This window comes from Zeugodacus cucurbitae, chromosome X (genome assembly GCF_028554725.1).
Source record: "Zeugodacus cucurbitae isolate PBARC_wt_2022May chromosome X, idZeuCucr1.2, whole genome shotgun sequence".
Taxonomy (NCBI): Eukaryota; Metazoa; Arthropoda; class Insecta; order Diptera; family Tephritidae; genus Zeugodacus; species Zeugodacus cucurbitae.
This window is the reverse complement of record NC_071672.1, coordinates 5569526-5641614: the sequence shown is the minus strand read 5'-3', so window position 1 is coordinate 5641614 and position 72089 is coordinate 5569526. Positions and strand designations below refer to the sequence as shown.

The 72089-nt window shown below is 39.4% G+C and overlaps 1 non-coding gene and 1 pseudogene across 1 annotated transcript; both read left to right on the top strand.

Annotated features, from left to right (window-relative positions):
- The first annotated feature begins 44950 nt into the window (after window positions 1-44950).
- Window positions 44951-45129, top strand: LOC128923346 (5.8S ribosomal RNA). The gene has a single exon (XR_008472305.1). It is a non-coding gene; the product is annotated as a 5.8S ribosomal RNA (ribosomal RNA).
- Window positions 45130-45582: 453 nt separating this feature from the next.
- Window positions 45583-48371, top strand: LOC128923392 (large subunit ribosomal RNA; annotated as a pseudogene).
- The last annotated feature ends 23718 nt before the right edge of the window (window positions 48372-72089 follow it).

The window sequence follows — 72089 nt, the reverse complement described above, 5'->3', positions numbered from 1 at the left end:
GACAAGACAAGACAAGACAAGACAAGACAAGAAAAGACAAGACAAGACAAGACAAGACAAGACAAGACAAGACAAGACAAGACAAGACAAGACAAGACAAGACAAGACAAGACAAGACAAGACAAGACAAGACAAGACAAGACAAGACAAGACAAGACAAGACAAGACAAGACAAGACAAGACAAGACAAGACAAGACAAGACAAGACAAGACAAGACAAGACAAGACAAGACAAGACAAGACAAGACAAGACAAGACAAGACAACACAGCACAAGACAAGACAACACAAGACAAGACAAGACAAGACAAGACAAGACAAGACAAGACAAGACAAGACAAGACAAGACAAGACAAGACAAGACAAGACAAGACAAGACAAGACAAGACAAGACAAGACAAGACAAGACAAGACAAGACAAGACAAGACAAGACAAGACAAGACAAGACAAGACAAGACAAGACAAGACAAGACAAGACAAGACAAGACAAGACAAGACAAGACAAGACAAGACAAGACAAGACAAGACAAGACAAGACAAGACAAGACAAGACAAGACAAGACAAGACAAGACAAGACAAGACAAGGCAAGACAAGACAAGACAAGACAAGACAAGACAAGACAAGACAAGACAAGACAAGACAAGACAAGACAAGACAAGACAAGACAAGACAAGACAAGACAAGACAAGACAAGACAAGACAAGACAAGACAAGACAAGACAAGACAAGACAAGATAAGACAAGACAAGACAAGACAAGACAAGGCAAGACAAGACAAGACAAGACAAGACAAGACAAGACAAGACAAGACAAGACAAGACAAGACAAGACAAGACAAGACAAGACAAGACAAGACAAGACAAGACAAGACAAGACAAGACAAGACAAGACAAGACAAGACAAGACAAGACAAGACAAGACAAGACAAGACAAGACAAGACAAGACAAGACAAGACAAGGCATGACATGACATGACATGACAAGACAGGACAGGGCAGGGCAGGACAAGACAAGACAAGGCAAGACAAAACAAGACAAGACAAAACAACACAACACAACACATGACATGACAAGACAAGACAGGATAAGACAAGACAAGACAACACAAGACAAGACAAGACAAGACAAGACAAGTCATGACAAGACATGACATGACATGACAAGACAGGACATGACATGACATGACATGACAAGACAAGACAAGACAAGACAAGACAAGACAAGACAAGACAAGACAAGACAAGACAAGACAAGACAAGACAAGACAAGACAAGACAAGACAAGACATGACAAGACAAGACAAGACAAGACAAGACAAGACAAGAAAAGACAAGACAAGACAAGACAAGACAAAACAAGACAAGACAAGACAAGACAAGACAAGACAAGAGAACACAACACAACACATGACATGACATGACATGACATGACAAGACAAAACAGGACAAGACAAGAGAAGACAAGACAAGACAAGACAAGACAAGACAAGACAATTGTGTTTGATTTTTTTTTTAATTAATTAAGAAGACAAAACAAGACAAGACAATACAAGACAAGACAAGACAAGACAAGACAACACAACACAACACATGCCATGACATGACATGACAAGAAAAAACAGGACAAGACAAGAGAAGACAAGACAAGACAAGACAAGACAATTGTGTTTGATTTTTTTTTAATTAATTAAGAAGACAAAACAAGACAAGACATGACATGACAAGACATGACAAGACAAAACTAGACAAGACAAGACAAGACAAGACAAGACAAGAAAAGACCAGACAAGACAAGACAAGACAAAACAACACAACACAACACAACACATGACATGACATGACATGACATGACATGACAAGACAAGACCAGACAAGACTAGACAAGACAAGACCAGACAAGACAAGACAAAACACGACAAGACAAGACAAGACAAGATAAGACAAGACAAGACAAAACAAGACATGACAAGACAAGACAAAACAACACAACACAACACATGACATGACATGAGAGGACATGACAAGACAAGACAGGACAAGACAAGACAACACAAGACAAGACAAGACAACACAACACATGACATGACATGACATGACAAGACAAGACAAAACAGGACAAGACAAGAGAAGACAAGACAAGACAAGACAAGACAATTGTGTTTGATTTTTTTTTAATTAATTAAGAAGACAAAACAAGACAAGACATGACATGACAAGACATGACAAGACAAAACTAGACAAGACAAGACAAGACAAAACAACACAACACAACACAACACAACACATGACATGACATGACATGACATGACATGACAAGACAAAACAGGACAAGACAAGAGAAGACAAGACAAGACAAGACAAGACAATTGTGTTTGATTTTTTTTTTTTTAATTAATTAAGAAGACAAAACAAGACAAGACATGACATGACAAGACATGACAAGACAAAACTAGACAAGACAAGACAAGACAAAACAACACAACACAACACAACACATGACATGACATGATATGACATGACATGACAAGACAAAACAGGACAAGACAAGAGAAGACAAGACAAGACAAGACAAGACAATTGTGTTTGATTTTTTTTTTTAATTAATTAAGAAGACAAAACAAGACAAGACAAGACAAGACAAGACAAGACAACACAACACAACACATGACATGACATGACATGACAAGACAAAACAGGACAAGACAAGAGAAGACAAGACAAGACAAGACAAGACAATTGTGTTTGATTTTTTTTTAAATTAATTAAGAAGACAAAACAAGACAAGACATGACATGACAAGACATGACAAGACAAAACTAGACAAGACAAGACAAGACAAAACAACACAACACAACACAACACATGACATGACATGACATGACATGACAAGACAAGACAGGAAAGGACAAGAAAAGACAAGACAAGACAAAACAACACAACACAACACATGACATGACATGACATGACATGACAAGACAAGACAGGAAAGGACAAGACAAGACAAGACCAGACAAGACAAGACAAAACAAGACAAGACAAGACAAGACAAGATAAGACAAGACAAGACAAGACAAAACAAGACAAGACAAGACAAAACAACACAACACAACACATGACATGACATGAGAGGACATGACAAGACAAGACAGGACAAGACAGGACAAGACAAGACAACACAAGACAAGACAAGACAAGACAACACAACACAACACATGACATGACATGACATGACAAGACAAGACAAGACAGGACAAGACAAGACAAGACAACACAAGACAAGACAAGACAAGACAAGACAAGACAAGACAAGACAAGACAAGACAAGACAAGACAAGACAAGACAAGACAAGACAAGACAAGACAAGACAAGACAAGACAAGACAAGACAAGACAAGACAAGACAAGACAAGACAAGACAAGACAAGACAAGACAAGACAAGACAAGACAAGACAAGACAAGACAAGACAAGACAAGACAAGACAAGACAAGACAAGACAAGACAAGACAAGACAAGACAAGACAAGACAAGAAAAGACAAGACAAGACAAGACAAGACAAGACAAGACAAGACAAGACAAGACAAGACAAGACAAGACAAGACAAGACAAGACAAGACAAGACATGACAATACAAGACAGGACAAGACAAGACAAGACAGGACAAGACAAGACAAGACAAGACAACACAACACATGACATGACCTGACATGACATGACAAGACAAGACAGGACAGGACAAGACAAGACAAGACCAGACAAGACAAGACAAAACAAGACAAGACATGACAATACAAGACAAGACAAGACAAGACAAGACAAGACAAGACAAGACAAGACAAGACAAAACAAGACAAGACAAAACAACACAGCACAACACATGACATGACATGACAGGACATGACAATACAAGACAGGACAAGACAAGACAAGACAAGACAAGACAAGACAAGACAAGACAAGACAAGACAAGACAAGACAAGACAAGACAAGACAAGACAATACAGGACAAGACAAGACAACACAAGACAAGACAAGACAAGACAAGACTAGACAAGACAAGACAAGACAAGACAAGACAAGACAAGACAAGATAAGACATGATAAGACATGAAAAGACAAAATAAGACAAGACAAAACAGCACAACACACGACATGACATGTCAAGACAAGACAAGACAAGACAAGACAAGACAAGACATGACATGACATGACAAGACAAGACAAGACAGGACAAGACAGGACAAGACAAGACAAATCAACACAAGACAAGACAAGACAAGACAAGCCAAGATAAGACATGACAAGACAAAACAAGGCAAGACAAAACTACACAACATACGACATGACATGACATGACAAGACAAAACAACACAACACAACACATGACATGACATGACATGACAAGACAAGACAAGACAGGACAAGACAAGACAAGACAAGACAAGACAGCACAAGACAAGACAAGACAAGACAAGACATGACATGACATGACATGACATGACAAGACAAGACAGGACAGGACAGGACAAGACAAGACAAGGCAAGACAAGACAAAACAAGACAAGACAAAACAACACAACACAACACATGACATGACATGACATGACAAGACAAAACAGGACAAAACAAGAGAAGACAAGACAAGACAAGACAAGACAATTGTGTTTGATTTTTTTTTAAATTAATTAAGAAGACAAAACAAGACAAGACATGACATGACAAGACATGACAAGACAAAACAAGACAAGCCTAGACAAGACAAGACAAGAAAAGACTAGACAAGACAAGACAAGACAAGACAAAACAACACAGCACAACACAACACATGACATGACATGACAAGACAAGACAGGAAAGGACAAGACAAGACAAGACCAGACAAGACAAGACAAAACAAGACAAGACAAGACAAGACAAGACAAGACAAAACAATTCAACGCAACACATGACATGACATGACAGGACATGACAAGACAAGACAAGACAAGACAAGACAAGACAAGACAAGACAAGACAAGACAAGACAAGACAAGACAAGACAAGACAAGACAAGACAAGACAAGACAAGACAAGACAAGACAAGACAAGACAAGACAAGACAAGACAAGACAAGACAAGACAAGACAAGACAAGACAAGACAAGACAAGACAAGACAAGACAAGACAAGACAAGACAAGACAAGACAAGACAAGACAAGACAAGACAAGACAAGACAAGACAAGACAAGACAAGACAAGACAAGACAAGACAAGACAAGACAAGACAAGACAAGACAAGACAAGACAAGACAAGACAAGACAAGACAAGACAAAACAAGACAAGACAAGACAAGACAAGACAAGACAAGACAAGACAAGACAAGACAAGACAAGACAAGACAAGACAAGACAAGACAAGACAAGACAAGACAAGACAAGACAAGACAAGACAAGACAAGACAAGACAAGACAAGACAAGACAAGACAAGACAAGACAAGACAAGACAAGACAAGACAAGACAAGACAAGACAAGACAAGACAAGACAAGACAAGACAAGACAAGACAAGACAAGACAAGACAAGACAAGACAAGAGAAGACAAGACAGGACATGACAAGACAAGACAAGACAAGACAAGACAAGACAAGACAAGACAAGACAAGACAAGACAAGACAGGACAAGACAAGACAAGACAAGACAACACAACACACGACATGACATGTCAAGACAAGACAAGACAAGACAAGACAAGACAAGACATGACATGACATGACAAGACAAGACAAGACAGGACAAGACAGGACAAGACAAGACAAGACAAGACAAGCCAAGATAAGACATGACAAGACAAAACAAGGCAAGACAAAACTACACAACATACGACATGACATGACATGACAAGACAAAACAACACAACACATGACATGACATGGCATGACAAGACAAGACAAGACAGGACAAGACAAGACAAGACAAGACAAGACAGCACAAGACAAGACAAGACAAGACAAGACAAGACATGACATGACATGACATGACATGACAAGACAAGACAGGACAGGACAGGACAAGACAAGACAAGGCAAGACAAGACAAAACAAGACAAGACAAAACAACACAACACAACACATGACATGACATGACATGACAAGACAAAACAGGACAAAACAAGAGAAGACAAGACAAGACAAGACAAGACAATTGTGTTTGATTTTTTTTTTAAATTAATTAAGAAGACAAAACAAGACAAGACATGACATGACAAGACATGACAAGACAAAACAAGACAAGCCTAGACAAGACAAGACAAGAAAAGACTAGACAAGACAAGACAAGACAAGACAAAACAACACAGCACAACACAACACATGACATGACATGACAAGACAAGACAGGAAAGGACAAGACAAGACAAGACCAGACAAGACAAGACAAAACAAGACAAGACAAGACAAGACAAGACAAGACAAAACAATTCAACGCAACACATGACGTGACATGACAGGACATGACAAGACAAGACAAGACAAGACAAGACAAGACAAGACAAGACAAGACAAGACAAGACAAGACAAGACAAGACAAGACAAGACAAGACAAGACAAGACAAGACAAGACAAGACAAGACATGACAAGACCAAACAAGACAAGACAAGACAAAACAACTCAACACAACACATGACATGACATGACATGACAAGACAAGACAGGAACAACACAACACATGACATGACATGACAGGACATGACAAGACAAGACAAGACAAGACAAGACAAGACAAGACAAGACAAGACAAGACAAGACAAGACAAGACAAGACAAGACAAGACAAGACAAGACAAGACAAGACAAGACAAGACAAGACAAGACAAGACAAGACAAGACAAGACAAGACAAGACAAGACAAGACAAGACAAGACAAGACCAGACAAGACAAGACAAAACAAGACAAGACAAGACAAGACAAGACAAGACAAAACAATTCAACACAACACATGACATGACATGACAGGACATGACAAGACAAGACAAGACAAGACAATTCAACACAACACATGACATGACATGACATGACAGGACATGACAAGACAAGACAAGACAAGACAAGACAAGACAAGACAAGACAAGACAAGACAAGACAAGACAAGACAAGACAAGACAAGACAAGACAAGACAAGACAAGACAAGACAAGACAAGACAAGACAAGACAAGACATGACAAGACCAAACAAGACAAGACAAGACAAAACAACTCAACACAACACATGACATGACATGACATGACATGACAGGACATGACAAGACAAGACAAGACAAGACAAGACAAGACAAGACAAGACAAGACAAGACAAGACAAGACAAGACAAGACAAGACAAGACAAGACAAGACAAGACAAGACAAGACAAGACAAGACAAGACAAGACAAGACCAGACAAGACAAGACAAAACAAGACAAGACAAGACAAGACAAGACAAGACAAAACAATTCAACACAACACATGACATGACATGACAGGACATGACAAGACAAGACAAGACAAGACAATTCAACACAACACATGACATGACATGACAGGACATGACAAGACAAGACAAGACAAGACAAGACAAGACAAGACAAGACAAGACAAGACAAGACAAGACAAGACAAGACAAGACAAGACAAGACAAGACAAGACAAGACAAGACAAGACAAGACAAGACAAGACAAGACAAGACAAGACAAGACAAGACAAGACAAGACAAGACAAGACAAGACAAGACAAGACAAGACAAGACAAGACAAGACAAGACAAGACAAGACAAGACAAGACAAGACAAGACAAGACAAGACAAGACAAGACAAGACAAGACAAGACAAGACAAGACAAGACAAGACAAGACAAGACAAGACAAGACAAGACAAGACAAGACAAGACAAGACAAGACAAGACAAGACAAGACAAGACAAGACAAGACAAGACAAGACAAGACAAGACAAGACAAGACAACACAAGACAAGACAAGACAAGACAAGACAAGACAAGACAAGACAAGACAAGACAAGACAAGACAAGACAAGACAAGACAAGACAAGACAAGACAAGACAAGACAAGACAAGACAAGACAAGACAAGACAAGACAAGACAAGACAAGACAAGACAAGACAAGACAAGACAAGACAAGACAAGACAAGACAAGACAAGACAAGACAAGACAAGACAAGACATGACAAGACCAAACAAGACAAGACAAGACATGACAAGACCAAACAAGACCAAACAAGACAAGACAAGACAAAACAACTCAACACAACACATGACATGACATGACATGACAAGACAAGACAGGACAAGACAAGACAAGACAACACAAGACAAGACAAGACAAGACAAGACAAGACAAGACAAGACAAGTCATGACAAGACATGACATGACATGACAAGACAGGACATGACATGACATGACATGACAAGACAAGACAGGACAGGACAGGGCAGGACAAGACAAGACAAGACAAGACAAGACAAGACAAGACAAGACAAGACAAGACAAGACAAGACAAGACAAGACAAGACAAGACAAGACAAGACAAGACAAGACAAGACAAGACAAGACAAGACAAGACAAGACAAGACAAGACAAGACAAGACAAGACAAGACAAGGCATGACATGACATGACATGACAAGACAAGACAGGACAGGACAGGACAGGGCAGGACAAGACAAGACAAGACAAAACAAGACAAGACAAAACAACACAACACAACACATGACATGACATGACATTGCAAGACAAGACAGGACAAGACAAGACAAGACAAGACAACACAAGACAAGACAACACAAGACAAGACAAGACAAGACAAGACAAGACAAGACAAGACAAGACAAGACAAGACAAGACAAGACAAGACAAGACAAGACAAGACAAGACAAGACAAGACAAGACAAGACAAGACAAGACAAGACAAGACAAGACAAGACAAGACAAGACAAGACAAGACAGGACAAGACAAGACAAGACAAGACAAGACAAGACAAGACAAGACAAGACAAGACAAGACAAGACAAGACAAGACAAGACAAGACAAGACAAGACAAGACAAGACAAGACAAGACAAGACAAGACAAGACAAGACAAGACAAGACAAGACAAGACAAGACAAGACAAGACAAGACAAGACAAGACAAGACAAGACAAGACAAGACAAGACAAGACAAGACAAGACAAGACAAGACAAGACAAGACAAGACAAGACAAGACAAGACAAGACAAGACAAGACAAGACAAGACAAGACAAGACAAGACAAGACAAGACAAGACAAGACATGACAAGACAAGACAAGACAAGACAAGACAACACAAGACAAGACAACACAAGACAAGACAAGACAAGACAAGACAAGACAAGACAAGATAAGACATGACAAGACAAAACAAGGCAAGACAAAACTACACAACATACGACATGACATGACATGACAAGACAAAACAACACAACACAACACATGACATGACATGACATGACAAGACATGACAAGAGAGGACAAGACAAGACAAGACAAGACAAGACAACACAAGACAAGACAAGACAAGACAAGACATGACAAGACAAGACAAGACAAGACATGACATGACATGACATGACATGACAAGACAAGACAAGACAGGACAGGACAGGACAAGACAAGACAAGGCAAGACAAGACAAAACAAGACAAGACAAGACAAAACAACACAACACAACACAACACATGACATGACATGACATGACAAGACAAAACAGGACAAGACAAGAGAAGACAAGACAAGACAAGACAAGACAAGACAATTGTGTTTGATTTTTTTTTTTAATTAATTAAGAAGACAAAACAAGACAAGACATGACATGACAAGACATGACAAGACAAGACAGGACAGGACAAGACAAGACAAGACCAGACAAGACAAGACAAAACAAGACAAGACAAGACAAGACAAGACAAGACAAGACAAGACAAGACAAGACAAGACAAGACAAGACAAGACAAGACAAAACAAGACAAGACAAGACAAAACAACACAGGACAAGACAAGACAACACAAGACAAGACAAGACAAGGCAAGACAAGACAAGACAAGACAAGACAAGACAAGACAAGACAAGACAAGACAAGACAAGACAAGACAAGACAAGACAAGATAAGACATGATAAGACATGACAAGACAAAATAAGACAAGACAAAACAACACAACACACGACATGACATGTCAAGACAAGACAAGACAAAACAACACAACACAACACATGACATGACATGACAAGACAAGACAGGACAAGACAAGACATGACAACACAAGACAAGACAAGACAAGACAAGACAAGACAAGACAAGACAAGATAAGACATGACAAGACAAAACAAGGCAAGACAAAACTACACAACATACGACATGACGTGACATGACAAGACAAAACAACACAACACAACACATGACATGACATGACATGACAAGACAAGACAAGACAGGACAAGACAAAACAACACAACACAACACATGACATGACATGACAAGACAAGACATGACATGACAAGACAAGACAGGACAAGACAAGACAAGACAACACAAGACAAGACAAGACAAGACAAGACATGACAAGACAAGACAAGACAAGACAAGACAAGACAAGACAAGGCAAGACAAGACAAAACAAGACAATACAAAACAACACAACACAACACAACACATGACATGACATGACATGACAAGACAAAACAGGACAAAACAAGAGAAGACAAGACAAGACAAGACAAGACAATTGTGTTTGATTTTTTTTTAAATTAATTAAGAAGACAAAAGAAGACAAGACATGACATGACAAGACATGACAAGACAAAACAAGACAAGACAAGACAAGACAAGAAAAGACTAGACATGACATGACATGACAAGACAAGACAGAAAAGGACAAGACAAGACAAGACCAGACAAGACAAGACAAAACAAGACAAGACAAGACAAGACAAGACAAGACAAGACAAGACAAGACAAGACAAGACAAGACAAGACAAGACAAGACAAGACAAGACAAGACAAGACAAGACAAGACAAGACAAGACAAGACAAGACAAGACAAGACAAGACAAGACAAGACAAGACAAGACAAGACAAGACATGACAAGACAAGACAAGACAAGACAAGACAAGACAAGACAAGACAAGACAAGACAAGACAAGACAAGACAAGACAAGACAAGACAAGACAAGACAAGACAAGACAAGACAAGACAAGACAAGACAACACAAGACAAGACAAGACAAGACAAGACAACACAACACAACACATGACATGACATGACATGACAAGACAAAACAGGACAAGACAAGAGAAGACAAGACAAGACAAGACAAGACAATTGTGTTTGATTTTTTTTTTAATTAATTAAAAAGACAAAACAAGACAAGACATGACATGACAAGACATGACAAGACAAAACTAGACAAGACAAGACAAGACAAGACAAGACAAGAAAAGACAAGACAAGACAAGACAAAACAACACAACACAACACAACACATGACATGACATGACATGACATGACAAGACAAGACAGGAAAGGACAAGACAAGACAAGACAAGAAAAGACAAGACAAGACAAAACAACACAACACAACACATGACATGACATGACATGACATGCCAAGACAAGACAGGAAAGGACAAGACAAGACAAGACCAGACAAGACAAGACAAAACAAGACAAGACAAGACAAGACAAGATAAGACAAGACAAGACAAGACAAGACAAGACAAGACAAGACAAGACAAGACAAGACAAGACAAGACAAGACAAGACAAGACAAGACAAGACAAGACAAGACAAGACAAGACAAGACAAGACAAGACAAGACAAGACAAGACAAGACAAGACAAGACAAGACAAGACAAGACAAGACAAGACAAGACAAGACAAGACAAGACAAAACAACACAATACAACACATGACATGACATGTCAAGACAAAACAACACAACACAACACATGACATGACATGACATGACAAGACAAGACAAGACAGGACAAGACAAAACAACACAACACACGACATGACATGACATGTCAAGACAAGACAAGACAAGACAAGACAAGACAAGACAAAACAACACAACACAACACATGACATGACATGACAAGACAAGACAGGACAAGACAAGACAAGACAACACAAGACAAGACAAGACAAGACAAGACAAGACAAGACAAGACAAGGCAAGACAAGACAAAACAAGACAAGACAAAACAACACAACACAACACATGACATGACATGACATGACAAGACAAAACAGGACAAGACAAGAGAAGACAAGACAAGACAAGACAAGAAAAGACAAGACAAGACAAAACAACACAACACAACACATGACATGACATGACATGACATGACAAGACAGGACAGGAAAGGACAAGACAGGACAAGACCAGACAAGACAAGACAAAACAAGACAAGACAAGACAAGATAAGACAAGACAAGACAAGACAAAACAAGACAAGACAAGACAAGACAAGACAAGACAACACAACACAACACATGACATGACATGACATGACAAGACAAGACAAGACAAGACAGGACAAGACAAGACAAGACAACACAAGACAAGACAAGACAAGACAAGACAAGACAAGACAAGATAAGACAAGACAAGACAAGACAAGTAAAGACAAGACAAGACAAGACAAGACAAGACAAGACAAGACAAGACAAGACAGGACAAGACAAGACAAGACAAGACAAGACAAGACAAGACAAGACAAGACAAGACAAGACAAGACAAGACAAGACAAGACAAGACAAGACAAGACAAGACAAGACAAGACAAGACAAAACAAGACAAGACAAGACAAAACAACACAACACAACACAACACAACACAACACATGACATGACATGACATGACAAGACAAAACAGGACAAGACAAGAGAAGACAAGACAAGACAAGACAAGACAAGACAATTGTGTTTGATTTTTTTTTTTAATTAATTAAGAAGACAAAACAAGACAAGACATGACATGACAAGACATGACAAGACAAGACAGGACAGGACAAGACAAGACAAGACCAGACAAGACAAGACAAAACAAGACAAGACAAGACAAGACAAGACAAGACAAGACAAGACAAGACAAGACAAGACAAGACAAAACAAGACAAGACAAGACAAAACAACACAGGACAAGACAAGACAACACAAGACAAGACAAGACAAGGCAAGACAAGACAAGACAAGACAAGACAAGACAAGACAAGACAAGACAAGACAAGACAAGACAAGACAAGATAAGACATGATAAGACATGACAAGACAAAATAAGACAAGACAAAACAACACAACACACGACATGACATGTCAAGACAAGACAAGACAAAACAACACAACACAACACATGACATGACATGACAAGACAAGACAGGACAAGACAAGACATGACAACACAAGACAAGACAAGACAAGACAAGACAAGACAAGACAAGACAAGACAAGACAAGACAAGACATGACATCACATGACATGACAAGACAAGACAGGACAGGACAAGACAAGACAAGGCAAGACAAGACAAAACAAGACAATACAAAACAACACAACACAACACAACACATGACATGACATGACAAGACAAGACAAGACAGGACAAGACAAAACAACACAACACAACACATGACATGACATGACAAGACAAGACATGACATGACAAGACAAGACAGGACAAGACAAGACAAGACAACACAAGACAAGACAAGACAAGACAAGACATGACAAGACAAGACAAGACAAGACAAGACAAGACAAGACATGACATCACATGACATGACAAGACAAAACAAGGCAAGACAAAACTACACAACATACGACATGACGTGACATGACAAGACAAAACAACACAACACAACACATGACATGACATGACATGACAAGACAAGACAAGACAGGACAAGACAAAACAACACAACACAACACATGACATGACATGACAAGACAAGACATGACATGACAAGACAAGACAGGACAAGACAAGACAAGACAACACAAGACAAGACAAGACAAGACAAGACATGACAAGACAAGACAAGACAAGACAAGACAAGACAAGACATGACATCACATGACATGACAAGACAAGACAGGACAGGACAAGACAAGACAAGGCAAGACAAGACAAAACAAGACAATACAAAACAACACAACACAACACAACACATGACATGACATGACATGACAAGACAAAACAGGACAAAACAAGAGAAGACAAGACAAGACAAGACAAGACAATTGTGTTTGATTTTTTTTTAAATTAATTAAGAAGACAAAAGAAGACAAGACATGACATGACAAGACATGACAAGACAAAACAAGACAAGACAAGACAAGACAAGAAAAGACTAGACATGACATGACATGACAAGACAAGACAGAAAAGGACAAGACAAGACAAGACCAGACAAGACAAGACAAAACAAGACAAGACAAGACAAGACAAGACAAGACAAGACAAGACAAGACAAGACAAGACAAGACAAGGCAAGACAAGACAAGACAAGACAAGACAAGACAAGACAAGACAAGACAAGACAAGACAAGACAAGACAAGACAAGACAAGACATGACAAGACAAGACAAGACAAGACAAGACAAGACAAGACAAGACAAGACAAGACAAGACAAGACAAGACAAGACAAGACAAGACAAGACAAGACAAGACAAGACAAGACAAGACAAGACAAGACAAGACAAGACAACACAAGACAAGACAAGACAAGACAAGACAACACAACACAACACATGACATGACATGACATGACAAGACAAAACAGGACAAGACAAGAGAAGACAAGACAAGACAAGACAAGACAATTGTGTTTGATTTTTTTTTTAATTAATTAAAAAGACAAAACAAGACAAGACATGACATGACAAGACATGACAAGACAAAACTAGACAAGACAAGACAAGACAAGACAAGACAAGAAAAGACAAGACAAGACAAGACAAAACAACACAACACAACACAACACATGACATGACATGACATGACATGACAAGACAAGACAGGAAAGGACAAGACAAGACAAGACAAGAAAAGACAAGACAAGACAAAACAACACAACACAACACATGACATGACATGACATGACATGCCAAGACAAGACAGGAAAGGACAAGACAAGACAAGACCAGACAAGACAAGACAAAACAAGACAAGACAAGACAAGACAAGATAAGACAAGACAAGACAAGACAAAACAAGACAAGACAAGACAAAACAACACAACACAACACATGACATGACATGAGAGGACATGACAAGACAAGACAGGACAAGACAAGACAACACAAGACAAGACAAGACAAGACAACACAACACAACACATGACATGACATGACATGACAAGACAAGACAAGACAAGACAGGACAAGACAAGACAACACAAGACAAGACAAGACAAGACAAGACAAGACAAGACAAGACAAGACAAGACAAGACAAGACAAGACAAGACAAGACAAGACAAGACAAGACAAGACAAGACAAGACAAGACAAGACAAGACAAGACAAGACAAGACAAGACAAGACAAGACAAGACAAGACAAGACAAGACAAGACAAGACAAGACAAGACAAGATTTTTAAATTAATTAACAAGACAAGACAAGACAAGACAGGACAAGACAAGACAAGACAACACAAGACAAGACAAGACAAGACAAGACAAGACAAGACAAGACAAGACAAGACAAGACAAGACAAGACAAGACAAGACAAGACAAGACAAGACAAGTAAAGACAAGACAAGACAAGACAAGACAAGACAAGACAAGACAAGACAAGACAGGACAAGACAAGACAAGACAAGACAAGACAAGACAAGACAAGACAAGACAAGACAAGACAAGACAAGACAAGACAAGACAAGACAAGACAAGACAAGACAAGACAAGACAAGACAAGACAAGACAAGACAAGACAAGACAAGACAAGACAAGACAAGACAAGACAAGACAAGACAAGACAAGACAAGACAAGACAAGACAAGACAAGACAAGACAAGACAAGACAAGACAAGACAAGACAAGACAAGACAAGACAAGACAAGACAAGACAAGACAAGACAAGACAAGACAAGACAAGACAAGACAAGACAAGACAAGACAAGACAAGACAAAACAAGACAAGACAAGACAAAACAACACAGCACAACACATGACATGACATGACAGGACATGACAATACAAGACAGGACAAGACAAGACAAGACAAGACAAGACAAGACAAGACAAGACAAGACAAGACAAGACAAGACAAGACAAGACAAGACAAGACAAGACAAGACAAGACAAGACAAGACAAGACAAGACAAGACAAAACAACACAACACAACACATGACATGACATGACATGACATGACAAGACAGGACAGGAAAGGACAAGACAGGACAAGACCAGACAAGACAAGACAAAACAAGACAAGACAAGACAAGATAAGACAAGACAAGACAAGACAAAACAAGACAAGACAAGACAAGACAAGACAACACAACACAACACATGACATGACATGACATGACAAGACAAGACAAGACAAGACAGGACAAGACAAGACAAGACAACACAAGACAAGACAAGACAAGACAAGAGAAGACAAGACAAGACAAGACAAGACAATTGTGTTTGATTTTTTTTTTTAATTAATTAAGAAGACAAAACAAGACAAGACATGACATGACAAGACATGACAAGACAAAACTAGACAAGACAAGACAAGACAAGACAAGACAAGACAAGACAAAACAACACAACACAACACAACACATGACATGACATGACATGACATGACAAGACAAGACAGGAAAGGACAAGACAAGACAAGACAAGAAAAGACAAGACAAGACAAAACAACACAACACAACACATGACATGACATGACATGACATGACAAGACAAGACAGGAAAGGACAAGACAAGACAAGTCCAGACAAGACAAGACAAAACAAGACAAGACAAGACAAGACAAGATAAGACAAGACAAGACAAGACAAGACAAGACAAGACAAGACAAGACAAGACAAGACAAGACAAGACAAGACAAGACAAGACAAGACAAGACAAGACAAGACAAGACAAGACAAGACAAGACAAGACAAGACAAGACAAGACAAGACAAGACAAGACAAGACAAGACAAGACAAGACAAGACAAGACAAGACAAGACAAGACAAGACAAGACAAGACAAGACAAGACAAGACAAGACAAGACAAGACAAGACAAGACAAGACAAGACAAGACAAGACAAGACAAGACAAGACAAAACAACACAATACAACACATGACATGACATGTCAAGACAAAACAACACAACACAACACATGACATGACATGACATGACAAGACAAGACAAGACAGGACAAGACAAAACAACACAACACACGACATGACATGACATGTCAAGACAAGACAAGACAAGACAAGACAAGACAAGACAAAACAACACAACACAACACATGACATGACATGACAAGACAAGACAGGACAAGACAAGACAAGACAACACAAGACAAGACAAGACAAGACAAGACAAGACAAGACAAGACAAGACAAGGCAAGACAAGACAAAACAAGACAAGACAAAACAACACAACACAACACATGACATGACATGACATGACAAGACAAAACAGGACAAGACAAGAGAAGACAAGACAAGACAAGACAAGAAAAGACAAGACAAGACAAAACAACACAACACAACACATGACATGACATGACATGACATGACAAGACAGGACAGGAAAGGACAAGACAGGACAAGACCAGACAAGACAAGACAAAACAAGACAAGACAAGACAAGATAAGACAAGACAAGACAAGACAAAACAAGACAAGACAAGACAAGACAAGACAACACAACACAACACATGACATGACATGACATGACAAGACAAGACAAGACAAGACAAGACAGGACAAGACAAGACAAGACAACACAAGACAAGACAAGACAAGACAAGACAAGACAAGATAAGACAAGACAAGACAAGACAAGTAAAGACAAGACAAGACAAGACAAGACAAGACAAGACAAGACAAGACAGGACAAGACAAGACAAGACAAGACAAGACAAGACAAGACAAGACAAGACAAGACAAGACAAGACAAGACAAGACAAGACAAGACAAGACAAGACAAGACAAGACAAGACAAGACAAGACAAGACAAGACAAGAAAAGACAAGACAAGACAAGACAAGACAAGACAAGACAAGACAAGACAGGACAAGACAAGACAAGACAAGACAAGACAAGACAAGACAAGACAAGACAAGGCAAGACAAGACAAGACAAGACAAGACAAGACAAGACAAGACAAGACAAGACAAGACAAGACAAGACAGGACAAGACAAGACAAGACAAGACAAGACAAGACAAGACAAGACAAGACAAGACAAGACAAAACAAGACAAGACAAGACAAAACAACACAGCACAACACATGACATGACATGACATGACAGGACATGACAATACAAGACAGGACAAGACAAGACAAGACAAGACAAGACAAGACAAGACAAGACAAGACAAGACAAGACAAAACAACACAGCACAACACAACACATGACATGACATGACATGACATGACAAGACAAGACAGGAAAGGACAAGACAAGACAAGACCAGACAAGACAAGACAAAACAAGACAAGACAAGACAAGACAAGACAAGACAAGACAAGACAAGACAAGACAAAACAATTCAACACAACACATGACATGACATGACAGGACATGACAAGACAAGACAAGACAAGACAAGACAAGACAAGACAAGACAAGACAAGACAAGACAAGACAAGACAAGACAAGACAAGACAAGACAAGACAAGACAAGACAAGACAAGACAAGACAAGACAAGACAAGACAAGACAAGACAAGACAAGACAAGACAAGACAAGACAAGACAAGACAAGACAAGACAAGACAAGACAAGACAAGACAAGACAAGACAAGACAAGACAAGACAAGACAAGACAAGACAAGACAAGACAAGACAAGACAAGACAAGACAAGACAAGACAAGACAAGACAAGACAAGACAAGACAAGACAAGACAAGACAAGACAAGATAAGACAACACAACACAACACAACACATGACATGACATGACATGACAAGAAAAGACAGGACAGGACAGGACAGGACAAGACAAGACAAGACCAGACAAGACAAGACAAAACAAGACAAGACAAGACAAGACAAGACAAGACAAGACAAGACCAAACAAGACAAGACAAGACAAAACAACTCAACACATGACATGACATGACAGGACATGACAAGACACTACAAGACAAGACAAGACAAGACAAGACAAGACAAGACAAGACAAGACAAGACAAGACAAGACAAGACAAGACAAGACAAGACAAGACAAGACAAGACAAGACAAGACAAGACAAGACAAGACATGACAAGACCAAACAAGATAAGACAAGACAAAACAACTCAACACAACACATGACATGACATGACATGACAAGACAAGACAGGACAAGACAAGACAAGACAACACAAGACAAGACAAGACAAGACAAGACAAGACAAGACAAGTCATGACAAGACATGACATGACATGACAAGACAGGTCATGACATGACAAGACAAGACAGGACAGGACAGGACATGACATGACATGACAAGACAAGACAGGACAGGACAGGGCAGGACAAGACAAGACAAGACAAGACAAGACAAGACAAGACAAGACAAGACAAGACAAGACAAGACAAGACAAGACAAGACAAGACAAGGCATGACATGACATGACATGACAAGACAAGACAAGACAGGACAGGACAGGACAGGGCAGGACAAGACAAGACAAGGCAAGACAAAACAAGACAAGACAAAACAACACAAAACAACACATGACATGACATGACATGACAAGACAAGACAGGACAAGACAAGACAAGACAAGACAACACAAGACAAGACAACACAAGACAAGACAAGACAAGACAAGACAAGACAAGACAAGACAAGACAAGACAAGACAAGACAAGACAAGACAAGACAAGACAAGACAAGACAAGACAAGACAAGACAAGACAAGACAAGACAAGACAAGACAAGACAAGACAAGACAAGACAAGACAAGACAAGACAAGACAAGACAAGACAAGACAAGACAAGACAAGACAAGACAAGACAAGACAAGACAAGACAAGACAGGACAAGACAAGACAAGACAAGACAAGACAACACAAGACAAGACAACACAAGACAAGACAAGACAAGACAAGACAAGACAAGACAAGACAAGACAAGACAAGACAAGACAAGACAAGACAAGACAAGACAAGACAAGACAAGACAAGACAAGACAAGACAAGACAAGACAAGACAAGACAAGACAAGACAAGACAAGACAAGACAAGACAAGACAAGACAAGACAAGACAAGACAAGACAAGACAAGACAAGACAAGACAAGACAAGACAAGACAAGACAAGACAAGACAAGACAAGACATGACATGACATGACATGACAAGACAAGACAGGACAGGACAGGACAGGGCAGGACAAGACAAGACAAGGCAAGACAAAACAAGACAAGACAAAACAACACAACACAACACATGACATGACATGACATGACATGACAAGACAAGACAGGACAAGACAAGACAAGACAAGACAACACAAGACAAGACAACACAAGACAAGACAAGACAAGACAAGACAAGACAAGACAAGACAAAACAAAACAAGACAAGACAAAACAATACAACACATGACATGACATGACAAGACAAGACAGGACAGGACAAGACAAGACAAGACCAGACAAGACAAGACAAAACAAGACAAGACAAGACAAGACAAAACAACTCAACACAACACATGACATGACATGACAGGACATGACAAGACAAGACAAGACAAGACAAGACAAGACAAGACAAGACAAGACAAGACAGGACAGGACAAGACAAGACAAGACAAGACAAGACAAGACATGACAAGACAAGACAAGACACGACAAGACAAGACAAGACAAGACAAGACAAGACAAGAAAAGACAAGACAAAGCAAGACAAGCCAAGACAAGACAAGACAAGACAAGACAAGACAAGACAGGACAAGACAAGACAAAGCAAGACAAGCCAAGACAAGACAAGACAAGACAAGACAAGACAAGGCAAGACAAGACAAAACAAGACAAGACAAAACAACACAACACAACACATGACATGACATGACATGACAAGACAAAACAGGACAAGACAAGAGAAGACAAGACAAGACAAGACAAGACAAGACAAGACAAGACAATTGTGTTTGATTTTTTTTTTTTAATTAATTAAGAAGACAAAACAAGACAAGACATGACATGACAAGACATGACAAGACAAGACAGGACAGGACAAGACAAGACAAGACAAGACAAGACAAGACAAGACAAGACAAGACAAGACAAGACAGGACAAGACAAGACAAGACAAGGCAAGACATGACATGACATGACAAGACAAAACAAGGCAATACAAAACTACACAACATACGACATGACATGACATGACAAGACAAAACAACACAACACAACACATGACATGACATGACATGACAAGACAAGACAAGACAGGACAAGACAAGACAAGACAAGACAAGACAACACAAGACAAGACAAGACAAGACAAGACATGACATGACATGACAAGACAAGACAGGACAGGACAGGACAAGACAAGACAAGGCAAGACAAGACAAAACAAGACAAGACAAGACAAGACAAAACAGGACAAAACAAGAGAAGACAAGACAAGACAAGACAAGACAAGACAAGACAAGACAAGACAAGACAAGACAAGACAAGACAAGACAAGACAAGACAAGACAAGACAAGACAAGACAAGACAAGACAAGACAAGACAAGACAAGACAAGACAAGACAAGACAAGACAAGACAACACAAGACAAGACAAGACAAGACAAGACAGGACAGGGCAGGACAAGACAAGACAAGACAAAACAAGACAAGACAAAACAACACAACACAACACATGACATGACATGACATGACAAGACAAGACAGGACAAGACAAGACAAGACAAGACAACACAAGACAAGACAACACAAGACAAGACAAGACAAGACAAGACAAGACAAGACAAGACAAGACAAGACAAGACAAGACAAGACAAGACAAGACAAGACAAGACAAGACAAGACAACACAGCACAACACATGACATGACATGACAGGACATGACAATACAAGACAGGACAAGACAAGACAAGACAAGACAAGACAAGACAAGACAAGACAAGACAAGACAAGACAAGACAAGACAAGACAAGACAAGACAAGACAAGACAAGACAAGACAAGACAAGACAAGACAAGACATGACAAGACAAGACAAGACACGACAAGACAAGACAAGACAAGACAAGACAAGACAAGAAAAGACAAGACAAAGCAAGACAAGCCAAGACAAGACAAGACAAGACAAGACAAGACAAGACAGGACAAGACAAGACAAAGCAAGACAAGCCAAGACAAGACAAGACAAGACAAGACAAGACAAGGCAAGACAAGACAAAACAAGACAAGACAAGACAAGACAAGACAAGACAAGACAAGACAAGACAAGACAAGACAAGACAAGACAAGACAAGACAAGACAAGACAAGACAAGACAAGACAAGACAAGACAAGACAAGACAAGACAAGACAAGACAAGACAAGACAAGACAAGACAAGACAAGACAAGACAAGACAAGACAAGACAAGACAAGACAAGACAAGACAAGACAAGACAAGACAAGACAAGACAAGACAAGACAAGACAACACAACACATGACATGACATGACATGACATGACAAGACAAGACAGGACAAGACAAGACAAGACAAGACAACACAAGACAAGACAACACAAGACAAGACAAGACAAGACAAGACAAGACAAGACAAGACAAAACAAAACAAGACAAGACAAAACAATACAACACATGACATGACATGACAAGACAAGACAGGACAGGACAAGACAAGACAAGACCAGACAAGACAAGACAAAACAAGACAAGACAAGACAAGACAAAACAACTCAACACAACACATGACATGACATGACAGGACATGACAAGACAAGACAAGACAAGACAAGACAAGACAAGACAAGACAAGACAAGACAGGACAGGACAAGACAAGACAAGACAAGACAAGACAAGACATGACAAGACAAGACAAGACACGACAAGACAAGACAAGACAAGACAAGACAAGACAAGAAAAGACAAGACAAAGCAAGACAAGCCAAGACAAGACAAGACAAGACAAGACAAGACAAGACAGGACAAGACAAGACAAAGCAAGACAAGCCAAGACAAGACAAGACAAGACAAGACAAGACAAGGCAAGACAAGACAAAACAAGACAAGACAAAACAACACAACACAACACATGACATGACATGACATGACAAGACAAAACAGGACAAGACAAGAGAAGACAAGACAAGACAAGACAAGACAAGACAAGACAAGACAATTGTGTTTGATTTTTTTTTTTTAATTAATTAAGAAGACAAAACAAGACAAGACATGACATGACAAGACATGACAAGACAAGACAGGACAGGACAAGACAAGACAAGACAAGACAAGACAAGACAAGACAAGACAAGACAAGACAAGACAGGACAAGACAAGACAAGACAAGGCAAGACATGACATGACATGACAAGACAAAACAAGGCAATACAAAACTACACAACATACGACATGACATGACATGACAAGACAAAACAACACAACACAACACATGACATGACATGACATGACAAGACAAGACAAGACAGGACAAGACAAGACAAGACAAGACAAGACAACACAAGACAAGACAAGACAAGACAAGACATGACATGACATGACAAGACAAGACAGGACAGGACAGGACAAGACAAGACAAGGCAAGACAAGACAAAACAAGACAAGACAAGACAAGACAAAACAGGACAAAACAAGAGAAGACAAGACAAGACAAGACAAGACAAGACAAGACAAGACAAGACAAGACAAGACAAGACAAGACAAGACAAGACAAGACAAGACAAGACAAGACAAGACAAGACAAGACAAGACAAGACAAGACAAGACAAGACAAGACAAGACAAGACAAGACAACACAAGACAAGACAAGACAAGACAAGACAGGACAGGGCAGGACAAGACAAGACAAGACAAAACAAGACAAGACAAAACAACACAACACAACACATGACATGACATGACATGACAAGACAAGACAGGACAAGACAAGACAAGACAAGACAACACAAGACAAGACAACACAAGACAAGACAAGACAAGACAAGACAAGACAAGACAAGACAAGACAAGACAAGACAAGACAAGACAAGACAAGACAAGACAAGACAAGACAAGACAACACAGCACAACACATGACATGACATGACAGGACATGACAATACAAGACAGGACAAGACAAGACAAGACAAGACAAGACAAGACAAGACAAGACAAGACAAGACAAGACAAGACAAGACAAGACAAGACAAGACAAGACAAGACAAGACAAGACAAGACAAGACAAGACAAGACAAGACAAGACAAGACAAGACAAGACAAGACAAGACAAGACAAGACAAGACAAGACAAGACAAGACAAGACAAGACAAGACAAGACAAGACAAGACAAGACAAGACAAGACAAGACAAGACAAGACAAGACAAGACAAGACAGGACAAGACAAGACAAGACAAGACAAGACAAGACAAGACAAGACAAGACAAGACAAGACAAGACAAGACAAGACAAGACAAGACATGACAAGACAAAACAAGGCAAGACAAAACTACACAACATACGACATGACATGACATGACAAGACAAAACAACACAACACAACACATGACATGACATGACATGACAAGACATGGCAAGAAAGGACAAGACAAGACAAGACAAGACAAGACAACACAAGACAAGACAAGACAAGACAAGACATGACAAGACAAGACAAGACAAGACATGACATGACATGACATGACATGACAAGACAAGACAAGACAGGACAGGACAGGACAAGACAAGACAAGGCAAGACAAGACAAAACAAGACAAGACAAGACAAAACAACACAACACAACACAACACAACACATGACATGACATGACATGACAAGACAAAACAGGACAAGACAAGAGAAGACAAGACAAGACAAGACAATTGTGTTTGATTTTTTTTTTTAATTAATTAAGAAGACAAAACAAGACAAGACATGACATGACAAGACATGACAAGACAAGACAGGACAGGACAAGACAAGACAAGACCAGACAAGACAAGACAAAACAAGACAAGACAAGACAAGACAAGACAAGACAAGACAAGACAAGACAAGACAAGACAAGACAAAACAAGACAAGACAAGACAAAACAACACAGGACAAGACAAGACAACACAAGACAAGACAAGACAAGGCAAGACAAGACAAGACAAGACAAGACAAGACAAGACAAGACAAGACAAGACAAGACAAGACAAGATAAGACATGATAAGACATGACAAGACAAAATAAGACAAGACAAAACAACACAACACACGACATGACATGTCAAGACAAGACAAGACAAAACAACACAACACAACACATGACATGACATGACAAGACAAGACAGGACAAGACAAGACAACACAAGACAAGACAAGACAAGACAAGACAAGACAAGACAAGACAAGACAAGACAAGATAAGACATGACAAGACAAAACAAGGCAAGACAAAACTACACAACATACGACATGACGTGACATGACAAGACAAAACAACACAACACAACACATGACATGACATGACATGACAAGACAAGACAAGACAGGACAAGACAAAACAACACAACACAACACATGACATGACATGACAAGACAAGACATGACATGACAAGACAAGACAGGACAAGACAAGACAAGACAACACAAGACAAGACAAGACAAGACAAGACATGACAAGACAAGACAAGACAAGACAAGACAAGACATGACATCACATGACATGACAAGACAAGACAGGACAGGACAGGACAAGACAAGACAAGGCAAGACAAGACAAAACAAGACAATACAAAACAACACAACACAACACAACACATGACATGACATGACATGACAAGACAAAACAGGACAAAACAAGAGAAGACAAGACAAGACAAGACAAGACAATTGTGTTTGATTTTTTTTTAAATTAATTAAGAAGACAAAACAAGACAAGACATGACATGACAAGACATGACAAGACAAAACAAGACAAGACAAGACAAGACAAGAAAAGACTAGACATGACATGACATGACAAGACAAGACAGAAAAGGACAAGACAAGACAAGACCAGACAAGACAAGACAAAACAAGACAAGACAAGACAAGACAAGACAAGACAAGACAAGACAAGACAAGACAAGACAAGACAAGACAAGACAAGACAAGACAAGACAAGACAAGACAAGACAAGACAAGACAAGACAAGACAAGACAAGACAAGACAAGACAAGACAAGACATGACAAGACAAGACAAGACAAGACAAGACAAGACAAGACAAGACAAGACAAGACAAGACAAGACAAGACAAGACAAGACAAGACAAGACAAGACAACACAACACAACACATGACATGACATGACATGACAAGACAAAACAGGACAAGACAAGAGAAGACAAGACAAGACAAGACAAGACAATTGTGTTTGATTTTTTTTTTAATTAATTAAAAAGACAAAACAAGACAAGACATGACATGACAAGACATGACAAGACAAAACTAGACAAGACAAGACAAGACAAGACAAGACAAGACAAGAAAAGACAAGACAAGACAAGACAAAACAACACAACACAACACAACACATGACATGACATGACATGACATGACAAGACAAGACAGGAAAGGACAAGACAAGACAAGACAAGAAAAGACAAGACAAGACAAAACAACACAACACAACACATGACATGACATGACATGACATGCCAAGACAAGACAGGAAAGGACAAGACAAGACAAGACCAGACAAGACAAGACAAAACAAGACAAGACAAGACAAGACAAGATAAGACAAGACAAGACAAGACAAAACAAGACAAGACAAGACAAAACAACACAACACAACACATGACATGACATGAGAGGACATGACAAGACAAGACAGGACAAGACAAGACAACACAAGACAAGACAAGACAAGACAACACAACACAACACATGACATGACATGACATGACAAGACAAGACAAGACAAGACAGGACAAGACAAGACAACACAAGACAAGACAAGACAAGACAAGACAAGACAAGACAAGACAAGACAAGACAAGACAAGACAAGACAAGACAAGACAAGACAAGACAAGTAAAGACAAGACAAGACAAGACAAGACAAGACAAGACAAGACAAGACAGGACAAGACAAGACAAGACAAGACAAGACAAGACAAGACAAGACAAGACAAGACAAGACAAGACAAGACAAGGCAAGACAAGACAAGACAAGACAAGATTTTTAAATTAATTAACAAGACAAGACAAGACAAGACAGGACAAGACAAGACAAGACAACACAAGACAAGACAAGACAAGACAAGACAAGACAAGACAAGACAAGACAAGACAAGACAAGACAAGACAAGACAAGACAAGACAAGTAAAGACAAGACAAGACAAGACAAGACAAGACAAGACAAGACAAGACAAGACAAGACAAGACAAGACAAGACAAGACAAGACAAGACAAGACAAGACAAGACAAGACAAGACAAGACAAGACAAGACAAGACAAGACAAGACAAGACAAGACAAGACAAGACAAGACAAGACAAGACAAGACAAGACAAGACAAGACAAGACAAGACAAGACAAGACAAGACAAGACAAGACAAGACAAGACAAGACAAGACAAGACAAGACAAGACAAGACAAGACAAGACAAGACAAGACAAGACAAGACAAGACAAGACAAGACAAGACAAGACAAGACAAGACAAGACAAGACAAGACAAGACAAGACAAGACAAGACAAGACAAGACAAGACAAGACAAGACAAGACAAGACAAGACAAGACAAGACAAGACAAGACAAGACAAGACAAGACAAGACAAGACAAGACAAGACAAGACAAGACAAGACAAGACAAGACAAGACAAGACAAGACAAGACAAGACAAGACAAGACAAGACAAGACAAGACAAGACAAGACAAGACAAGACAAGACAAGACAAGACAAGACAAAACAAGACAAGACAAGACAAAACAACACAGCACAACACATGACATGACATGACAGGACATGACAATACAAGACAGGACAAGACAAGACAAGACAAGACAAGACAAGACAAGACAAGACAAGACAAGACAAGACAAGACAAGACAAGACAAGACAAGACAAGACAAGACAAGACAAGACAAGACAAGACAAGACAAGACAAGACAAGACAACACAACACAACACATGACATGACATGACATGACAAGACAAAACAGGACAAGACAAGAGAAGACAAGACAAGACAAGACAAGACAATTGTGTTTGATTTTTTTTTTAATTAATTAAGAAGACAAAACAAGACAAGACATGACATGACAAGACATGACAAGACAAAACTAGACAAGACAAGACAAGACAAGACAAGACAAGACAAGACAAAACAACACAACACAACACAACACATGACATGACATGACATGACATGACAAGACAAGACAGGAAAGGACAAGACAAGACAAGACAAGAAAAGACAAGACAAGACAAAACAACACAACACAACACATGACATGACATGACATGACATGACAAGACAAGACAGGAAAGGACAAGACAAGACAAGTCCAGACAAGACAAGACAAAACAAGACAAGACAAGACAAGACAAGATAAGACAAGACAAGACAAGACAAGACAAGACAAGACAAGACAAGACAAGACAAGACAAGACAAGACAAGACAAGACAAGACAAGACAAGACAAGACAAGACAAGACAAGACAAGACAAGACAAGACAAGACAAGACAAGACAAGACAAGACAAGACAAGACAAGACAAGACAAGACAAGACAAGACAAGACAAGACAAGACAAGACAAGACAAGACAAGACAAGACAAGACAAGACAAGACAAGACAAGACAAGACAAGACAAGACAAGACAAGACAATACAAGACAAGACAAGACAAGACAAGACAAGACAAGACAAGACAAGACAAGACAAGACAAAACAACACAACACAACACATGACATGACATGTCAAGACAAAACAACACAACACAACACATGACATGACATGACATGACAAGACAAGACAAGACAGGACAAGACAAGACAAGACAAGACAACACAAGACAAGACAAGACAAGACAAGACAAGACAACACAACACAACACATGACATGACATGACATGACAAGACAAAACAGGACAAGACAAGAGAAGACAAGACAAGACAAGACAAGACAATTGTGTTTGATTTTTTTTTTAATTAATTAAAAAGACAAAACAAGACAAGACATGACATGACAAGACATGACAAGACAAAACTAGACAAGACAAGACAAGACAAGACAAGACAAGACAAGACAAGACAAGACAAAAAAAAAAAAGACAAGACAAGACAAGACAAAACAACACAACACAACACAACACATGACATGACATGACATGACATGACAAGACAAGACAGGAAAGGACAAGACAAGACAAGACAAGAAAAGACAAGACAAGACAAAACAACACAACACAACACATGACATGACATGACATAACATGCCAAGACAAGACAGGAAAGGACAAGACAAGACAAGACCAGACAAGACAAGACAAAACAAGACAAGACAAGACAAGACAAGATAAGACAAGACAAGACAAGACAAAACAAGACAAGACAAGACAAAACAACACAACACAACACATGACATGACATGAGAGGACATGACAAGACAAGACAGGACAAGACAAGACAACACAAGACAAGACAAGACAAGACAACACAACACAACACATGACATGACATGACATGACAAGACAAGACAAGACAAGACAGGACAAGACAAGACAACACAAGACAAGACAAGACAAGACAAGACAAGACAAGACAAGACAAGACAAGACAAGACAAGACAAGACAAGTAAAGACAAGACAAGACAAGACAAGACAAGACAAGACAAGACAAGACAGGACAAGACAAGACAAGACAAGACAAGACAAGACAAGACAAGACAAGACAAGACAAGACAAGACAAGACAAGACAAGACAAGACAAGACAAGACAAGACAAGACAAGATTTTTAAATTAATTAACAAGACAAGACAAGACAAGACAGGACAAGACAAGACAAGACAACACAAGACAAGACAAGACAAGACAAGACAAGACAAGACAAGACAAGACAAGACAAGACAAGACAAGACAAGACAAGACAAGACAAGACAAGACAAGACAAGACAAGTAAAGACAAGACAAGACAAGACAAGACAAGACAAGACAAGACAAGACAAGACAAGACAGGACAAGACAAGACAAGACAAGACAAGACAAGACAAGACAAGACAAGACAAGACAAGACAAGACAAGACAAGACAAGACAAGACAAGACAAGACAAGACAAGACAAGACAAGACAAGACAAGACAAGACAAGACAAGACAAGACAAGACAAGACAAGACAAGACAAGACAAGACAAGACAAGACAAGACAAGACAAGACAAGACAAGACAAGACAAGACAAGACAAGACAAGACAAGACAAGACAAGACAAGACAAGACAAGACAAGACAAGACAAGACAAGACAAGACAAGACAAGACAAGACAAGACAAGACAAGACAAGACAAGACAAGACAAGACAAGACAAGACAAGACAAGACAAGACAAGACAAGACAAGACAAGACAAGACAAGACAAGACAAGACAAGACAAGACAAGACAAGACAAGACAAGACAAGACAAGACAAGACAAGACAAGACAAGACAAGACAAGACAAGACAAGACAAGACAAGACAAGACAAGACAAGACAAGACAAGACAAGACAAGACAAGACAAGACAAGACAAGACAAGACAAGACAAGACAAGACAAGACAAGACAAGACAAGACAAGACAAGACAAGACAAGACAAGACAAGACAAGACAAGACAAGACAAGACAAGACAAGACAAGACAAGACAAGACAAGACAAGACAAGACAAGACAAGACAAGACAAGACAAGACAAGACAAGACAAGACAAGACAAGACAAGACAAGACAAGACAAGACAAGACAAGACAAGACAAGACAAGACAAGACAAGACAAGACAAGACAAGACAAGACAAGACAAGACAAGACAAGACAAGACAAGACAAGACAAGACAAGACAAGACAACACAACACAACACATGACATGACATGACATGACAAGACAAAACAGGACAAGACAAGAGAAGACAAGACAAGACAAGACAAGACAATTGTGTTTGATTTTTTTTTTTAATTAATTAAGAAGACAAAACAAGACAAGACATGACATGACAAGACATGACAAGACAAAACTAGACAAGACAAGACAAGACAAGACAAGACAAGACAAGACAAAACAACACAACACAACACAACACATGACATGACATGACATGACATGACAAGACAAGACAGGAAAGGACAAGACAAGACAAGACAAGAAAAGACAAGACAAGACAAAACAACACAACACAACACATGACATGACATGACATGACATGACAAGACAAGACAGGAAAGGACAAGACAAGACAAGTCCAGACAAGACAAGACAAAACAAGACAAGACAAGACAAGACAAGATAAGACAAGACAAGACAAGACAAGACAAGACAAGACAAGACAAGACAAGACAAGACAAGACAAGACAAGACAAGACAAGACAAGACAAGACAAGACAAGACAAGACAAGACAAGACAAGACAAGACAAGACAAGACAAGACAAGACAAGACAAGACAAGACAAGACAAGACAAGACAAGACAAGACAAGACAAGACAAGACAAGACAAGACAAGACAAGACAAGACAAGACAAGACAAGACAAGACAAGACAAGACAAGACAAGACAAGACAAGACAAGACAAGACAAGACAAGACAAGACAAGACAAGACAAGACAAGACAAGACAAGACAAGACAAGACAAGACAAGACAAGACAAGACAAGACAAGACAAGACAAGACAAGACAAGACAAGACAAGACAAGACAAGACAAGACAAGACAAGACAAGACAAGACAACACAACACAACACATGACATGACATGTCAAGACAAAACAACACAACACAACACATGACATGACATGACATGACAAGACAAGACAAGACAGGACAAGACAAAACAACACAACACACGACATGACATGTCAAGACAAGACAAGACAAGACAAGACAAGACAAGACAAGACAAGACAAAACAACACAACACAACACATGACATGACATGACAAGACAAGACAGGACAAGACAAGACAAGACAACACAAGACAAGACAAGACAAGACAAGACAAGACAAGACAAGGCAAGACAAGACAAAACAAGACAAGACAAAACAACACAACACAACACATGACATGACATGACATGACAAGACAAAACAGGACAAGACAAGAGAAGACAAGACAAGACAAGACAAGAAAAGACAAGACAAGACAAAACAACACAACACAACACATGACATGACATGACATGACATGACAAGACAGGACAGGAAAGGACAAGACAGGACAAGACCAGACAAGACAAGACAAAACAAGACAAGACAAGACAAGATAAGACAAGACAAGACAAGACAAAACAAGACAACACAACACAACACATGACATGACATGACATGACAAGACAAGACAAGACAAGACAGGACAAGACAAGACAAGACAACACAAGACAAGACAAGACAAGACAAGACAAGACAAGACAAGATAAGACAAGACAAGACAAGACAAGACAAGTAAAGACAAGACAAGACAAGACAAGACAAGACAAGACAGGACAAGACAAGACAGGACAAGACAAGACAAGACAAGACAAGACAAGACAAGACAAGACAAGACAAGACAAGACAAGACCAGACAAGACAAGACAAAACAAGACAAGACAAGACAAGACAAGACAAGACAAGACAAGACAAGACAAAACAATTCAACACAACACATGACATGACATGACAGGACATGACAAGACAAGACAAGACAAGACAAGACAAGACAAGACAAGACAAGACAAGACAAGACAAGACAAGACAAGACAAGACAAGACAAGACAAGACAAGACAAGACAAGACAAGTAAAGACAAGACAAGACAAGACAAGACAAGACAAGACAGGACAAGACAAGACAGGACAAGACAAGACAAGACAAGACAAGACAAGACAAGACAAGACAAGACAAGACAAGACAAGACAAGACAAGACAAGACAAGACAAGACAAGACAAGACAAGACAAGACAAGACAAGACAAGACAAGACAAGACAAGACAGGACAAGACAAGACAAGACAAGACAAGACAAGACAAGACAAGACAAGACAAGACAAGGCAAGACAAGACAAGACAAGACAAGACAAGACAAGACAAGACAAGACAAGACAGGACAAGACAAGACAAGACAAGACAAGACAAGACAAGACAAGACAAGACAAGACAAAACAAGACAAGACAAGACAAAACAACACAGCACAACACATGACATGACATGACATGACAGGACATGACAATACAAGACAGGACAAGACAAGACAAGACAAGACAAGACAAGACAAGACAAGACAAGACAAGACAAAACAACACAGCACAACACAACACATGACATGACATGACATGACATGACAAGACAAGACAGGAAAGGACAAGACAAGACAAGACCAGACAAGACAAGACAAAACAAGACAAGACAAGACAAGACAAGACAAGACAAGACAAGACAAGACAAAACAATTCAACACAACACATGACATGACATGACAGGACATGACAAGACAAGACAAGACAAGACAAGACAAGACAAGACAAGACAAGACAAGACAAGACAAGACAAGACAAGACAAGACAAGACAAGACAAGACAAGACAAGACAAGACAAGACAAGACAAGACAAGACAAGACAAGACAAGACAAGACAAGACAAGACAAGACAGGACAAGACAAGACAAGACAACACAAGACAAGACAAGACAAGACAAGACAAGACAAGACAAGATAAGACAAGACAAGACAAGACAAGACAAGTAAAGACAAGACAAGACAAGACAAGACAAGACAAGACAAGACAGGACAAGACAAGACAGGACAAGACAAGACAAGACAAGACAAGACAAGACAAGACAAGACAAGACAAGACAAGACAAGACAAGACAAGACAAGACAAGACAAGACAAGACAAGACAAGACAAGACAAGACAAGACAAGACAAGACAAGACAGGACAAGACAAGACAAGACAAGACAAGACAAGACAAGACAAGACAAGACAAGACAAGACAAGACAAGACAAGGCAAGACAAGACAAGACAAGACAAGACAAGACAAGACAAGACAAGACAAGACAGGACAAGACAAGACAAGACAAGACAAGACAAGACAAGACAAGACAAGACAAGACAAAACAAGACAAGACAAGACAAAACAACACAGCACAACACATGACATGACATGACATGACAGGACATGACAATACAAGACAGGACAAGACAAGACAAGACAAGACAAGACAAGACAAGACAAGACAAGACAAGACAAGACAAGACAAGACAAGACAAAACAACACAGCACAACACAACACATGACATGACATGACATGACATGACAAGACAAGACAGGAAAGGACAAGACAAGACAAGACCAGACAAGACAAGACAAAACAAGACAAGACAAGACAAGACAAGACAAGACAAGACAAGACAAGACAAAACAATTCAACACAACACATGACATGACATGACAGGACATGACAAGACAAGACAAGACAAGACAAGACAAGACAAGACAAGACAAGACAAGACAAGACAAGACAAGACAAGACAAGACAAGACAAGACAAGACAAGACAAGACAAGACAAGACAAGACAAGACAAGACAAGACAAGACAAGACAAGACAAGACAAGACAAGACAAGACAAGACAAGACAAGACAAGACAAGACAAGACAAGACAAGACAAGACAAGACAAGACAAGACAAGACAAGACAAGACAAGACAAGACAAGACAGGACAAGACAAGACAAGACAAGACAAGACAAGACAAGACAAGACAAGACAAGATAAGACAACACAACACAACACAACACATGACATGACATGACATGACAAGACAAGACAGGACAGGACAGGACAGGACAAGACAAGACAAGACCAGACAAGACAAGACAAAACAAGACAAGACAAGACAAGACAAGACAAGACAAGACAAGACAAGACAAGACAAGACAAGACAAGACCAAACAAGACAAGACAAGACAAAACAACTCAACACATGACATGACATGACAGGACATGACAAGACACGACAAGACAAGACAAGACAAGACAAGACAAGACAAGACAAGACAAGACAAGACAAGACAAGACAAGACAAGACAAGACAAGACAAGACAAGACAAGACAAGACAAGACAAGACAAGACAAGACAAGACAAGACAAGACAAGACAAGACAAGACAAGACAAGTAAAGACAAGACAAGACAAGACAAGACAAGACAAGACAAGACAAGACAAGACAAGACAAGACAAGACAAGACAAGACAAGACAAGACAAGACAAGACAAGACAAGACAAGACAAGACAAGACAAGACAAGACAAGACAAGACAAGACAAGACAAGACAAGACAAGACAAGACAAGACAAGACAAGACAAGACAAGACAAGACAAGACAAGACAAGACAAGACAAGACAAGACAAGACAAGACAAGACAAGACAAGACAAGACAAGACAAGACAAGACAAGACAAGACAAGACAAGACAAGACAAGACAAGACAAGACAAGACAAGACAAGACAAAACAAGACAAGACAAGACAAAACAACACAGCACAACACATGACATGACATGACAGGACATGACAATACAAGACAGGACAAGACAAGACAAGACAAGACAAGACAAGACAAGACAAGACAAGACAAGACAAGACAAGACAAGACAAGACAAGACAAGACAAGACAAGACAAGACAAGACAAGACAAGACAAGACAAGACAAGACAAGACAAGACAAGACAAGACAAGACAAGACAACACAACACAACACATGACATGACATTACATGACAAGACAAAACAGGACAAGACAAGAGAAGACAAGACAAGACAAGACAAGACAATTGTGTTTGATTTTTTTTTTTAATTAATTAAGAAGACAAAACAAGACAAGACATGACATGACAAGACATGACAAGACAAAACTAAACAAGACAAGACAAGACAAGACAAGACAAGACAAGACAAAACAACACAACACAACACAACACATGACATGACATGACATGACATGACAAGACAAGACAGGAAAGGACAAGACAAGACAAGACAAGAAAAGACAAGACAAGACAAAACAACACAACACAACACATGACATGACATGACATGACATGACAAGACAAGACAGGAAAGGACAAGACAAGACAAGTCCAGACAAGACAAGACAAAACAAGACAAGACAAGACAAGACAAGATAAGACAAGACAAGACAAGACAAGACAAGACAAGACAAGACAAGACAAGACAAGACAAGACAAGACAAGACAAGACAAGACAAGACAAGACAAGACAAGACAAGACAAGACAAGACAAGACAAGACAAGACAAGACAAGACAAGACAAGACAAGACAAGACAAGACAAGACAAGACAAGACAAGACAAGACAAGACAAGACAAGACAAGACAAGACAAGACAAGACAAGACAAGACAAGACAAGACAAGACAAGACAAGACAAGACAAGACAAGACAAGACAAGACAAGACAAGACAAGACAAGACAAGACAAGACAAAACAACACAACACAACACATGACATGTCAAGACAAAACAACACAACACAACACAACACATGACATGACATGACATGACAAGACAAGACAAGACAGGACAAGACAAGACAAGACAAGACAACACAAGACAAGACAAGACAAGACAAGACAAGACAACACAACACAACACATGACATGACATGACATGACAAGACAAAACAGGACAAGAAAAGAGAAGACAAGACAAGACAAGACAAGACAATTGTGTTTGATTTTTTTTTTAATTAATTAAAAAGACAAAACAAGACAAGACATGACATGACAAGACATAACAAGACAAAACTAGACAAGACAAGACAAGACAAGACAAGACAAGACAAGAAAAGACAAGACAAGACAAGACAAAACAACACAACACAACACAACACATGACATGACATGACATGACATGACAAGACAAGACAGGAAAGGACAAGACAAGACAAGACAAGAAAAGACAAGACAAGACAAAACAACACATGACATGACATGACATGACAAGACAAGTAAAGACAAGACAAGACAAGACAAGACAAGACAAGACAAGACAAGACAAGACAGGACAAGACAAGACAAGACAAGACAAGACAAGACAAGACAAGACAAGACAAGACAAGACAAGACAAGACAAGACAAGACAAGACAAGACAAGACAAGACAAGACAAGACAAGACAAGACAAGACAAGACAAGACAAGACAAGACAAGACAAGACAAGACAAGACAAGACAAGACAAGACAAGACAAGACAAGACAAGACAAGACAAGACAAGACAAGACAAGACAAGACAAGACAAGACAAGACAAGACAAGACAAGACAAGACAAGACAAGACAAGACAAAACAAGACAAGACAAGACAAAACAACACAGCACAACACATGACATGACATGACAGGACATGACAATACAAGACAGGACAAGACAAGACAAGACAAGACAAGACAAGACAAGACAAGACAAGACAAGACAAGACAAGACAAGACAAGACAAGACAAGACAAGACAAGACAAGACAAGACAAGACAAGACAAGACAAGACAAGACAAGACAAGACAAGACAAGACAAGACAAGACAAGACAAGACAAGACAAGACAAGACAAGACAAGACAAGACAAGACAAGACAAGACAAGACAAGACAAGACAAGACAAGACAAGACAAGACAACACAACACATGACATGACATTACATGACAAGACAAAACAGGACAAGACAAGAGAAGACAAGACAAGACAAGACAAGACAATTGTGTTTGATTTTTTTTTTTAATTAATTAAGAAGACAAAACAAGACAAGACATGACATGACAAGACATGACAAGACAAAACTAAACAAGACAAGACAAGACAAGACAAGACAAGACAAGACAAAACAACACAACACAACACAACACATGACATGACATGACATGACATGACAAGACAAGACAGGAAAGGACAAGACAAGACAAGACAAGAAAAGACAAGACAAGACAAAACAACACAACACAACACATGACATGACATGACATGACATGACAAGACAAGACAGGAAAGGACAAGACAAGACAAGTCCAGACAAGACAAGACAAAACAAGACAAGACAAGACAAGACAAGATAAGACAAGACAAGACAAGACAAGACAAGACAAGACAAGACAAGACAAGACAAGACAAGACAAGACAAGACAAGACAAGACAAGACAAGACAAGACAAGACAAGACAAGACAAGACAAGACAAGACAAGACAAGACAAGACAAGACAAGACAAGACAAGACAAGACAAGACAAGACAAGACAAGACAAGACAAGACAAGACAAGACAAGACAAGACAAGACAAGACAAGACAAGACAAGACAAGACAAGACAAGACAAGACAAGACAAGACAAGACAAGACAAGACAAGACAAGACAAGACAAAACAACACAACACAACACATGACATGACATGTCAAGACAAAACAACACAACACAACACATGACATGACATGACATGACAAGACAAGACAAGACAAGACAAGACAAGACAAGACAAGACAAGACAAGACAAGACAAGACAAGACAAGACAAGACAAGACAAGACAAGACAAGACAAGACAAGACAAGACAAGACAAGACAAGACAAGACAAGACAAGACAAGACAAGACAAGACAAGACAAAACAACACAACACAACACATGACATGACATGTCAAGACAAAACAACACAACACAACACATGACATGACATGACATGGCAAGACAAGACAAGACAAGACAAGACAAGACAAGACAAGACAAGACAAGACAAGACAAGACAAGACAAGACAAGACAAGACAAGACAAAACAACACAACACAACACAACACATGACATGACATGACATGACATGACAAGACAAGACAGGAAAGGACAAGACAAGACAAGACAAGAAAAGACAAGACAAGACAAAACAACACAACACAACACATGACATGACATGACATGACATGACAAGACAAGACAGGAAAGGACAAGACAAGACAAGTCCAGACAAGACAAGACAAAACAAGACAAGACAAGACAAGACAAGACAAGACAAGACAAGATAAGACAAGACAAGACAAGACAAGACAAGACAAGACAAGACAAGACAAGACAAGACAAGACAAGACAAGACAAGACAAGACAAGACAAGACAAGACAAGACAAGACAAGACAAGACAAGACAAGACAAGACAGGACAAGACAAGACAAGACAAGACAAGACAAGACAAGACAAGACAAGACAAGACAAGATAAGACAACACAACACAACACAACACATGACATGACATGACATGACAAGACAAGACAGGACAGGACAGGACAGGACAAGACAAGACAAGACCAGACAAGACAAGACAAAACAAGGCAAGACAAGACAAGACAAGACAAGACAAGACAAGACAAGACCAAACAAGACAAGACAAGACAAAACAACTCAACACATGACATGACATGACAGGACATGACAAGACACGACAAGACAAGACAAGACAAGACAAGACAAGACAAGACAAGACAAGACAAGACAAGACAAGACAAGACAAGACAAGACAAGACAAGACAAGACAAGACAAGACAAGACAAGACAAGACAAGACAAGACAAGACAAGACAAGACAAGACAAGACAAGACAAGACAAGACAAGACATGACAAGACCAAACAAGATAAGACAAGACAAAACAACTCAACACAACACATGACATGACATGACAAGACAAGACAAGACAGGACAAGACAAGACAAGACAACACAAGACAAGACAAGACAAGACAAGACAAGACAAGACAAGACAAGTCATGACAAGACATGACATGACATGACAAGACAGGACATGACAAGACAGGACATGACATGACAAGACAAGACAGGACAGGACAGGACATGACATGACATGACAAGACAAGACAGGACAGGACAGGGCAGGACAAGACAAGACAAGACAAGACAAGACAAGACAAGACAAGACAAGACAAAACAAGACAAGACAAGACAAGACAAGACAAGACAAGGCATGACATGACATGACATGACAAGACAAGACAAGACAGGACAGGACAGGACAGGGCAGGACAAGACAAGACAAGGCAAGACAAAACAAGACAAGACAAAACAACACAAAACAACACATGACATGACATGACACGACAAGACAAGACAGGACAAGACAAGACAAGACAAGACAACACAAGACAAGACAACACAAGACAAGACAAGACAAGACAAGACAAGACAAGACAAGACAAGACAAGACAAGACAAGACAAGACAAGACAAGACAAGACAAGACAAGACAAGACAAGACAAGACAAGACAAGACAAGACAAGACAAGACAAGACAAGACAAGACAAGACAAGACAAGACAAGACAAGACAAGACAAGACAAGACAAGACAAGACAAGACAAGACAAGACAAGACAAGACAAGACAACACAAGACAAGACAACACAAGACAAGACAAGACAAGACAAGACAAGACAAGACAAGACAAGACAAGACAAGACAAGACAAGACAAGACAAGACAAGACAAGACAAGACAAGACAAGACAAGACAAGACAAGACAAGACAAGACAAGACAAGACAAGACAAGACAAGACAAGACAAGACAAGACAAGACAAGACAAGACAAGACAAGACAAGACAAGACAAGACAAGACAAGACAAGACAAGACAAGACAAGACAAGACATGACATGACATGACATGACAAGACAAGACAGGACAGGACAGGACAGGGCAGGACAAGACAAGACAAGGCAAGACAAAACAAGACAAGACAAAACAACACAACACAACACATGACATGACATGACATGACAAGACAAGACAGGACAAGACAAGACAAGACAAGACAAGACAACACAAGACAAGACAACACAAGACAAGACAAGACAAGACAAGACAAGACAAGACAAGACAAGACAAAACAAAACAAGACAAGACAAAACAATACAACACATGACATGACATGACAAGACAAGACAGGACAGGACAAGACAAGACAAGACCAGACAAGACAAGACAAAACAAGACAAGACAAGACAAGACAAAACAACTCAACACAACACATGACATGACATGACAGGACATGACAAGACAAGACAAGACAAGACAAGACAAGACAAGACAAGACAAGACAAGACAGGACAGGACAAGACAAGACAAGACAAGACAAGACAAGACAAGACATGACAAGACAAGACAAGACACGACAAGACAAGACAAGACAAGACAAGACAAGACAAGAAAAGACAAGACAAAGCAAGACAAGCCAAGACAAGACAAGACAAGACAAGACAAGACAAGACAAGACAGGACAAGACAAGACAAAGCAAGACAAGCCAAGACAAGACAAGACAAGACAAGACAAGACAGGACAAGACAAGACAAGACAAGGCAAGACAAGACAAAACAAGACAAGACAAAACAACACAACACAACACATGACATGACATGACATGACAAGACAAAACAGGACAAGACAAGAGAAGACAAGACAAGACAAGACAAGACAATTGTGTTTGATTTTTTTTTTTTTAATTAATTAAGAAGACAAAACAAGACAAGACATGACATGACAAGACATGACAAGACAAGACAGGACAGGACAAGACAAGACAAGACAAGACAAGACAAGACAAGACAAGACAAGACAAGACAAGACAAGACAAGACAAGACAAGACAAGACAGGACAAGACAAGACAAGACAAGGCAAGACATGACATGACATGACAAGACAAAACAAGGCAATACAAAACTACACAACATACGACATGACATGACATGACAAGACAAAACAACACAACACAACACATGACATGACATGACATGACAAGACAAGACAAGACAGGACAAGACAAGACAAGACAAGACAAGACAACACAAGACAAGACAAGACAAGACAAGACATGACATGACATGACAAGACAAGACAGGACAGGACAGGACAAGACAAGACAAGGCAAGACAAGACAAAACAAGACAAGACAAGACAAGACAAAACAGGACAAAACAAGACAAGACAAGACAAGACAAGACAAGACAAGACAAGACAAGACAAGACAAGACAAGACAAGACAAGACAAGACAAGACAAGACAAGACAAGACAAGACAAGACAAGACAAGACAAGACAAGACAAGACAAGACAAGACAAGACAAGACAAGACAAGACAAGACAAGACAAGACAAGACAAGACAAGACAAGACAAGACAAGACAAGACAAGACAAGACAAGACAAGACAAGACAAGACAAGACAAGACAAGACAAGACAAGACAAGACAAGACAAGACAAGACAAGACAAGACAAGACAAGACAAGACAAGACAAGACAAGACAAGACAAGACAAGACAAGACAAGACAAAACAAGACAAGACAAGACAAGACAAGACAAGACAAAACAATTCAACACAACACATGACATGACATGACAGGACATGACAAGACAAAACAAGACAAGACAAGACAAGACAAGACAAGACAAGACAAGACAAGACAAGACAAGACAAGACAAGACAAGACAAGACAAGACAAGACAAGACAAGACAAGACAAGACAAGACAAGACAAGACAAGACAAGACAAGACAAGACAAGACAAGACAAGACAAGACAAGACAAGACAAGACAAGACAAGACAAGACAAGACAAGACAAGACAAGACAAGACAAGACAAGACAAGACAAGACAAGACAAGACAAGACAAGACAAGACAAGACAAGACAAGACAAGACAAGACAAGACAAGACAAGACAGGACAAGACAAGACAAGACAAGACAAGACAAGACAAGACAAGACAAGACAAGACAAGATAAGACAACACAACACAACACAACACATGACATGACATGACATGACAAGACAAGACAGGACAGGACAGGACAGGACAAGACAAGACAAGACCAGACAAGACAAGACAAAACAAGGCAAGACAAGACAAGACAAGACAAGACAAGACAAGACAAGACCAAACAAGACAAGACAAGACAAAACAACTCAACACATGACATGACATGACAGGACATGACAAGACACGACAAGACAAGACAAGACAAGACAAGACAAGACAAGACAAGACAAGACAAGACAAGACAAGACAAGACAAGACAAGACAAGACAAGACAAGACAAGACAAGACAAGACAAGACAAGACAAGACAAGACAAGACAAGACAAGACAAGACAAGACAAGACAAGACAAGACAAGACAAGACAAGACATGACAAGACCACAATAAATAATACAATAATATGAAATTTAAATGACATGAAGTAAATTATTTAATCCGACCATAGTAGAAGAAATTTCATAATTATTTATTGTCGCGATTTCGTTCTCCTTTGCATTGTGTATATGTCGTGTACTTAATTTTCAAATATTGAAAATATCATTATAAAAATTTATATAGTATAAAAAATATTATATAAATGAATAAAAAATATTATTCTGGTTGATCCTGCCAGTAGTTATATGCTTGTCTCAAAGATTAAGCCATGCATGTCTAAGTACAAACAAATTAAAAGTGAAACCGCAAAAGGCTCATTATATCAGTTATGGTTCCATAGATCGTTAACAGTTACTTGGATAACTGTGGTAATTCTAGAGCTAATACATGCAAAATAAACACGGACCTTTTGGAACGTGTGCTTTTATTAGGCTAAAACCAAGCGATCGTAAGATCGTTATATTGGTTGAACTCTAGATAACTTGCAGATCGTATGGTCTCGTACCGACGACAGATCTTTCAAATGTCTGCCCTATCAACTTTTGATGGTAGTATCTAGGACTACCATGGTTGCAACGGGTAACGGGGAATCAGGGTTCGATTCCGGAGAGGGAGCCTGAGAAACGGCTACCACATCTAAGGAAGGCAGCAGGCGCGTAAATTACCCACTCCCAGTTCGGGGAGGTAGTGACGAAAAATAACAATACAGGACTCATATCCGAGGCCCTGTAATTGGAATGAGTACACTTTAAATCCTTTAACATTCATTCATTTATTTGAATGTTTTTCTTTTTTTTCTTTTTTTTTTTACTCCTTGTATTGTAGTATAATGAAAATTATATCGCATACATTGTATTTGAACGCAACAAACCTTTAAACATATATAGTTGTACTTATTATTTATAAAAATAATATAAATGATAAGTTAATTTGTTCTCATTAACGTGTAATTCCTTAAAAATATATAGAAATTAAATAAAATGTAATAAAAAAGGAATTACTGTTTTTGTTGGACTAAGATTGAAAATTACAATTTATTGAAAGATGTTTTAAAATAATTTATATATTATATACGAAAACGAAATGTTATTCTTTCAATAAATTAAAAACTCTTGACGTTAAATTAAAATAAACAAAAAATTATCACTCTAAGCGGTGGATCACTCGGCTCATGGGTCGATGAAGAACGCAGCTAACTGTGCGTCATCGTGTGAACTGCAGGACACATGAACATCGACATTTTGAACGCATATTGCAGTCCATGCTGTTATGTACTTTAATTAATTTTAAAGTGCTGCTTGGACTACATATGGTTGAGGGTTGTAAGACTATGCTAAATTAGTTGCTTATTCTTTTAGTCAATTAAAAGAATTTAAGCACATGGTATATTACTGGATTGTATTTTTCAATCCATAATATTAATAGCATAAAAAGAAATATAGAAAATATATTCTTGAACACCTCATATTTGAACGAAATTTTATAATAAATAAGAATCTTAGTATTCCCAAAAACAATAAAATTTCAATATTATTATTTCAAATAATATATACATTTAGAGGAACGTCTAGCATAAAATATTATTTTATTCTAGGATTGCCTTAAATGTAAAAAACCAAGAAAATAATATTGTTGTTATAATGAAGTAAGTAGTACGGGATGAAAAGATTGAATATTTATTATTAAGAAAATTATATTGGTGTTAAGAAATAATTATGTATGTTTCTTTAAAATAGCAAAAAGCTAAAATATAAAATAAATATAAATATTTTTATACAACCTCAACTCATATGGGACTACCCCCTGAATTTAAGCATATTAATGAGGGGAGGAAAAGAAACTAACAAGGATTTTCTTAGTAGCGGCGAGCGAAAAGAAAATAGTTCAGCACTAAGTCACTTTGTCTATATGGCAAATGTGAGATGCAGTGTATGGAATATCTTAATATCTAGTATGAGAAATTAACGATTTAAGTCCTTCTTAAATGAGGCCATTTACCCATAGAGGGTGCCAGGCCCGTATAACGTTAATGATTACTAGAAAGATATTTCCAAAGAGTCGTGTTGCTTGATAGTGCAGCACTAAGTGGGTGGTAAACTCCATCTAAAACTAAATATAACCATGAGACCGATAGTAAACAAGTACCGTGAGGGAAAGTTGAAAAGAACTCTGAATAGAGAGTTAAATAGTACGTGAAACTGCTTAGAGGTTAAGCCCGATGAACCTGAATATCCATTATGAAAAATTCATCATTATAACTGTGATATTTATAATATTATAGTAATAGTGTGCATTTTTTTCATATAAGGACATTGTAATCTATTAACATAATAAAATATTTATCAAAAGATCATTGGTGTTAAGTTTATTCAAATTAATTTGCTTTTAGCTTATTAACATAGAATAAATACTGATGATTTGATAAAGTGTTGATAGATTTTACATATATAATGCTTAAATTCTTTTGAATTTTACAATAATATTATTATCATTGATTTTAATATTAATTGTATGCATTTATATGATTAACAATGCGAAAGATTCAGGATACCTTCGGGACCCGTCTTGAAACACGGACCAAGGAGTCTAACATATGTGCAAGTCATTGGGTTATATTAAACCTAATGGCGAAATTAACTTAACTTTTATATAATGGGATTAATTTTTAGTGAAATATTTTACTATTAATTCAATCCCGGGGCGTTCCATATAGTTATGTATAATGATAATTTATTATTATTTATACCTCTAACTGGAGCGTACCTTGAGCATATATGCTGTGACCCGAAAGATGGTGAACTATACTTGATCAGGTTGAAGTCAGGGGAAACCCTGATGGAAGACCGAAACAGTTCTGACGTGCAAATCGATTGTCAGAATTGAGTATAGGGGCGAAAGACCAATCGAACCATCTAGTAGCTGGTTCCCTCCGAAGTTTCCCTCAGGATAGCTGGTGCATTTAAATATTATGTAAAATAATCTTATCTGGTAAAGCGAATGATTAGAGGCCTTAGGGTCGAAACGACCTTAACCTATTCTCAAACTTTAAATGGGTAAGAACCTCACCTTTCTTGATATGAAGGTTGAGGTTATGATATAATGTGCCCAGTGGGCCACTTTTGGTAAGCAGAACTGGCGCTGTGGGATGAACCAAACGTAATGTTACGGTGCCCAAATTAACAACTCATGCAGATACCATGAAAGGCGTTGGTTGCTTAAAACAGCAGGACGGTGGACATGGAAGTCGTAATCCGCTAAGGAGTGTGTAACAACTCACCTGCCGAAGCAACTAGCCCTTAAAATGGATGGCGCTTAAGTTGTATACCTATACATTACCGCTAAAGTACATGATTTATAATACAATTTCGGTTGGATTATAAATTTTGAAACTTTAGTGAGTAGGAGGGTACAATGGTGTGCTTAGAAGTGTTTGGCGTAAGCCTGCATGGAGCCGCCATTGGTACAGATCTTGGTGGTAGTAGCAAATAATCGAATGAGACCTTGGAGGACTGAAGTGGAGAAGGGTTTCGTGTGAACAGTGGTTGATCACGAGTTAGTCGGTCCTAAGTTCAAGGCGAAAGCCGAAAATTTTCAAGTTTTAATGAATTGTTGAGAATATATAATTATTATGTTTTCTTCATAGTAATTAAACACTTGAATAATTTTGAACGAAAGGGAATACGGTTCCAATTCCGTAACCTGTTGAGTATCCGTTTGTTATTAAAAATGGGCCTTGTGCTCATCCTGGCAACAGGAACGACCATAAAGAAGCCGTCGAGAGGTATCGGAAGAGTTTTCTTTTCTGTTTTATAGTCGTACTACCATGGAAGTCTTTCGAAGAGAGATATGGTAGATGGACTAGAAGAGCATGACATTTACTGTTGTGTCGATATTTTCTCCTCGGACCTTGAAAATTTATGGTGGGGTTACGCAAACTTCTCAACAGGCCGTACCAATATCCGCAGCTGGTCTCCAAGGTGAAGAGTCTCTAGTCGATAGAATAATGTAGGTAAGGGAAGTCGGCAAATTAGATCCGTAACTTCGGGATAAGGATTGGCTCTGAAGATTGAGATAGTCGGGCTTGATTGGGAAGCAATACCATGGTTTATGTACTCGTTCTGGGTAAATAGAGAATTTCGGTTCTTGTTCCCCGGATAGTAGTTACGTAGCCAATTGTGGAACTTTCTTGCTAAAATTTTATAAGAATTATATCGCAAGATATATATTCTTATTTAATTATAACGATTATCAATTAACAATCAATTCAGAACTGGCACGGACTTGGGGAATCCGACTGTCTAATTAAAACAAAGCATTGTGATGGCCCTAACGGGTGTTGACACAATGTGATTTCTGCCCAGTGCTCTGAATGTCAAAGTGAAGAAATTCAAGTAAGCGCGGGTAAACGGCGGGAGTAACTATGACTCTCTTAAGGTAGCCAAATGCCTCGTCATCTAATTAGTGACGCGCATGAATGGATTAACGAGATTCCTACTGTCCCTATCTACTCACAGTTGTTTGTAGAACCTCGAAGTGAACGGACGTGTTTGCGCATCATTGCGAGTTTTTAAAAGCGATTTTTAAGTATTTTTCAGTGTTTCTGAAAGTGATAAAATTTTTCGGTTTTTCCGGTCTGTCGGTAGCCTGTTGTGAAAATAGACACAGTGAGCAGGTACGTGAGGGATTATACACATCGTGTGTATTCCCAAAAGTGTGAAAGGATAGCGGCTTAGGCCATTAACGTAGTGTGTATTAGTGAACGAAGTGTGGGATTTCCCAGCAGTGCGGGTATAGCGGCATCTGCCATTAACAAACCCTTGTGCAGTGCAGGTAGTGGAAGTGCGGTTTCTGTATTGTGCGTGAGTGTTGTGCAGCGGAAATGCCTCCACCACGGAGGAGAGGGGCAAAAGCCCCAGCGGAGAGCGAAGACTCCGGGCCTTCAATGGTCCAGGTGGAGTCATCGACGGACGAGGATGGAGTGGGGCAACCCTTACGGCCCCCACCCAAGAGGAAGGCGCGACTAGGTTCGCCACCACAGGCGAATTCAGGCGAGAGCGGATCAGATGGGGTACTCCAGAAGCTGGATACGGTTGCTACGAAAGCAGCCGTAGGAGTAAAGGTTGCGGCGAAGGAAGGAGCCAATGGAGGCAGGAAAGGTTGCCCGGACAACAAGGTAGGGGGCAACAAGGGGGGTAAAGGGGGTGCTATTGGGGGTGAGGGTCATGTTACGGCGATGAAAGCCGTAACAGCCCAGTTGAACGAGGTTGTGTTCGGGGCGAAAAGCCTCGAAGTCACAACGATGAAGGAACTCGTAGGGATCGCCTCTAAATATGAGGAGATCCTTATGAGTGTCCTGACGGAAAATGCTCATCTTCGTGGGCAAATTGAGGGCTTGAAGGGTGGTATTGGGACATCTTCTGTCCCTCGGAGCACAGCAGGGGCGGCTGCTGCTGCTCCCTCGGCGCCTGCCCCTCCAGCACCCGTGCTGGAGGCAATTAATAAGACAAGACAAAACAACTCAACACAACACATGACATGACATGACAAGACAAGACAAGACAGGACAAGACAAGACAAGACAACACAAGACAAGACAAGACAAGACAAGACAAGACAAGACAAGTCATGACAAGACATGACATGACATGACAAGACAGGACATGACAAGACAGGACATGACATGACAAGACAAGACAGGACAGGACAGGACATGACATGACATGACAAGACAAGACAGGACAGGACAGGGCAGGACAAGACAAGACAAGACAAGACAAGACAAGACAAGACAAGACAAGACAAGACAAGACAAGACAAGACAAGGCAAGACAAGACAAAACAAGACAAGACAAAACAACACAACACAACACATGACATGACATGACATGACAAGACAAAACAGGACAAGACAAGAGAAGACAAGACAAGACAAGACAAGACAATTGTGTTTGATTTTTTTTTTTAATTAATTAAGAAGACAAAACAAGACAAGACATGACATGACAAGACATGACAAGACAAGACAGGACAGGACAAGACAAGACAAGACAAGACAAGACAAGACAAGACAAGACAAGACAAGACAAGACAAGACAGGACAAGACAAGACAAGACAAGGCAAGACATGACATGACATGACAAGACAAAACAAGGCAATACAAAACTACACAACATACGACATGACATGACATGACAAGACAAAACAACACAACACAACACATGACATGACATGACATGACAAGACAAGACAAGACAGGACAAGACAAGACAAGACAAGACAAGACAACACAAGACAAGACAAGACAAGACAAGACATGACATGACATGACAAGACAAGACAGGACAGGACAGGACAAGACAAGACAAGGCAAGACAAGACAAAACAAGACAATACAAGACAAGACAAAACAGGACAAAACAAGAGAAGACAAGACAAGACAAGACAAGACAAGACAAGACAAGACAAGACAAGACAAGACAAGACAAGACAAGACAAGACAAGACAAGACAAGACAAGACAAGACAAGACAAGACAAGACAAGACAAGACAAGACAAGACAAGACAAGACAAGACAAGACAAGACAAGACAAGACAAGACAAGACAAGACAAGACAAGACAAGACAAGACAAGACAAGACAAGACAAGACAAGACAAGACAAGACAAGACAAGACAAGACAAGACAAGACAAGACAAGACAAGACAAGACAAGACAAGACAAGACAAGACAAGACAAGACAAGACAAGACAAGACAAAACAAGACAAGACAAGACAAGACAAGACAAGACAAAACAATTCAACACAACACATGACATGACATGACAGGACATGACAAGACAAAACAAGACAAGACAAGACAAGACAAGACAAGACAAGACAAGACAAGACAAGACAAGACAAGACAAGACAAGACAAGACAAGACAAGACAAGACAAGACAAGACAAGACAAGACAAGACAAGACAAGACAAGACAAGACAAGACAAGACAAGACAAGACAAGACAAGACAAGACAAGACAAGACAAGACAAGACAAGACAAGACAAGACAAGACAAGACAAGACAAGACAAGACAAGACAAGACAAGACAAGACAACACAAGACAAGACAAGACAAGACAAGACAAGACAGGACAAGACAAGACAAGACAAGACAAGACAAGACAAGACAAGACAAGATAAGACAACACAACACAACACAACACATGACATGACATGACATGACAAGACAAGACAAGACAGGACAGGACAGGACAGGACAAGACAAGACAAGACCAGACAAGACAAGACAAAACAAGGCAAGACAAGACAAGACAAGACAAGACAAGACAAGACAAGACCAAACAAGACAAGACAAGACAAAACAACTCAACACATGACATGACATGACAGGACATGACAAGACACGACAAGACAAGACAAGACAAGACAAGACAAGACAAGACAAGACAAGACAAGACAAGACAAGACAAGACAAGACAAGACAAGACAAGACAAGACAAGACAAGACAAGACAAGACAAGACAAGACAAGACAAGACAAGACAAGACAAGACAAGACAAGACAAGACAAGACAAGACAAGACAAGACAAGACATGACAAGACCAAACAAGATAAGACAAGACAAAACAACTCAACACAACACATGACATGACATGACAAGACAAGACAAGACAGGACAAGACAAGACAAGACAACACAAGACAAGACAAGACAAGACAAGACAAGACAAGACAAGTCATGACAAGACATGACATGACATGACAAGACAGGACATGACAAGACAGGACATGACATGACAAGACAAGACAGGACAGGACAGGACATGACATGACATGACAAGACAAGACAGGACAGGACAGGGCAGGACAAGACAAGACAAGACAAGACAAGACAAGACAAGACAAGACAAGACAAGACAAGACAAGACAAGACAAGACAAGACAAGACAAGGCATGACATGACATGACATGACAAGACAAGACAAGACAGGACAGGACAGGACAGGGCAGGACAAGACAAGACAAGGCAAGACAAAACAAGACAAGACAAAACAACACAAAACAACACATGACATGACATGACACGACAAGACAAGACAGGACAAGACAAGACAAGACAAGACAACACAAGACAAGACAACACAAGACAAGACAAGACAAGACAAGACAAGACAAGACAAGACAAGACAAGACAAGACAAGACAAGACAAGACAAGACAAGACAAGACAAGACAAGACAAGACAAGACAAGACAAGACAAGACAAGACAAGACAAGACAAGACAAGACAAGACAAGACAAGACAAGACAAGACAAGACAAGACAAGACAAGACAAGACAAGACAAGACAAGACAAGACAAGACAGGACAAGACAAGACAAGACAAGACAAGACAACACAAGACAAGACAACACAAGACAAGACAAGACAAGACAAGACAAGACAAGACAAGACAAGACAAGACAAGACAAGACAAGACAAGACAAGACAAGACAAGACAAGACAAGACAAGACAAGACAAGACAAGACAAGACAAGACAAGACAAGACAAGACAAGACAAGACAAGACAAGACAAGACAAGACAAGACAAGACAAGACAAGACAAGACAAGACAAGACAAGACAAGACAAGACAAGACAAGACAAGACATGACATGACATGACATGACAAGACAAGACAGGACAGGACAGGACAGGGCAGGACAAGACAAGACAAGGCAAGACAAAACAAGACAAGACAAAACAACACAACACAACACATGACATGACATGACATGACAAGACAAGACAGGACAAGACAAGACAAGACAAGACAACACAAGACAAGACAACACAAGACAAGACAAGACAAGACAAGACAAGACAAGACAAAACAAAACAAGACAAGACAAAACAATACAACACATGACATGACATGACAAGACAAGACAGGACAGGACAAGACAAGACAAGACCAGACAAGACAAGACAAAACAAGACAAGACAAGACAAGACAAAACAACTCAACACAACACATGACATGACATGACAGGACATGACAAGACAAGACAAGACAAGACAAGACAAGACAAGACAAGACAAGACAAGACAGGACAGGACAAGACAAGACAAGACAAGACAAGACAAGACAAGACATGACAAGACAAGACAAGACACGACAAGACAAGACAAGACAAGACAAGACAAGACAAGAAAAGACAAGACAAAGCAAGACAAGCCAAGACAAGACAAGACAAGACAAGACAAGACAAGACAGGACAAGACAAGACAAAGCAAGACAAGCCAAGACAAGACAAGACAAGACAAGACAAGACAGGACAAGACAAGACAAGACAAGGCAAGACAAGACAAAACAAGACAAGACAAAACAACACAACACAACACATGACATGACATGACATGACAAGACAAAACAGGACAAGACAAGAGAAGACAAGACAAGACAAGACAAGACAATTGTGTTTGATTTTTTTTTTTTAATTAATTAAGAAGACAAAACAAGACAAGACATGACATGACAAGACATGACAAGACAAGACAGGACAGGACAAGACAAGACAAGACAAGACAAGACAAGACAAGACAAGACAAGACAAGACAAGACAAGACAAGACAGGACAAGACAAGACAAGACAAGGCAAGACATGACATGACATGACAAGACAAAACAAGGCAATACAAAACTACACAACATACGACATGACATGACATGACAAGACAAAACAACACAACACAACACATGACATGACATGACATGACAAGACAAGACAAGACAGGACAAGACAAGACAAGACAAGACAAGACAACACAAGACAAGACAAGACAAGACAAGACATGACATGACATGACAAGACAAGACAGGACAGGACAGGACAAGACAAGACAAGGCAAGACAAGACAAAACAAGACAAGACAAGACAAGACAAAACAGGACAAAACAAGAGAAGACAAGACAAGACAAGACAAGACAAGACAAGACAAGACAAGACAAGACAAGACAAGACAAGACAAGACAAGACAAGACAAGACAAGACAAGACAAGACAAGACAAGACAAGACAAGACAAGACAAGACAAGACAAGACAAGACAAGACAAGACAAGACAAGACAAGACAAGACAAGACAAGACAAGACAAGACAAGACAAGACAAGACAAGACAAGACAAGACAAGACAAGACAAGACAAGACACAAGACAAGACAAGACAAGACAGACAAGACAAGACAAGACAAGACAAGACAAGACAAGACAAGACAAGACAAGACAAAGACAAGACAAGACAAGACAAGACAAGACAAGACAAGACAAGACAAGACAAGACAAGACAAGACAAGACAAGACAAGACAAGACAAGACAAGACAAGACAAGACAAGACAAGACAAGACAAGACAAGACAAGACAAGACAAGACAAGACAAGACAAGACAAGACAAGACAAGACAAGACAAGACAAGACAAGACAAGACAAGACAAGACAAGACAAGACAAGACAAGACAAGACAAGACAAGACAAGACAAGACAAGACAAGACAAGACAAGACAAGACAAGACAAGACAAGACAAGACAAGACAAGACAAGACAAGACAAGACAAGACAAGACAAGACAAGACAAGACAAGACAAGACAAGACAAGACAAGACAAGACAAGACAAGACAAGACAAGACAAGACAAGACAAGACAAGACAAAACAAGACAAGACAACACATGACATGACATGACATGACAAGACAAGACAGGACAAGACAAGACAAGACAAGAAGACATGACAAGACATGACAAGACAAGACAAGACAAGACAAGACAAGACAAGACAAGACAAGACAAGACAAGACAAGACAAGACAAGACAAGACAAGACAAGACAAGACAAGACAAGACAAGACAAGACAAGACAAAACAAGACAAGACAACACATGACATGACATGACATGACAAGACAAGACAGGACAAGACAAGACAAGACAAGACAACACAAGACAAGACAAGACAAGACAGGACAAGACAAGACAAGACAAGACAAGACAAGACAAGACAAGACAAGACAAGACAAGACAAGACAAGACAAGACAAGACAAGACAAGACAAGACAAGACAAGACAAGACAAGACAAGACAAGATAAGACATGATAAGACATGAAAAGACAAAATAAGACAAGACAAAACAGCACAACACACGACATGACATGTCAAGACAAGACAAGACAAGACAAGACAAGACAAGACAAGACAAGACAAGACATGACATGACATGACAAGACAAGACAAGACAGGACAAGACAGGACAAGACAAGACAAGACAACACAAGACAAGACAAGACAAGACAAGACAAGACAAGATAAGACATGACAAGACAAAACAAGGCAAGACAAAACTACACAACATACGACATGACATGACATGACAAGACAAAACAACACAACACAACACATGACATAACATGACATGACAAGACAAGACAAGACAGGACAAGACAAGACAAGACAAGACAACACAACACAAGACAAGACAAGACAAGACAAGACATGACAAGACAAGACAAGACAAGACATGACATGACATGACATGACATGACATGACAAGACAAGACAGGACAGGACAAGACAAGACAAGGCAAGACAAGACAAAACAAGACAAGACAAAACAACACAACACAACACATGACATGACATGACATGACAAGACAAAACAGGACAAAACAAGAGAAGACAAGACAAGACAAGACAAGACAATTGTGTTTGATTTTTTTTTAAATTAATTAAGAAGACAAAACAAGACAAGACATGACATGACAAGACATGACAAGACAAAACAAGACAAGCCTAGACAAGACAAGACAAGAAAAGACTAGACAAGACAAGACAAGACAAGACAAAACAACACAGCACAACACAACACATGACATGACATGACATGACATGACAAGACAAGACAGGAAAGGGCAAGACAAGACAAGACCAGACAAGACAAGACAAAACAAGACAAGACAAGACAAGACAAGACAAGACAAGACAAGACAAGACAAGACAAGACAAGACAAGACAAGACAAACAATTCAACACAACACATGACATGACATGACAGGACATGACAAGACAAGACAAGACAAGACAAGACAAGACAAGACAAGACAAGACAAGACAAGACAAGACAAGACAAGACAAGACAAGACAAGACAAGACAAGACAAGACAAGACAAGACAAGACAAGACAAGACAAGACAAGACAAGACAAGACAAGACAAGACAAGACAAGACAAGACAAGACAAGACAAGACAAGACAAGACAAGACAAGACAAGACAAGACAAGACAAGACAAGACAAGACAAGACAAGACAAGACAAGACAAGACAAGACAAGACAAGACAAGACAAGACAAGACAAGACAAGACAAGACAAGACAAGACAAGACAAGACAAGACAAGACAAGATAAGATAAGACAACACAACACAACACATGACATGACATGACATGACATGACAAGACAAGACAGGACAGGACAGGACAAGACAAGACAAGACCAGACAAGACAAGACAAAACAAGACAAGACAAGACAAGACAAGACAAGACAAGACCAAACAAGACAAGACAAGACAAAACAACTCAACACATGACATGACAGGACAGGACATGACAAGACACGACAAGACAAGACAAGACAAGACAAGACAAGACAAGACAAAACAACTCAACACAACACATGACATGACATGACATGACATGACAAGACAGGACATGACATGACATGACATGACAAGACAAGACAGGACAGGACAGGGCAGGACAAGACAAGACAAGACAAGACAAGACAAGACAAGACAAGACAAGACAAGACAAGACAAGACAAGACAAGACAAGACAAGACAAGACAAGACAAGACAAAACAACACAACACAACACAACACATGACATGACATGACATGACAAGACAAGACAGGACAAGACAAGACAAGACAAGACAACACAAGACAAGACAAGACAACACAAGACAAGACAAGACAAGACAAGACAAGACAAGACAAGACAAGACAAGAAAAGACAAGACAAGACAAGACAAGACAAGACAAGACAAGACAAGACAAGACAAGACAGGACAAGACAAGACAAGACAAGACAAGACAACACAAGACAAGACAACACAAGACAAGACAAGACAAGACAAGACAAGACAAGACAAGACAAGACAAGACAAGACAAGACAAGACAAGACAAGACAAGACAAGACAAGACAAGACAAGACAAGACAAGACAAGACAAGACAAGACAAGACAAGACAAGACAAGACAAGACAAGTCAAGACAAGACAAGACAAGACAAGACAAGACAAGACAAGACAAGACAAGACATGACATGACATGACATGACAAGACAAGACAGGACAGGACAGGACAGGGCAGGACAAGACAAGACAAGGCAAGACAAAACAAGACAAGACAAAACAACACAACACAACACATGACATGACATGACATGACAAGACCAGACAGGACAAGACAAGACAAGACAAGACAACACAAGACAAGACAACACAAGACAGATAAGACAAGACAAGACAAGACAAGCCAAGACAAGACAAGACAAGACAGGACAAGACAAGACAAGACAAGGCAAGACAAGACAAAACAAGACAAGACAAAACAACACAACACAACACATGACATGACATGACATGACAAGACAAAACAGGACAAGACAAGAGAAGACAAGACAAGACAAGACAAGACAATTGTGTTTGATTTTTTTTTTTTTAAATAATTAAGAAGACAAAACAAGACAAGACATGACATGACAAGACATGACAAGACAAGACAGGACAGGACAAGACAAGACAAGACAAGACAAGACAAGACAAGGCAAGACAAGACAAGACAAGCTAAGACAAGACAAGACAAGACAGGACAAGACAAGACAAGACAAGGCAAGACATGACATGACATGACAAGACAAGACAGGACAAGACAAGACAAGACAAGACAAGACAAGACAAGACAAGACAAGACAGGACAAGATAAGACAAGACAAGGCAAGACATGACATGACATGACAAGACAAGACAAGACAAGGCATGACATGACATGACATGACAAGACAAGACAGGACAGGACAGGACAGGACAGGACAGGGCAGGACAGGACAAGACAAGACAAGGCAAGACAAAACGAGACAAGACAAAACAACACAACACAACACATGACATAACATGACATCACAAGACAAGACAAGACAAGACAAGACAAGACAAGACAACACAAGACAAGACAACACAAGACAAGACAAGACAAGACAAGACAAGACAAGACAAGACAAGACAAGACAAGACAAGACAAGACAAGACAAGACAAGACAAGACAAGACAAGACAAGACAAGACAAGACAAGACAAGACAAGACAAGACAAGACAAGACAAGACAAGACAAGACAAGACAAGACAACACAACACAACACATGACATGACATGACATGACATGACAAAACAGGACAAGACAAGAGAAGACAAGACAAGACAAGACAAGACAATTGTGTTTGATTTTTTTTTTAATTAATTAAGAAGACAAAACAAGACAAGACATGACATGACAAGACATGACAAGACAAAACTAGACAAGACAAGACAAGACAAGACAAGACAAGACAAGACAAAACAACACAACACAACACATGACATGACAAGACAAGACAGGAAAGGACAAGACAAGACAAGACAAGAAAAGACAAGACAAGACAAAACAACACAACACAACACATGACATGACATGACATGACATGACAAGACAAGACAGGAAAGGACAAGACAAGACAAGACCAGACAAGACAAGACAAAACAAGACAAGACAAGACAAGACAAGATAAGACAAGACAAGACAAGACAAAACAACACAACACAACACATGACATGACATGAGAGGACATGACAAGACAAGACAGGACAAGACAAGACAAGACAACACAAGACAAGACAAGACAAGACAAGACAACACAACACATGACATGACATGACATGACAAGACAAGACAAGACAGGACAAGACAAGACAAGACAACACAAGACAAGACAAGACAAGACAAGACAAGACAAGACAAGACAAGACAAGACAAGACAAGACAAGACAAGACAAGACAAGACAAGACAAGACAAGACAAGACAAGACAAGACAAGACAAGACAAGACAAGACAAGACAAGACAAGACAAGACAAGACAAGACAAGACAAGACAAGACAAGACAAGACAAGACAAGACAAGACAAGACAAGACAAGACAAGACAAGACAAGACAAGACAAGACAAGACAAGACAAGACAAGACAAGACAAGACAAGACAAGACAAGACAAGACAAGACAAGACAAGACAAGACAAGACAAGACAAGACAAGACAAGACAAGACAAGACAAGACAAGACAAGACAAGACAAGACAAGACAAGACAAGACAAGACAAGACAAGACAAGACAAGACAAGACAAGACAAGACAAGACAAGACAAGACAAGACAAGACAAGACAAGACAAGACAAGACAAGACAAGACAAGACAAGACAAGACAAGACAAGACAAGACAAGACAAGACAAGACAAGACAAGACAAGACAAGACAAGACAAGACAAGACAAGACAAGACAAGACAAGACAAGACAAGACAAGACAAGACAAGACAAGACAAGACAAGACAAGACAAGACAAGACAAGACAAGACAAAACAAGACAAGACAAGACATGACATGACAAGACAAGACAGGACAGGACAGGACAGGGCAGGACAAGACAAGGCAAGACGAAACAAGACAAGACAAAACAACACAACACAACACAACACATGATATGACATGACATGACAAGACAAGACAAGACAAGACAAGACAAGACAAAACAACACAACACACGACATGACAAGACAAGACAAGACAAAACAACACAACACCGACATGACATTACATGACAAGACAAGACAAGACAAGACAAGACAAGACAAGACAAGACAAGACAAGACAAGACAAGACAAGACAAGACAAGACAAGACAAGACAAGACAAAACAAGACAAGACAAGACATGACATGACAAGACAAGACAGGACAGGACAGGACAGGGCAGGACAAGACAAGGCAAGACAAATAAGACAAGACAAAACAACACAACACAACACATGACATGACATGACACGACAAGACAAGACAGGACAAGACAAGACAAGACAAGACAAGACAACACAAGACAAGACAACACAAGACAAGACAAGACAAGACAAGACAAGACAAGACAAGACAATACAAGACAAGACAAGACAAGACAAGACAAGACAAGACAAGACAAGACAAGACAAGACAAGACAAAACAAAACAAGACAAGACAAAACAATACAACACATGACATGACATGACATGACAAGACAAGACAGGACAGGACAAGACAAGACAAGACCAGACAAGACAAGACAAAACAAGACAAGACAAGACAAAACAACTCAACACAACACATGACATGACAGGACAGGACATGACAAGACAAGACAAGACAAGACAAGACAAGACAAGACAAGACAGGACAGGACAGGACAAGACAAGACAAGACAAGACAAGACAAGACATGACAAGACAAGACAAGACAAGACAAAACAACTCAACACAACACATGACATGACAGGACAGGACAAGACAAGACAAGACAAGACAAGACAAGACATGACAAGACAAGGCAAGACAAGACAAAACAAGACAAGACAAACCAACACAACACAACACATGACATGACATGACATGACAAGACAAAACAGGACAAGACAAGAGAAGACAAGACAAGACAAGACAAGACAATTGTGTTTGATTTTTTTTTTTTAATTAATTAAGAAGACAAAACAAGACAAGACATGACATGACAAGACATGACAAGACAAGACAGGACAGGACAAGGCAAGACAAGACCAGACAAGACAAGACAAAACAAGACAACACATGACATGACATGACAAGACAAGACAGGACAGGACAAGACAAGACAAGACCAGACAAGACAAGACAAAACAAGACAAGACAAGACAAAACAACTCAACACAACACATGACATGACAAGACAAGACAAGACAAGACAAGACAAGACAAGACAGGACAGGACAAGACAAGACAAGACAAGACAGGACAGGACAAGACAAGACAAGACAAGACAAGACAAGACATGACATGACAAGACAAGACAAGACAAGACAAGAAAAGACAAGACAAGACAAAGCAAGACAAGCCAAGACAAGACAAGACAAGACAAGACAAGACAAGACAGTTCAAGACAAGACAAAGCAAGACAAGCCAAGACAAGACAAGACAAGACAAGACAAGACAAGACAAGACAAAACAAGACAAGACAAGACAAAACAACACAGCACAACACATGACATGACATGACAGGACATGACAATACAAGACAAGACAAGACAAGACAAGACAAGACAAGACAAGACAAGACAAGACAAGACAAGACAAGACAAGACAAGACAAGACAATATAAGACATGATAAGACATGACAAGACAAAATAAGACAAGACAAAACAACACAACACACGACATGGCATGTCAAGACAAGACAAGACAAGACAAGACAAAACAACACAACACAACACATGACATGACATGACAAGACAAGACAGGACAAGACAAGACAAGACAACACAAGACAAGACAAGACAAGACAAGACAAGACAAGACAAGACAAAATAAGACATGACAAGACAAAACAAGGCAAGACAAAACTACACAACATACGACATGACATGACATGACAAGACAAGACAAGACAAGACAAGACACGACAGGACAGGACAAGACAAGACAAGACAAGACAAAACAACACAACACAACACATGACATGACATGACATGACAAGACAAGACAGGACAAGACAAGACAAGACAAGACAAGACAAGACAAGACAACACAAGACAAGACAAGACAAGACCAGACATGACAAGACAAGACAAGACAAGACGTGACATGACATGACATGACATGACAAGACAAGACAGGACAGGACAGGACAAGACAAGACAAGGCAAGACAAGACCAAACAAGACAAGACAAAACAACACAACACAACACATGACATGACATGACAAGACAAAACAGGACAAAACAAGAGAAGACAAGACAAAACAAGACAAGACAATTATGTTTGATTTTTTTTTTAATTAATTACGAAGACAAAACAAGACAAGACATGACATGACAAGACATGACAAGACAAAACAAGACAAGACTAGACAAGACAAGACAAGAAAAGACAAGACAAGACAAGACAAGACAAGACAAAACAACACAACACAACACAACACATGACATGACATGACATGACATGACAAGACAAGACAGGAAAGGACAAGACAAGACAAGCCCAGACAAGACAAGACAAAACAAGACAAGGCATGACATGACATGACAAGACAAGACAGGACAGGACAGGACAGGACAGGGCAGGACAAGACAAGACAAGGCAAGACAAAACAAGACAAGACAAAACAACACAACACAACACATGACATGACAAGACAGGACAAGACAGGACAAGACAAGACAAGACAAGACAAGACAAGACAAGACAACACAAGACAAGACAACACAAGACAAGACAAGACAAGACAAGACAAGACAAGACAAGACAAGACAAGACAAGGCAAGACAAGACAAGACAAGACAAGACAAGACAAGACAAGACAAGACAAGACAAGACAAGACAAGACAAGACAAGACAAGACAAGACAAGACAAGACAAGACAAGACAAGACAAGACAAGACAAGACAAGACAAGACAAGACAAGACAAGACAAGACAAGACAAGACAAGACAAGACAAGACAAGACAAGACAAGACAAGACAAGACAAGACAAGACAAGACAAGACAAGACAAGACAAGACAAGACAAGACAAGACAAGACAAGACAAGACAAGACAAGACAAGACAAGACAAGACAAGACAAGACAAGACAAGACAAGACAAGACAAGACAAGACAAGACAAGACAAGACAAGACAAGACAAGACAAGACAAGACAAGACAAGACAAGACAAGACAAGACAAGACAAGACAAAACAAAACAAGACAAGACAAGACAAAACAATACAACACATGACATGACATGACAAGACAAGACAGGACAGGACAAGACAAGACAAGACCAGACAAGACAAGACAAAACAATACAAGACAAGACAAAACAACTCAACACAACACATGACATGACATGACAGGAAATGACAAGACAAGACAAGACAAGACAAGACAAGACAAGACAAGACAAGACAAGACAAGACAAGACAAGACAAGACAGGACAGGACAAGACAAGACAAGACAAGACAAGACAAGACAAGACATGACAAGACAAGACAAGACAAGACAAGACAAGACAAGACAAGACAAGACAAAGCAAGACAAGCCAAGACAAGACAAGACAAGACAAGACAGGACAAGACAAGACAAGACAAAGCAAGACAAGCCAAGACAAGACAAGACAAGACAAGACAAGACAGGACAAGACAAGACAAGACAAGGCAAGACAAGACAAAACAAGACAAGACAAAACAACACAACACAACACATGACTTGACATGACATGACAAGACAAAACAGGACAAGACAAGAGAAGACAAGACAAGACAAGACAAGACAAGACAATTGTGTTTGATTTTTTTTTTTTTTAATTAATTACGAAGACAAAACAAGATAAGACATGACATGACAAGACATGACAAGACAAGACAGGACAGGACAAGACAAGACAAGACCAGACAAGACAAGACAAAACAAGACAACACATGACATGACATGACAAGACACGACAGGACAGGACAAGACAAGACAAGACCAGACAAGACAAGACAAAACAAGACAAGACAAGACAAAACAACTCAACACAACACATGACATGACATGACAGGACATGACAAGACAAGACAAGACAAGACAAGACAAGACAAGACAAGACAAGACAAGACAAGACAGGACAGGACAAGACAAGACAAGACAAGACAAGACAAGACATGACAAGACAAGACAAGACAAGACAAGACAAGACAAGAAAAGACAAGACAAGACAAAGCAAGACAAGCCAAGACAAGACAAGACAAGACAAGACAGGACAAGACAAGACAAAGCAAGACAAGCCAAGACAAGACAAGACAAGACAAGACAAGACAAGACAAGACAAGACAAGACAAGACAAGACAAGACAAGACAAGACAAGACAAAACAAGACAAGACAAGACAAAACAACACAGCACAACACATGACATGACATGACAGGACATGACAATACAAGACAAGACAAGACAAGACAAGACAAGACAAGACAAGACAAGACAAGACAAGACAAGACAAGACAAGACAAGACAAGACAAGACAAGACAAGACAAAACAAAACAAGACAAGACAAGACAAAACAATACAACACATGACATGACATGACAAGACAAGACAGGACAGGACAAGACAAGACAAGACCAGACAAGACAAGACAAAACAATACAAGACAAGACAAAACAACACAGCACAACACATGACATGACATGACAGGACATGACAACACAAGACAAGACAAGACAAGACCAGACATGACAAGACAAGACAAGACAAGACGTGACATGACATGACATGACATGACAAGACAAGACAGGACAGGACAGGACAAGACAAGACAAGGCAAGACAAGACCAAACAAGACAAGACAAAACAACACAACACAACACATGATATGACATGACAAGACAAAACAGGACAAAACAAGAGAAGACAAGACAAAACAAGACAAGACAATTATGTTTGATTTTTTTTTTAATTAATTACGAAGACAAAACAAGACAAGACATGACATGACAAGACATGACAAGACAAAACAAGACAAGACTAGACAAGACAAGACAAGATAAGACAAGACAAGACAAGACAAGACAAGACAAAACAACACAACACAACACAACACAACACATGACATGACATGACATGACATGACAAGACAAGACAGGAAAGGACAAGACAAGACAAGCCCAGACAAGACAAGACAAAACAAGACAAGGCATGACATGACATGACATGACAAGACAAGACAGGACAGGACAGGACAGGACAGGGCAGGACAAGACAAGACAAGGCAAGACAAAACAAGACAAGACAAAACAACACAACACAACACATGACATGACATGACATGACAAGACAGGACAAGACAAGACAAGACAAGACAAGACAACACAAGACAAGACAACACAAGACAAGACAAGACAAGACAAGACAAGACAAGACAAGACAAGACAAGACAAGGCAAGACAAGACAAGACAAGACAAGACAAGACAAGACAAGACAAGACAAGACAAGACAAGACAAAACAAGACAAGACAAGACAAAACAACACAGCACAACACATGACATGACATGACAGGACATGACAATACAAGACAAGACAAGACAAGACAAGACAAGACAAGACAAGACAAGACAAGACAAGACAAGACAAAACAAAACAAGACAAGACAAGACAAAACAATACAACACATGACATGACATGACAAGACAAGACAGGACAGGACAAGACAAGACAAGACCAGACAAGACAAGACAAAACAATACAAGACAAGACAAAACAACACAGCACAACACATGACATGACATGACAGGACATGACAACACAAGACAAGACAAGACAAGACAAGACAAGACAAGACAAGACAAGACAAGACAAGACAAGACAAGACAAGACAAGACAAGACAAAACAAAACAAGACAAGACAAGACAAAACAATACAACACATGACATGACATGACAAGACAAGACAGGACAGGACAAGACAAGACAAGACCAGACAAGACAAGACAAGACAAAACAAGACAAGACAAAACAACACAACACAACACATGACATGACATGACATGACAAGACAGGACAAGACAAGACAAGACAAGACAAGACAAGACAAGACAACACAAGACAAGACAACACAAGACAAGACAAGACAAGACAAGACAAGACAAGACAAGACAAGACAAGGCAAGACAAGACAAGACAAGACAAGACAAGACAAGACAAGACAAGACAAGACAAGACAAGACAAGACAAGACAAGACAAGACAAGACAAAACAAGACAAGACAAGACAAAACAACACAGCACAACACATGACATGACATGACAGGACATGACAATACAAGACAAGACAAGACAAGACAAGACAAGACAAGACAAGACAAGACAAGACAAGACAAGACAAGACAAGACAAGACAAGACAAAACAAAACAAGACAAGACAAGACAAAACAATACAACACATGACATGACATGACAAGACAAGACAGGACAGGACAAGACAAGACAAGACCAGACAAGACAAGACAAAACAATACAAGACAAGACAAAACAACACAGCACAACACATGACATGACAGGACATGACAACACAAGACAAGACAAGACAAGACCAGACATGACAAGACAAGACAAGACAAGACGTGACATGACATGACATGACAAGACCAGACAAGACAAGACAAAACAAGACAACACATGACATGACATGACAAGACACGACAGGACAGGACAAGACAAGACAAGACCAGACAAGACAAGACAAAACAAGACAAGACAAGACAAAACAACTCAACACAACACATGACATGACATGACAGGACATGACAAGACAAGACAAGACAAGACAAGACAAGACAAGACAAGACAAGACAAGACAAGACAAGACAAGACAGGACAGGACAAGACAAGACAAGACAAGACAAGACAAGACATGACAAGACAAGACAAGACAAGACAAGACAAGACAAGACAAGACAAGAAAAGACAAGACAAGACAAAGCAAGACAAGCCAAGACAAGACAAGACAAGACAAGACAGGACAAGACAAGACAAAGCAAGACAAGCCAAGACAAGACAAGACAAGACAAGACAAGACAAGACAAGACAAGACAAGACAAGACAAGACAAGACAAGACAAGACAAGACAAGACAAAACAAGACAAGACAAAACAACACAGCACAACACATGACATGACATGACATGACATGACAAGACAAGACAGGAAAGGACAAGACAAGACAAGCCCAGACAAGACAAGACAAAACAAGACAAGGCATGACATGACATGACATGACAAGACAAGACAGGACAGGACAGGACAGGACAGGGCAGGACAAGACAAGACAAGGCAAGACAAAACAAGACAAGACAAAACAACACAACACAACACATGACATGACATGACATGACAAGACAGGACAAGACAAGATAAGACAAGACAAGACAAGACAACACAAGACAAGACAACACAAGACAAGACAAGACAAGACAAGACAAGACAAGACAAGACAAGACAAGACAAGACAAGGCAAGACAAGACAAGACAAGACAAGACAAGACAAGACAAGACAAGACAAGACAAGACAAGACTAGACAAGACAAGACAAGACAAGACAAGACAAGACAAGACAAGACAAGACAAGACAAGACAAGACAAGACAAGACAAGACAAGACAAGACAAGACAAGACAAGACAAGACAAGACAAGACAAGACAAGACAAGACAAGACAAGACAAGACAAGACAAGACAAGACAAGACAAGACAAGACAAGACAAGACAAGACAAGACAAGACAAGACAAGACAAGACAAGACAAGACAAGACAAGACAAGACAAGACAAGACAAGACAAGACAAGACATGACAAGACAAGACAAGACAAGACAAGACAAGAAAAGACAAGACAAGACAAGACAAAACAAGACAAGACAAGACAAGAAAAGACAAGACAAGACAAGACAAGACAAGACAAGAAAAGACAAGACAAGACAAGACAAGACAAGACAAGAAAAGACAAGACAAGACAACACAAGACAAGACAAGACAAGACAAGACAAGACAAGACAACACAACACAACACATGACATGACATGACATGACAAGACAAAACAGGACGAGACAAGAGAAGACAAGACAAGACAAGACAAGACAATTGTGTTTGATTTTTTTTTTTTAATTAATTAAGAAGACAAAACAAGACAAGACATGACATGACAAGACATGACAAGACAAAACTAGACAAGACAAGACAAGACAAGACAAGACAAGACAAGACAAGACAAGACAAGAAAAGACAAGACAAGACAAGACAAGACAAAACAACACAACACATGACATGACATGACATGACATGACAAGACAAGACAGGAAAGGACAAGACAAGACAAGACAAGAAAAGACAAGACAAGACAAAACAACACAACACAACACATGACATGACATGACATGACATGACAAGACAAGACAGGAAAGGACAAGACAAGACAAGACCAGACAAGACAAGACAAAACAAGACAAGACAAGACAAGACAAGATAAGACAAGACAAGACAAGACAAAACAAGACAAGACAAGACAAAACAACACAACACAACACATGACATGACATGAGAGGACAAGACAAGACAGGACAAGACAAGACAACACAAGACAAGACAAGACAAGACAACACAACACAACACATGACATGACATGACATGACAAGCCAAGACAAGACAGGACGAGACAAGACAAGACAACACAAGACAAGACAAGACACGACAAGACAAGACAAGACAAGACAAGACAAGACAAGACAAGACAAGACAAGACAAGACAAGACAAGACAAGACAAGACAAGACAAGACAAGACAAGACAAGACAAGACAAGACAAGACAAGACAAGACAAGACAAGACAAGACAAGACAAGACAAGACAAGACAAGACAAGACAAGACAAGACAAGACAAGACAAGACAAGACAAGACAAGACAAGACAAGACAAGACAAGACAAGACAAGACAAGACAAGACAAGACAAGACAAGACAAAACAAGACAAGACAAGACATGACATGACATGACATGACAAGACAAGACAGGACAGGACAGGACAGGGCAGGACAAGACAAGACAAGGCAAGACAAGACAAGACAAGACAAGACAAGACAAGACAAGACAAGACAAGACAAGACAAGACAAGACAAGACAAGACAAGACAAGACAAGACAAGACAAGACAGGACAGGACAAGACAAGACAAGACAAGACAAGACAAGACATGACAAGACAAGACAAGACAAGACAAGACAAGACAAGACAAGACAAGACAAGAAAAGACAAGACAAGACAAAGCAAGACAAGCCAAGACAAGACAAGACAAGACAAGACAGGACAAGACAAGACAAGACAAAGCAAGACAAGCCAAGACAAGACAAGACAAGACAAGACAAGACAGGACAAGACAAGACAAGACAAGGCAAGACAAGACAAAACAAGACAAGACAAAACAACACAACACAACACATGACATGACATGACATGACAAGACAAAACAGGACAAGACAAGAGAAGAGAAGACAAGACAAGACAAGACAATTGTGTTTGATTTTTTTTTTTTTTAATTAATTACGAAGACAAAACAAGATAAGACATGACATGACAAGACAAGACAGGACAGGACAAGACAAGGCAAGACCAGACAAGACAAGACAAAACAAGACAACACATGACATGACATGACAAGACACGACAGGACAGGACAAGACAAGACAAGACCAGACAAGACAAGACAAAACAAGACAAGACAAGACAAAACAACTCAACACAACACATGACATGACATGACAGGACAAGACAAGACAAGACAAGACAAGACAAGACAAGACAAGACAAGACAAGACAAGACAAGACAAGACAGGACAGGACAAGACAAGACAAGACAAGACAAGACAAGACATGACAAGACAAGACAAGACAAGACAAGACAAGACAAGACATGACAAGACAAGACAAGACAAGACAAGACAAGACAAGAAAAGACAAGACAAGACAAAGCAAGACAAGCCAAGACAAGACAAGACAAGACAAGACAAGACAGGACAAGACAAGACAAAGCAAGACAAGCCAAGACAAGACAAGACAAGACAAGACAAGACAAGACAAGACAAGACAAGACAAGACAAGACAAGACAAGACAAGACAAGACAAGACAAGACAACACAGCACAACACATGACATGACATGACAGGACATGACAATACAAGACAAGACAAGACAAGACAAGACAAGACAAGACAAGACAAGACAAGACAAGACAAGACAAGACAAGACAATATAAGACATGATAAGACATGACAAGACAAAATAAGACAAGACAAAACAACACAACACACGACATGACATGTCAAGACAAGACAAGACAAGACAAGACAAGACAAGACAAGACAAGACAAGACAAGACAAGACAAGACAAGACAAGACAAAACAACACAACACAACACATGACATGACATGACAAGACAAGACAGGACAAGACAAGACAAGACAACACAAGACAAGACAAGACAAGACAAGACAAGAGAAAATAAGACATGACAAGACAAAACAAGGCAAGACAAAACTACACAACATACGACATGACATGACAAGACAAGACAGGACAGGACAAGACAAGACAAGACAAGACAAGACAAGACATGACAAGACAAGACAAGACAAGACAAGACAAGACAAGAAAAGACAAGACAAGACAAAGCAAGACAAGCCAAGACAAGACAAGACAAGACAAGACAAGACAAGACAGGACAAGACAAGACAAAGCAAGACAAGCCAAGACAAGACAAGACAAGACAAGACAAGACAAGACAAGACAAGACAAGACAAGACAAGACAAGACAAGACAAGACAAGACAAGACAAGACAAGACAAGACAAGACAAGACAAGACAAAACAAGACAAGACAAGACAAAACAACACAGCACAACACATGACATGACATGACAGGACATGACAATACAAGACAAGACAAGACAAGACAAGACAAGACAAGACAAGACAAGACAAGACAAGACAAGACAAGACAAGACAATATAAGACATGATAAGACATGACAAGACAAAATAAGACAAGACAAAACAACACAACACACGACATGACATGTCAAGACAGGACAAGACAAGACAAGACAAGACAAGACAAGACAAGACAAGACAAGACAAAACAACACAACACAACACATGACATGACATGACAAGACAAGACAGGACAAGACAAGACAAGACAACACAAGACAAGACAAGACAAGACAAGACAAGACAAGAGAAAATAAGACATGACAAGACAAAACAAGGCAAGACAAAACTACACAACATACGACATTACATGACATGACAAGACAAGACAAGACAAGACACGACAGGACAGGACAAGACAAGACAAGACAAGACAAAACAACACAACACAACACATGACATGACATGACATGAGAAGACAAGACAGGACAAGACAAGACAAGAAAAGACAAGACAAGACAACACAAGACAAGACAAGACAAGACCAGACATGACAAGACAAGACAAGACAAGACGTGACATGACATGACATGACATGACATGACAAGACAAGACAGGACAGGACAAGACAAGACAAGGCAAGACAAGACAAAACAACACAACACAACACATGACATGACATGACAAGACAAAACAGGACAAAACAAGAGAAGACAAGACAAAACAAGACAAGACAATTATGTTTGATTTTTTTTTAATTAATTAAGAAGACAAAACAAGACAAGACATGACATGACAAGACATGACAAGACAAAACAAGACAAGACTAGACAAGACAAGACAAGAAAAGACAAGACAAGACAAGACAAGACAAGACAAAACAACACAACACAACACAACACATGACATGACATGACATGACATGACAAGACAAGACAGGAAAGGACAAGACAAGACAAGCCCAGACAAGACAAGACAAAACAAGACAAGACAAGACAAGACAAGACAAGACAAGACAAGACAAGACAAGACAAGACAAGACAAGACAAGACAAGACAAGACAAGACAAGACAAGACAACACAACACAACACATGACATGACATGACATGACATGACAAGACAAAACAGGACAAGACAAGAGAAGACAAGACAAGACAAGACAAGACAATTGTGTTTGATTTTTTTTTTTAATTAATTAAGAAGACAAAACAAGACAAGACATGACATGACAAGACATGACAAGACAAAACTAGACAAGACAAGACAAGACAAGACAAGACAAGACAAGACAAGACAAGAAAAGACAAGACAAGACAAGACAAAACAACACAACACATGACATGACATGACATGACATGACAAGACAAGACAGGAAAGGACAAGACAAGACAAGACAAGAAAAGACAAGACAAGACAAAACAACACAACACAACACATGACATGACATGACATGACATGACAAGAC